General features: G+C 48.7%; 2 protein-coding genes, 1 long non-coding RNA gene and 1 pseudogene across 3 annotated transcripts; 2 read left to right on the top strand and 2 right to left on the bottom strand.

Annotated features, from left to right (window-relative positions):
• The first annotated feature begins 41,265 nt into the window (after positions 1-41,265).
• LOC101759458 (solute carrier family 25 member 44) lies at positions 41,266-43,008 on the top strand. The gene has a single exon (XM_004983065.2). The coding sequence runs from the start codon at positions 41,801-41,803 to the stop codon at positions 42,782-42,784; it is 984 nt and encodes a 327-aa protein (XP_004983122.1). The 5' UTR covers positions 41,266-41,800; the 3' UTR covers positions 42,785-43,008.
• Positions 43,009-43,485: 477 nt separating this feature from the next.
• LOC111258494 lies at positions 43,486-55,693 on the bottom strand. The gene is made up of 2 exons (XR_002679016.1): positions 54,931-55,693; positions 43,486-43,831 (listed from the first exon to the last, which is right to left on the bottom strand). It is a non-coding gene; the product is annotated as an uncharacterized LOC111258494 (long non-coding RNA).
• A 727-nt stretch (positions 55,694-56,420) lies between these two features.
• Positions 56,421-59,831, top strand: LOC101784462 (annotated as a pseudogene).
• Positions 59,832-62,841: 3,010 nt separating this feature from the next.
• Positions 62,842-64,058, bottom strand: LOC111255879 (protein BIG GRAIN 1-like). Its single transcript, XM_022823484.1, has one exon. It carries the CDS (start codon positions 63,889-63,891, stop codon positions 62,914-62,916), a length of 978 nt encoding a protein of 325 aa, XP_022679219.1. The 5' UTR covers positions 63,892-64,058; the 3' UTR covers positions 62,842-62,913.
• Between the last annotated feature and the right edge of the window lie 8,031 nt (positions 64,059-72,089).

The following is a 72,089-nucleotide window of genomic DNA, read 5'->3' as shown; positions in this document are numbered from 1 at the left end:
TCGGCAGACCTGAGTGGCCATGTGATATTGTAAAATCCTGAGGCTTAAATGCAGCCTGCCAGTAGACACTTGCTTGTAGTCCTCTTGTATTGTATTTCAAGTACATGCACTCGTATGTAATCTTGATGTATCTTCGGTCTTGAGTAAAGAATTACTCTACCGCTAAGGCTTGGCACCAGAGCTGAAATGCCTGTTGAGTTGGTAGTCTAGAGTTAAGAGTAGTATATCTTGTAGTTGGTAGTCGAGCTGTGGGCTCGAGTAGTTGACGAGTTTTTGCTTGAAGCAATTACTCGAGTTCTGCTACGGGTAGTAGCGACAAAGGTGTTCTATATTCTAAGAGTTTGGTACTTGTTCTTCTGAGAGCTCTTGTAGTCTGTAAGATCCGGGTCCTGTAACCTTGGATACAATGTAAGGACCTTCCCATGGTGAATTGAGTTTATGCAACCCTGATGTGTCTTGGATTCGTTTGAAGACCATGTCGCCTAAGTTGAAAGATCATCCTTTGACGTTGCGATCGTGGTAATGCCTTAACCCGTCAAGGTATCTGGCAGATTGTACGAGCGCTGCACATCTTGCTTCTTCTAGACTGTCTAGATCTGTTCGCCTTGTTTCTTCTGCTATTTCTTCATCGTATTGTTCGACTGAGGGAGATTGCCACATGATGTCTGCGGGTAATATAGCTTCTGAGCCATATACGAGAAAATAGGGAGAGAGCCCACTAGTCTTGCATGGTTGGGTTCGTAGTCCCTATAGAGCATTGGGTAATTCTTTGAGCCATTTGCCTCCCTTTGTGTTACCGACGTCATATAGTCGTTTCTTAAGAGCTTTGAGTATCATGCCATTGGCACGCTCGACTTGTCCATTGGCTCGAGGGTGAGCGACCGAGACGTAGCGGACGTCAATTCCACTATTCGCGCAGTATTCCCAGAAGTCATGATTGTTGAAGTTGGACCCTAGGTCTGTGATGATCCTGTTTGGGAAGCCGTAACAGTGTACGATTTCATCCAAGAAGTCGAGGACTCGGTCTGTCTTGGGGCAAGTGACTAGTTTGACCTTGATCCACTTGGTGAATTTGTCGATTGCTACGAGTACTCGGTTGAATCCTCCTGGCGCAGTTGGCAGTGGCCCTATCATGTCGAGCCCCCAGCAGGCAAACGACCATGTTGGAGGTATTGTGACTAGCTTGTAGGCAGGAACATGTTGCTGTTTAGTGAAGAATCGACAACCCTTGCACTTCCGAACTAACTGTTTAGCATCAGCCAGAGCCATTGGCCAGTAGAAACCTGCTCTGAAAGCCTTGCTGACTATTGTTCGTGAGGATGCGTGGTTACCGCAGATCCCCTTGTGAATTTCTTCTAAGATTTCTTGGCCATCTTTATGGGTAACACATTTCATGAGTACCCTTGATCATGCACTTTTCCTTTAGAGCTTGTCTCCGACTATAACGTAGGTTTTTCCTCGCCGGGAGATTTGTTTAGCTTGATTTTTGTCAGAGGGTAACTTGTGATCTTTGATGTAGTCGATGAAGGGTGTCCTCCAGTCAACTTCTATCATCATGATTTCTTGAGTGACATCAGTAGTCTGGACTACTGGAGGTGTAACTTGTTCAGGTATGGACGGTTTGTGCAGTTCGTGTACGAAAATTCCTGCTGGAACCTCTGCACGGGTTGAGCCCATTTTTGATAACACGTTAGCGGCTACGTTGTTTTCGCGGACGATGTGATGAAATTCCAAGCCTGAGAACTTGTTTTCCAGTTTGCGGACTTCTTTGCAGTAAGCGTCCATGTTGTCTTTGTTTCGATCCCACTCGTCATTGACTTGGTTTATAACGACTAGTGAGTCGCTGTATACCAGAAGTCTTTTGATGCTGAGGGAGATTGCAAGACGAAGACCGTGTAACAGTGCTTCGTACTCGGCTTCATTGTTTGATGCTTCCCAGAGGATTTGTAGTACGTACTTGAGTTGGTCTCTTTTTGGGTAGATGAGGAGTTTGCCTACGCCCGCCCCTTCGAGTTTGAGGGATCCGTCGAAATACATTACCTAGTGCTCTGGCCGCTCAACTGGTGTTGGCACCTGATTTTCAGTCCATTCAGCCATGAAGTCGACCAAAGCCTGGGATTTGGTAGCTGTCCTTGGTTTAAAGTCCAAGGTTAGAGCGCCGAGTTCAACTGCCCATTTGGAGATTCTACCTATGGCATCTCTGTTGTGGAGGATTTCGCCAAGCGGGAAGTCAGAAATGACTGTGATGCTGTGTTCTTGGAAATAATGGCGCAGTTTCCGAGAAGTGAGCAGAATTGCATATAGGAGTTTCTGTATCGGTGAGTACCGAGTTTTGGAGTCCGAGAGTACTTCACTGACGAAGTACATAGGTCTCTGGACTTTGTAAACGTGGCCTGGTTCAGACCGTTCAACTACTATCGCCGTGCTGATGACATGAGTAGTAGCTGCTATGTATAGGACCAAGTCTTCATTTGGAGATGGAGCAGTGAGTACAGGAGGCTTTGGTAGAAAGTCTTTGAGTTGCGTCGGTGCCTGGTCTGCCTCTTCTGTCCATTTGAACTTGTCCTGTCGTTTGAGAAGCTTGAAGAAGGGTAGTCCCCGTTCTCAAAGTCTCGAGATGAACTGATTGAGAGCTGCCATGCAGCCTATGAGTTTCTGCACATCCTTGATGCTAGATGGTGCTTGCATGTTTGTGATGGCAGATATTTTCTTTAGGTTGGCCTCAATGCTGCGATGGCTGATGATGAACCTGAGTAACTTGCCAGAAGGTACTCCAAAGATGCATTTAGTAGGATTGAGTTTCCATCGGAAAGCTCGTAGATTGGAGAAAGTTTCCTCCAAATCGGTGATGAGTTCCTCCTGGTTTCTTGTTTTAACGACTACGTCGTCCACATAAGCTTCAACATTGTGATGTAGTTGTTTTTCGAAGCACATTTGTATAGCTCGTTGGTAGGTTGCTCCTGCGTTTTTTAGTCCGAAAGACATTGTCTTGTAGCAGAAAGCTCCAAATGGTGTGATGAAGGCTGTTTTAGCTTGATCTTCTTCTTTGAGGCTTATCTGGTGATAGCCTGAGTCGACCACTTGATCGATCCTGGGTAGTCCGAAAGGGTCTTTGGGACAGTGTTTGTTGACGTCGGTGTAGTCGACGCACATTCTCCACTCGTTGTTTTTCTTGCGAATGAGTACGGGGTTGACAAGCCAATCAGGGTGAAAAACTTCTTTGATGAACCCTGCCGCGAGCAGCTTGGCTAGTTCTTTTTTGATTGCTTCTCGCCTGTCTTGATCGAACCTGCGGAGTCGCTGCCATTTTTGAGTAGCTTTGGGATCAACATTTAGAGAGTGCTCGATCACTTCCTTGGGCACACTGGGCATGTCAGCTAGTTACCAAGCGAAGATATCATGGTTAGCCCGAAGGAAGCTGAGGAGCGCGGATTCCTATTTAGGATCTAGCCCTGTTCCAATCAGGGCTATCTTGGAGGAGTCACCCGTCTGGAGATCGACTGGTTTGAAGTCTTGCTCGCTTGCGGGTTTCACCTTTGTAGACCCTGACTTGTTTTCTGGGATCTCAAGTTCGGTTGGATAGAATTTCTTTGAAGCAGTGAAAACTTGTTGCATGGGGCTAGGTGCTTGAGAAGTCGCGGTGATCTTCACGGCTACAGTGTCACATTCGTAGGATCGCCGTAGATCTCCTCGTAGCGTTAGTTCTCCCTTGGGCCCTGGCATTTTGAGTACCAAGTAAACGTAATGCAGTACAGCCATGAACTTGGCAAGTGTTGGCCTTCCATGTATGGCGTGGTAAGATGTCTCAAAGTCGGCGACTTCAAATCTGATTTACTCGGTGCGGTAGTGTTCCTTAGTTCCAAAGGTAACTGGAAGGACAACTTGTCCAAGCGGTATAACTGCATTTCCAGGTACGATGCCATAGAAGGGTGAATCTGTTGGGGTGAGCATTTCTGTGACGTCGAGGCACATCTTCCTCAAAGTCTTGGCAAAAATGACGTTGAGGCCACTTCCTGGTGAATGAGTACTTTTGTTAGTTTTGAGCCTGCCACAACGAGATCGAGTACTAGGGGGAACCGGCCTGGTTCTGAGAACTTGGTCCATTGGTCCTTCCTGGTGAAGGTTATGGGCACTTCTGACCATTTCAGCGGTGTTGGATCTGTTGGTTCGATGGCCATGATCTCCCTGAGTACGAGTTTGCTGGCTCGCTTGGATGCGGTGCTAGGAATTCCGCCAAAGATGATGTTGACTGTCTTGGAGGCGGTCTGGAAATCGCCCTCTTCTTCTTCGTCATTGTGGACTTTGTTCTTGCCCTTGTCTTTTTTCTTGATATATTCTTCAGGAGGTGGTGGTGCGGGTAAGTTTTGCATGACTCGACGCATGCTGTAGCAATCTATTGCTGAGTGCTTGCTAGTCGGGTGCCATGGGCACTATTTTTTGAGTAGCTCAGTGAAGGTTGGCCCTTCATCATTTTTGCGAGGTCCCTTTTTCTCGGAACTGGTCATGGCAGCAACGGTGTTGTCGGGCTTCCTTTTGCGATTCTGATTACTCGAAAAGTAGTTTCAAGTATCATTGTGCCGAGTTCTATCCTGGTCATTGTTGTTGTCGCGTCCTCGGTTGCGATGAGAGCCAAACCATTCTTGCTCTTTGTCTTCTTCATCTGCCCACTGTTGTACCATGATTTTAAGGTCTTTGAAATTAGCTGGTCGTCGTCGACCGAAGTCATGGTATGTCCGTCGATCGTAGAGTCCGTTCTAGAAGCACTCGATGATGTTTGTTTCTAAAATGTCAACTATAGTTGCCTTTCTGTTTGAAAAATCGTCTCAAGTAGTCGCGTAAGCTTTCACCTTCTTTCTGCTTTATTTGACTTAAGTCGATCTTGTTGCCTGGTCTAGCCATGGAGCCGGCATAATTGTTGGTGAAAGCCTTTGTCAAATCGGCCCAAGAGTCGATTGATTTGGGTTTGAGGGACTCGAGCCATGTTAGTGGTGCAGGTTCCATGCATATGGGAAAGTGAATAACTTTGGTGTCGTTATTGCCCCCGACTGCTTGGACCGCGAGCGAGTAGCATCGTAGCCATTGAATGAGATCTTGCTTGCCATCATACTTGGTGATTCCCGTTGGTTTGAACTTCTCGGGTAGTCTTGTTTTCATTACCCTATTTGTGAAAGCAGGAAAGTGGTTGCAGTTGTCGACTTCTCGCTCACGCCGATTGTTGAGTATTTCTCGTAGATCACTGAAATTTAACACTTCGTGGTTCTTCCGAGTAGGGCGAATACTTTTTACTGAGTTGGTGCAGCTGACTTCTCCAACATCCTTATGGCGTATTGGGGCATTGTGTTTACTTGGGCCTTGGCTATGTTGCCGAGGTTGGTTGACGACTTCGTTGTCGTTTCTTTGAGCATCGTTGTTGTTGGCTGCAGCACCTCTACTACCTTCTTGATGAGCTGTGATGCGAGGAACAGATGGGATTGGTGATTCTTTGTCGAGTAGCTTGTAAGGTTGCTCTACGAGTTGTGCGATTAGTCCGTTGCCGCGCTGCACGAGCTGAGCTGTGGCCTCGTTGTCTCCATCTCGGTGTATGAGCGTTGTCAAAAGATTGATAGAAGCGATTGCTGTGAGTGGAGTGGTATGTTCTTGAGCCTGAACTGCGTCGAATGCTCTTTCAAGGTTTGTGATGGGAATATTTGTAGCCATCGTCTGCCGTCGCTCAGCCCGAGTAGCATTACGCATCCTTCTTTGGTTCCTTTGATCAGAAGTTTCGTCTTGTGGGGCGTCAGCTATAGACTCGTCTTCTAAGATGTTGTCGAGTTGTGCTAATCGCCTGGGGGTTCTGTTCTGGCTAGTACCCGGGTTGTTATTTTGAGTAATAACAAAAACTTCCCTGTCTGGGTAGTAGCTTCTGGAGCTTGATGTTGCAATCTCTGTGGAACTTTCCTCGCGGTTGGAAGTGAGTGGGACGCCTTCCTGGTACGGGAGGTTATCTATGTGAGCGACAAGGCGTGACTCGTAGTCGCGGGCAAAGGATGGTCACATTCCTGGCTAGTGAACGACTCTGCCTTGTGATGTTGTAGTTATTACCAGACCCTGGGCTGGTCCTGATAATGGCATCTCTGGGAGATAGACTGAGTCGGAGCCGTCGTCTTCGTCGTTCCTGAGCTCGAGTTGAATTTGAGTGAGGAAACTCTGGTGAGCTTTGGCTGCATTGCGTAGTCTGTTTGGAAACCGTTTTGGAGTCGAAGTCGATTTGAGGAGTGACTGGGACTGACTAGTCCAAAACAAAGTCGAGTCCGACGCGTAGTCGAACTCGAGGTTGTTGACTTTGAAATTTTGGTTTTTGCTGACTGAATCCTCCGATTTCTTCTCCTGGACGTTGATGATATGGCGTCGGAACGATCCAGCACCATCGGTGATGCAGAGCCAGGATCCAAAAACTAAAGTTGCGCCCGCTTCGATGGCGAAGATGGGCTTGATGACGATCGCTGCCATTGAGTTCGCGCAGAGAAACTCAACGAGCGCCCCTACCTGGCGCGCCAGCTGTCGGTGTTTTAGACTGGCAACCCGCCTAGGGGGTACCCTAGGTCGTCTTTTGTGCGGTAAGGGCCGTCGAGAATCAAGGAATCAATGGTGACGCAAGGAACACGATTTAGACAGGTGCGGGCCGCTAGATCCCGTAATACCCTACGTCCTGTGTGTTTGTATTGATCTTAGATGCACTTGGAGTTGTTCTGTTTTGGGGGGGGTCCCTGCCCGCCCTTATATACACGGGAGGGCAGGGTTACAAGTCCGAGTCCTAGTTGAGTACAATTACAGAGTTCTACTCGGTATGGCCCGAGTGGTTTTCCATATACATACTTGAGTAGTCCGAGTGGGATAAGCCTATCCCTTTGTCCTGATCACATCCGAGTACATCCCTTAGTGGGCCGTCCAAGGTCTACTCGTGGGCCTCGGGTGCATACCCGACAGGTATCGTATTTCCCAAAGGAAGGCGGGTAGGTCAAAAGAGTTTACTATGCATACGAGTATATCATAAGATGGATAGAGATAATACTCAAGGTTGGGGTAAGATAAAGATAGGAGGGTAGAGAGACACACACAAGAATCATCTCAAGATAACTAAGCTAGGGAGAATGACTAAGAGTTAGCTCTAGGTTCATATCTACTTCCTATATGCTGCACATATCATACAAATATAACATACATACACATTGTATAGGACTCAGGTCTATGCACTCAGGCACCACTACTAGATTTTTACCCTATTGCCATGAAAAATATTACAAAAACACAAAATTGGTCGCAATAGAGAAGTGTTATTGCCACCATTCATAACAATGGTGGCAATATGTCAATAATATTGCCAAGAATATCTTATGTTGTGATAATCTTGATTTTTGTTGCAATAGGTAGCTGTTATTGCCACCAATTACAACATGGTTGTGATGAGTTAATAATATTGCTACAAATTTTTTTTGCATTATAATAATCTTGACTTTGCAAAATGTTGGTCTAGATTACAACGACAAACTAAATGGTTGCCATGAGTGAAGTACTGTTGCAATAGATGTACACTATTGCAATGTTTTCCATCTATTACCATATTTTTGTGCAGAAATATTGTTAATAGAGGGCATAAAACATAATTATTAGCAAAATATAAAAAAAAATTGTTCTAGTGTAGTGGTAATTGAAAGCGCAAGGTGTTCAGGAGGTCTTGGGTTTGATTCCATCACACAACAAATTTTGCAGTTTTGATTCTTAATTTATTTTTGCCACAAAAATATATGATTGCAAAAAATATGTATTGCAATAGTTCATTACATGACAATTACCAAGGAATTGCAACACAGCAAAAAAAAACCTTTGCAATGCACCTGTTACCACAAAAGTAATTGCAACAGCTCGCAACCAAACCCCCGTTGTGGCATTTTGTACCTATTACAACTATATTAGCCCTATTGCCACGTTTTTCAACCGTTGCCACACAGGGAGACAATACCCGTACCGGTTCCACCCGGCAAAGTTACTACTAATTTCTAAACTCTTGCAGCCTACCGAACGTGGGGGATTACAAAGGACGGATAGGGTTGTCACCACCTGCCGCCTACCCCTAGCAGCCCGTGGGGTAAACTCATATCCAATGAAGCTAAGCAATCCAAGCACCATGCTTGCATTGTTAACAACACTCCAGCCATCCCAAGCTATTGTGACAAAGGCTGAAGCCACCATAGACATGGCCACTGAACCGATGTCATAGCATAGATCAACTAAGCTACACAAGGTATATATGCACACAAAGTATGTACTATAGCGTGGTCTCAAGGCACACATGAGAGTATACAAGACTTTACTATGATAGCAAGGGTATACGACTAGCATATGAGCGTATAAGCCTAGCACATCAACGTAGAAAGGATATATGACTAACTCATGCATAGAAGAACCAAGCACAACACTATATAAGGAAGATGAATACTTTAAATAGAATAAAGTCAACCGAGGAATGTAAGATACAAGAGCCATACCCAAAACTCCAAGAAGACCTGGAAACTTGAAGTAGAGCTACTCTAGCCTAACTCCACTAACTTGGAAACTATGAGGGAGAGAGTGATTCAACTTGTGATGTGTGTAAGAATGGAGGGGGTGCCTCTCTATTTATAGGATCTTGGTGCCTCTCTATTTATAGGAGCTTGGAGGCAGTTCTACTAGGGAATCTTCGAGGAATCCCATATGTGACGTAGGGGCCCCGTCAATCGCCGCCACGCGTTATCTGGGGACAAGAGGGCACAAGGGTGGTTCGGCTGAACCCCTAGTTCGGCCAACCCCCTGTGGCGTCTCGCAACTACCTTTCTTCATGTGACTGCTTAGTGGGTCCCAATGGCGGTTGTGTATGTTATCCAGTGGATTGAGGCAGTGGTGGTAGTTTGTGGGCCTTTCAATCCATGGGATGCACATGTGGCAACCTCCCATTGGTCAGAGTTGTGTTTCTTGCTCCTTAGAGTGTGTTTCTCCTTCCTTTTGTGCTTCTTCACCTGCAACCAAATATTCTCCAAGAACAAGTAGAACTACATTATTCTTAACTAAATATGCGTGTAAGAAATGCCAATCCTCCTTTATTCTTGAGAACATTGATGGTCATATTTGGTACTTCACGACCATCAACAACTCCCCCAAGTTAGCCCTTTGCTCGTCTTGAGCAAATGCTAAGACTTATGTTGGCTGATCAGGAGTTGCTACTATGTTGCATTCCTAACTTATGCCAAACCTATAACAAAATATTCTACCAAGAATTGAATAAGTTGGCATTGATCTTACCTCTTACCTTACTCATGTGGGGCATGTAGCTTCACCTTGTCTTGGGCGGTTGAGAGATAGAACGGTTTCATAGAGCACCATTCACTCATTCCTTGATCAACTATCAATACAGAGGTGTTGCAAAGTTTTTCAAAAAAATCAAAGTTCCTCAAATGATACTCTCGAATCGCTCAACATGCATGATTCCTCACCAAGGAATGGTTTTGCCTTTCTTTCACAACCTACTCCTAATAGGCCTATGTGTGGAGCTGTAGGTCGTAAAGATGAAGGCATACATGTTTCTTTTGTATTGCAAAGTCAAAGACCAAGTATTGGAGAAGCAAGTCATACAACCTGATCAGGATGTGCATGTGTGTGGATGGTGGATATGGTGGATGGTGTATGGACTCCTTTTTGTATGATCCATCTCTCTCCTTTGCTTTTCTTTTTCTTTTTGGGACATGGGCTATGTTTCCTCTCTCTTTTTTCATCATGCTTTCATGAGCATGTACTTTATTTTTTTTGCATAGCCCATGTCTCTTTTTGCAAGGATAACCTTGGAGAGAAAGGTCATAGAACAACATGGAGCTTTATTTTGTGGATGAATGAAATGATTGGTAACTTCCAGCGTTCAAGCTTAGCATATGGTGGTACCATGTACGTGATCGTGATCATGAGAGTATGAAAAGTATCTTACAAAGGGTCACAACAATTTGACAAAGCTCAATGACAGAACAAGTTGCATGTGTGGAGGCTATTCAATAGGATCAACATATGGCCTTGGATAGGAATTTCTCATCATTGAAGAACTTATCATTTTTTCATTTTCAAAAATAAAACTCCAGATTTCAAGCATCACGTAGAATAAGACCACAGCAACTCTATTCTACCATATCATATCTCACAACAACTTAGACATGGATCATGCTTTTTGGTACCCACAAGTTTCATGCTAAGGTTTGATCATGCAAGCCAACAAACTCAAAACTAGGTAGGATACTAAGTTGTAACTAGACATATGAGAGGGAATAAACAGAGCAGCTATTCATCATTTCAACCATGAGGAATCAAAGCATTCTTACCGCGCATAGGAAAACAATAAATATTTTTGGTCTTTTTAATTTTTTTAGTTTTTATTTATTTTTAGCATGCATATTCTGAAAACAGTAATGATACAAGTTACCTCTCTTGTGGGGGTCCTCCCCCAAGCTAGCTTGAGGCTGACTATCCCTGGTTGGGGTTGTACCCCGTCCAACGGACGTAAGCTTTCCACTCCTCCTCTTGCTCTTGCTGCAGTGCACTTTGACAAGCTGGATACCCAAACTTGCAACAAAACTGCAATAATCATGGGGTAGCATCCAAGTGGGCAAATGAATTTTCCCCAAGTGGTTGCTTCCCCTGAGTTCAAACCCGCGGCCAAGAGCAAATAGAGGAACAGAGTTTCCTTGCTTCTTTCTCCTAAGTGAAATCTATAGAAAGAAACTTGAGAGCCAATTCTGGGGAGGAGTGGCATATGGATGGGCAAGACTCCACTCCCCTTTACTCCTTGTAGAGTTTAGGAGAACAAATGGTCAAATAATGACCGGGGGTGACAACTAGAAGTCATTGGGGCAAGTGAGGCCTAAAAGTGATCGACTTGTCCGAATCAGAGATTTGACTGACACATAGCAGGTCTCAATTGCTGCCCCATTGGTACAAACTTCCTTTCAATCATGTGAGATCATACAAGAGAAGTTTGGCCAGATTTGTTCTAGAAAAGGACTCAAAAGATTTTTCAAACAAAATCAACTCAGTTTTGTTTTTAGAACTTTTTTTTGTGAAAAGGGAAAAAGGCTAGAAAATTTCTAGCATGCAAATGAGGGTTTTGAAAAATCAAATATGCAAATGCAAATGTCGATGGAATCCAAATTTTGGAAAGCAAATATGCAGTTGGAAAATCAAATATGGGATAACTACCGATTTACCTGTCGTCAAGGACTCACCGAATTTATGTTCGATGACCAGGACTCTTCTCGAACGTGTTCAACTCGATGACATGGCATCCACCTCTGAAGAAGTGGTTGCAGACGCTCATTCCAATTTTCGCCACACCTTATTGATATTTTGAGGTTTCCTTAGTATGGTTGGTGGCTTCTTGAACCTTCAGGATTGCGAGTCGAATCGCTACCTTGGCGTCATACTCATCCTTTGTTGCTCAGTAACCATGAAATCCTTCATGAGCGATGAGGGATATGGGTACCCCATGGGTCCCCGCTGACTAGAATATTGGCCGATCCTGACAAGTGGGCCCGTCTGACCAGAACGTGTGGGCTAAGGACATGAAGATACTTGGAGCACAAGTCAAGGAGGTCGGACGATTCAAATCAGCCCGGATATTACAGGATATGTATTGTAATTCGACTCAGATTACCTTCCATGAAACAACCAACTAGATTAGATTCAAACCGACTTGTAACCCTAGGTCATCAGCCTATATAAGGTGGCCAAGGGCACCTCCCTAGGGCATCCCCTAGGACCTCAATTCTCAAGCAATACAAGCCATCAAAATACAGGATGTAGAGTATTACTCTCCGAAGGCCCAAACCTATCTAAACCCTCATGCTCTCATGATCACCTTCGAGTTCTTGGTTTCACAATCCTCCCTGCCTACAAATCAACCACTTGGATAACCCCCTGGTGGACTGCCGGGCTACTAAATCTGACAATTGGCACGCCAAGTAGGGGCATCGGGTGTCATGGCTATGGCACCCTCGGCAATGTGCTGGTGCACCCATTACGGCGCGGTCTGCCGCCTCTGAGCTAAGGCCGAGTTCGTGTCTTGCAGCTCATGCAGCAGGGTCCTCCTAGAGTTGAGGGGGGACACCATGTCGACAGCCGTGACTCCATGGTCTCTATGGCAACGAAGGTGTAGGAGGAGGAGAGACACTCGCACGATGGGTTGTGCCCATACGAGTCCAGAAGTCGGCGCCAGAATCAGATGTGGTGACATATCAGATGTCGAGTCCACCGTCCTCACCGCATGATGGATGGATCAATCCAAAAGCAGCTGCAGACTCAACTTACGTGGATGGAGAGCAAGTTTTGATGGAGAGGCCGAGAGAGTTTTGGGCTTGCTGTAACAAAGAAACATGGGTGGTGTGCGTCACACCCGTGTGATAGGATTGAGGATTAAGGCGATACCCATGTCTATAATCGTGTGTGGATCATAAGTTCGGCGGCAGCTATGGGCACTTCGTCGACTCGGCTTTAAGCTTCACAACTCGTCAGCGACATCCCACGGCCGTGACTACGGCACCACGCACTGCCGCACCTATAACCAGCACTCTGACCACTTCGACCACCCGGACCCGACAATGGATTCGTCAACAACTATTCACCAATGGTAGCCTGCTCGGGCACGACACTGACTCTTCAACTCAACCACGAACCAAGATAAGTCTTATTTACAATTAAATATTTACAGCTTTCGTATACCTACATACGCCTCAGCTCCTCCATGTCTTCGTAACTTTCGCCGACTGCCTTGGCTCCTCTTTGTCTCCGTGACTTTCGCCAACCGCCTTAGCTCCTCTGTGTCTCTATGACTTTCGCCGACCACCTTGGTCGCACCCAACTACTTATACAGCTTGGTCCGTCCACTACATAGGCGGTCGAGGGGCTACACCCCACGGGTGCCCAGCTCTTGCTGGTGCTTTTGCGCACAGTTCCGACTGCTTTGCGGCTTGTCCGTCCCTCTTAATGGTTTCTAAAGTACTCAAGTAGCACACGCCTTAATTTGTGAAACCTTGACTCATCCTGCGCGTCTCGTATATGCGAGCAACGGGTCAGCCCCAGCGCTATAGCTAGAGATAAGACGTCATCTACTTGAGTAGTGGTCAGCAGGGCTATGTGCTTAAACGTAACAGGCTAACTACCCGGGGAAATTACACGACCTACAAGAGCAGAACGTGCAAGAATTTACTTCTACAGCAAATTAAACTTCCGACTTGTTCAATTATTAAATATTCTACATTATGCTACATAATGTTTGCATTGTCTTTTTACAGCTCAGAAACTACTCAGCGAGCCTCCTGCCACTCGTCCAACCTCCTAGGCTTGGGGGCTGGGTCCGAGAGGTGACTCGGCGTGCCTCCTATGGCTCAGTCAACCTCCCAGGCTTGGGGTCTAGGTGGAGGAGGCGACTTGGCGTGCTTCCGCGGCTCGGCCAGCTCCCAGGCTCGGGGGCTGGGCGCCACAAATGACTGAGTGAGCCTCCTGCTGCTCGGCCGACCTCTCTAGCTTGGTGTAGGAGGTGACTCGGTGCACTTCTATGACTCCGCTGGCTCCTAGGCTTGGGGGTTGGGCGCCGCAGACGACTGAACAAGCCTCTTGCTGCTCGACCGACCTCTCTGGCTTGAGACAGGAGGCAACTTGGTGTACTTCCATGACTCGGCCGGCTCCTAGGCTTGGGGGCTCAGATGCCATAAATGACTCGGCATGCCTCCTTTCACCAGGTAGACCTCCCAGGCTCGGAGGTTGGGTGCGGGAGGCGACTCGGTGTGCCTCCATGGCTTCGCCAGTCCTCATGCTCGAGGGCTGGGTGCCTATTCGGGTCGGCGTGGCTCTGCTAGTCCTCATGCTCGGGAGCTCAGAGGCTGGGCATAGCATATCACTTGACGTGCATCCATGGCATTTCACAAGACAAAGACTACAAGATCATGGATTTTTCTTTGAGCATTGCGTAGTTTCTCGGCAACCAGACGACGAAAGCACACCGGCGAAGCTTATCCAACTCGGCATTCGTTCAGGCTGCCGTTCAACTCCACACCGCTCGGGGGCTTGATGGTTATAGATACCCTGGTACCCTCATGGAGGACCCCGCCGACCACTAATGGGCTGGCCCGACTTGATGAAGAAGGCAGAAGATAGAGTTTGGTGAGGGCTCCTCATGTGTTGTAATACAACTAGATCTGATCTATAGTAACCGACTAGGGGTCCTGTCATGTAACCCTACCCCTCAGAGTATATAAGAGGATGTAGGGGTACCCCTAGGGGGGAAACGATCCAATCCTTCAACACGACAACCAACACCCGAGCGCCGGGTGCAATACAATTCCCAAAATAGGACATAGGGTATTACGCTACACTGGTGCCTCGAACCTGTATAAATCTCTGTGTCTTGTGCCTTGCGTTACCATCAAGTTCATGGTCTTGCAATCCTCTCTGCCTACAAAACAACCATCTGGGTACCACCTAGGTGGACTGCCGGGCTACTAAATTCGATAGTTGGCGCGCCAGGTAGGGGTGATTGTGAGATCCTCTCCAGCGAGCTCGATGACATCCCACCCCGGTGTCGTCTTCCCCGAGAGCGTGAAGGACTTCCTCGCCAACTCGATCTAGCTCCGCTTTGGGAGCATACCGATGGATTCTGACTCCACCGTGTCCTCTACTAACTTGGCGTCCACCGCCAGCTCAGCATCCATCAGATCTACTTCGACGGAGCAGAATCTCCATCCCAGGATCATCACGCTACTTGCCCAGCAGGTCAGCGATCAATCTCTCTCTCCGAGAGGATTCTACAGACCCTTGCAGCAACCCACCCACCCACATCCTCCGACCTGATCGCGGGGTTAGATTGCATCAGCAACACAATTGCTGAGTGCATAGATATATCTGAGGCGGCGCTACGCTCAACAAGGCCGGCGTAGGGTCCTTCCCTCGCCCCCTTTGGTCTAAGGAACTCAGCTGCCTTTTTTCCTCGAAACTTGTGCTATCCCTTCAGATCCAATTTGGAGACCCACCCGCACCCACACAGTTTCCGGACTGTGACGAGTTCCAAGTCCCCCGTATTGTCCTGACTCTGAATCCCTTTGGAAGCAACGACGAGATCAACTTTCCACGCCAGATCACGAAGCCTTCATGGTCTCCGCTGATAAACCACCCAGAGATGGTGAAACCTTTTCTCAGGAAGCAGCTCGCAATGCCCAGAACTAGGACCGCACAGTATAGTGCCAACAGGAGCAAGCCAATTACCAGCAACAACCTATCGCTAATGCGGAGGCAGCAGGCGACCACCACCGACCATCGTGCGATGATGGCAACAACGCTGACCAGGACGGTGCCCAAGGTAGGTGGAGGCACCCCATGCACGCCCACAATCTACAAGCCGACCTTGAGGAGGCTAGCCAGAACATCTTCACTACACCCTAGGCCAACCTGGGAGTTGTTTTCACCGACCTGGAAAACCTTCCAGACTCAGAGCAACTGCAGCGGATCCGGGCATGTATCCACATCGCCAATGCCCAGATCGAGGAGCAGGCCACAAGCTGGTCCGCATACTACCGGTCCATCACTACCAACTATGACCGTCAACGCGACAACCATGACAACAACTACCGTTGCAGAAGAGGCGATGGTGAGGATCATGGCAGACAAGACCGGCAACGTGGTCTCCATGAAGAGTTGCACGACCTCCGCACCGACCTCAACCACTGCCCCAATGAGCGTGAAGAGGCCAAGCTCCGCCGCCGCACCGAGTACGACCACGACTAGGGTGCTCCTGGACACAACCGTGACGCAGAACGGGAGGACCGCCGACAACACGAAGATGAGATGCGTCACCACACCGACTATGACCGCATGTACGGCGCTCCTGAAGATGCTTACGTCCCGCCCAAGCGCAACAACGATGGATGCCACAGGACGCCACCCGTTGTGTACAACCTCGAGGATGATGATGACACGGCGATCGATGGCTTCGCTACCTTCACACCTCGCCTCAGGGCCATTGACTGGCCGGCCTCATTCAAGCTGGCCATCAATGAAAAGTATGATGGTCGCTCTGACCCCACCATCTGGCTCAAGACGTACAGCACCATGGTGAAAGTCGCCTACGGCATCTACGACCAGATGGCCGCCTACTTCCCGTTGGTGATGGGTCCTGTCCCGCTCCTGTGGCTGGAGAACCTCCTGCTAAACAGCATCGACAGCTAGGGTCAGCTCGCTAGAGCTTTCACCTAGAACTACCAAGCTACCTACAGCCGACCTGGTAACACAGAGAACCTTGGCCAAGTCCGCTAGCGGAAGAACGAATCTCTCCGAGCCTACGCCAACCGCTTCTTCAAAAACTGCAACAGGCTGGCTAATGTCGAGGATCGCGACATCATCTGGTACTTCCACGCTGTTCTCATAAACCGCAATATATTCTACAAAATGTATGAGGCTGCCCCCAAGATGGTTGGGCAGATGATGTAGGTTGTCAACACCTAGGCCGACATAGAGGAGGCGACGCAAGTGCAGTTCCAGGGCGGCAAAAATTGTCAAAATGACGGCCACGACCAGCGGACCCATGACGAGCATCAAGCACGACTAGAGTCTTGGCGACTTTGAAAAAGGGCCCCCAAGATCCTCACTGCTGAAGGCAACCCTGCCAGGCCGACCACCTTCCTCCGAGAAGAGTTCGATGACACCCTCAACGCTCCGTGCCCCTTCCATAAGGATTCACGTCATAACTTTCGGGACTGCACAGTCCTCAAGAAAGAGTCGGGGTCCCGGGGGAGTACAAGGGACCCCGCTATAATGACTATCACAGGGACGACAACCATTGTGACTACCACCGCCGTGATGATCGGGATGACCGTGACCACTGCCGTGATGATCGCGACAACCGCCACCGTGACGACTGCGATGACCGTGACAACCGTCGACGCGATGACCGCGACAACCAGCATAGGGAGGAGCACCAGCCAAACCCAGATACCCACCGGCCTGGCGCCGACTAGAACGGGGAGTTCCAGCGGTCGAACCATGAGGTGAACATCATCGTGGGCGACCCCAGGACTTTCTACAGCAACCGCAAGCAAAAGCTGCACCAGCGAAAGGTGCACTTTGTCTCCATACGGCCAGTCTAGTATCTGCGATGGTCAGAGCAGCCCATAACCTTCTCTAGGGAAGATCATTGGGTACACATTCCAGATCCCGGGTCCTACCCCCTAGTGGTCTACCCGACCATAGATCGGGCCCTACTCCCCAAGGTGCTGACTGACGGCGGCAACGGGCTCAACATCATCTTCAGCGAGACCTTGAAGTCCATGGACTTCAACTTCGAGCGGCTCCAGCCCTGTGAAGAGCCCTTCTACGGCATCGTGCCCGACAAAGGTCCTATCCTATCGACCGAGTCATTTTGCCGGTCACTTTTGGCATGTCCAGCAACTACCGCATGGAGCACCTCACCTTTGAGGTGGCCAACTTCAAGACTCCATACCATGCCATCTTCCGCAGGCCCATGCCGGCGAGGTTCATGGTGATCCCGCACTACACCTACATCATCCTCAAGATGCCGGCTCCAAACGGTGCCCTCTCCGTCTACGGTGACATCGAGACATACTACAAGTGCAACACGAAGGCTTTGTAGCTCGCTGAAGCCCTGGACAACTCAGCAAAGGCCACCGCCATGCTCTCCGAGGCCCAGAAGGTGGACAAGGACCAGCTCACGATCCCAGAGATGGAGCCACACCCATAGCACTGCAGCCCCACCCCAAGGTCAAGAAGATCTACCTTGACCTGGAAGACCTGACCAAGACGGCTCTCATAGGGTCTGACCTCTCCGACAAATAGGAACTCGTGCTCACTAGTTTCCTTCAAGAAAACTTAGACATATTCGCCTGGAAGCCATCTGATATGCCCGGTGTCCCACGGGAGTTGGCTGAGCACTCCTTGGACTTGAGCAAGACAGCAAGACCGGTCAAGCAAAAGCTTCACCGCTTCACCCAAGATTGCAAGGATGCCATTAGGGTAGAACTTAATAAGATCTTAGCCGCCGGATTCAACCGTGAATGTAAGCACCTCGATTGGTTAGCAAATCTAGTCCTTGTAAAAAAGAAAATTGGTGAATAGAGAATGTGTATCAATTACACTGGCCTCAATAAGAACTGTCCTAAGGACCCTTTCCCTCTTCCGTGTATCGTCCAAGTCGTAGACTCTACGGCTGGAAGCATCCTGTTGTGCTTCCTTGACTGCTACTCAAGCTATCACTAGATCGCCCTCAACCCCGCCGACCAAGACAAGACGGTGTTCATAACATCCTTCGGCATCTACTACTACAACACCATGACCTTTGGGGTGAAAAATGCCAGTGCTACCTACCAGAAGGCAATCCAGGGTTGCCTCGCGAAGCAACTACACAAGAACGTCGAGGCCTACATCGACGATGTGGTCATCAAGACCAAGGAGAGGGAGATCTTCATAGCTAACCTTGCAGAGACCTTTGACAGCCTCTGGGCCTATCACTGGAAACTTAACCCGGAAAAATGTGTCTTGGTGTCCCGTTTGGAATGCTCCTGGGCTTCATGTTCAGCCAGCGCAGCATCGAAGCCAATCCTATCAAGGTTGACACAATCAGAAACATGGGGAAGCTAGTTAACAAGAAAGAGGTCATAAAACTTACTGGCATGATGGCGACCCTTAGCCGCTTCATCAGCAAACTCAGCGAAAAGATCTGCCCTTCTTCAAGCTACTCAAAAAAGCAGACAATTTCGAGTGGGATGACGAGGCTAGTAAGGCACTCGAAGAGCTCAAAGCTTTCCTCACCACTCCCCCCGTCATGACAGCTCTGGCCAACCAAGAAATGCTAAACCTCTACATCTCTACAATGACGCATGTTCTCAGCACCGTGCTAGTTGTGGAACACAAAGAGCCCGACCATGCACACATGGTGCAATGACCGGTGTACTACATCAGCGAGGTCCTTAGCGACTCCAAGATTCACTACACATAGGTTCAAAAGTTGCTCTACGCAGTTCTGATCTCATCTAGAAAGCTGCCCCATTACTTCCAGGCACACAAGATCTGGGTGGTATCTTCTATGCAATCGGCGAAATCCTCCACAACAGGGATGTCAACGGCCGAGTTGTCAAGTGGTCCGTGGAGCTCGGCAAGGTTGACCTCGATTTATGCCCATGTCATGCGATCAAGTCACAGATCTTGGCTGATTTCATGGCTAAGTGGAAATAGATTCAAAAGCCACCCTTCCTGGAGAGGCCTGAACACTGGACTATGTACTTTGATGGACCCTCAACCTCGAAAAAGCCGGAGTGGGGGTCCTCTTCATATCCCCCAAAAGCGAGTAGCTCAAGTACATCCTCCAGATCCACTACAGGGCCACCAACAATGGCACCGAGTACGAAGCTCTCATCCACGACCTCTGTATCATTGTTTCCCTCGGGATCAAGCGCATCCTTGCGTACAGCGACTCCAAGGTCGTCATCGAGCAGGTCAACAAGAACTGGGACTGCACCAAGGAGACCATGGATTCTTACTGCATGGAAATCCACAAACTTGAGGCCAACTTCGATGGCCTTGAGTTCCACCATGTCCTTAGGGAACACAACATCACCGCCAACCTCCTGTCCAAGCTCGGCTCCAAGCATGCACAAGTTCCAATCAACGTCTTTGTACATGATCTCCGGAAACCTTCCGTCAAGATTTTAGACCCGGACCAGGATGATGCTGGCGCTCCAACTTTAGCTGACCCAGCTCCTACTGACATCATGGTGATTGAGGCAGAGGAAGACTCATGCGCTAGAGGATAAAATAGAGCACAAGAAATTAGCTCGGCACAGTGCAAACTACGTCGTCATTGGCAAGGAGCTCTACAGAAAGGCTACATCCACAGGCATCTTGATGAAGTGCACTCTACGCCGCGAGGGCATCGACCTCCTTCATGAGATCCACTCGGGAACATGCGAGAACCACACCGCCTCGGGCACTTTGGTCGGCAAAGCGTTTCGCTCTGGTTTCTATTGGCCAACAGCGGTAGCCAATGCAAAGGAGCTCATCCAAAGGTGCAAAGGGTGCCAGTTCTTCTCCAAGTAGCAACATCTACCGGCCCAAGCCCTGCGCACCATCCCACCATCCTAGCCCTTTACATGCTGGAGGCTGGATATGGTCGGGCCCTTCAAGATCTCTCTAGGCGGCTACACCCACATCTTCATGGCAGTTGACAAATTCACCAAGTGGATGTAAGTTAAGGCTGTCACCAGCATCGAGTTGGCTAAAGCCACTCAGTTCATGGACGAAATCACACACCGCTTTGGAGTGCCAAACAGGATCATCATCGACCTTGGCAAGCAGTTCACAGGCTCCGAGTTCTGGGACTTTTACGGACTTTTGCTAGGACAACCTCATCCATGTGCACTACTCAGTAGCGCACCCACGCTGCAACGGTCAGGTCGAACGTGCGAATGGGATGGTTCTCTAGTCTCTCAAGTCTCGCATATTCGATGACGCATCCAAGTACGCCACCAAGTGGCTACACGAGCTACCTCATATCATCTGGGGCCTACAGACTTAGAAGAGTCGGACTACCGGCTACACCACTTTCTTCATGGTGTACAGCTCAAAGGCTGTCCTACCATCCGATGTGGCCTTTGCCGCCCCACGCATCCAGTACTACGAGGAAGGCAAGGTAGAAACAAGTCGGCGGGTCAACATCGATAGTCTTGAGGAGCATCGAGTGGCGGCTCTGATCCAGCATGCACGCCACGAGCAGCAGATATGGTGCTACCATGATCGAAATGTCAGAGAATGCTCCTTCAACATTGGCGATTTGGTCCTTCACTGGATCCAGTCCACCAAGGACATGCACAAGCTGACCCCTCCGTGGAGGGCCCCTTCATCATCAAGGAAGTCATCCAGCCAGGCAACTATCGACTCTAATGGGCGGACGGCTCAGGCATCCCTAAACCCATGGAACATCGAGCACCTACGACGCTTCTACCCTTAGAATCTAAAAGCTTTGTACTCTATTTCCCCTTTATTATTGAATAAATAAAACCTCCAAGGTTCTTTATGTACCTATTGCCTTACTGTTCTTATATCTGAGCTGTTCCTAATGCTCGGAGGCTATCTGACCTGTTCGACAGACCACTCACCCTCAAGCTTGGGGACTTCCCCCAAACGCCGACCTCTGGGTCTTGCATCCTTCGCCTCCCCCTCTTGAGGCAATACGACTAACTTGTGTGGTCGGCGTTCTAGCTCACAAAACCTAGACAACCTTGCGTTTACCCCTCCTACAAGCTCGAGATCCGCTCTCAGCAGGACGCTGGTCAGGCAAGGCTAGGCGCTTAGCAGCTACAAGTCTTAGCTACATGTTGTCCTATTGTATACACCAAAGGAGGGATGGATCTCCTTTCTTCTCGCATACGTCAAGATAATCGCATTGCATGTCTTCTCATACAATTTCATACACCACACAGTTTAAATTTATAGGTCCAGATCATTGGTAATGTTTACTACTACATCATGATACTGGTCGGCCAGTTCTGGAAGCGCATACGCATTAAACTCAGCCATGACCCTTGCTTTAGCACGCTCCAAGGGGATCTGCGGGAAGTGTGTCTTCAACAGTGATAAGATGTTCTTGACGCACTCCACTATGGTGTCCTTCAACAGCTCCTTCAGCTGACCAGGTGCGGCCTTGAGGTGATTGAGCAGCGGCAGCGGTGCAGTTGGGTCGGTCTCTAGTTGGACCATGTCCATCACATAGCCAACCACCTTACGAAGATCCTCCAGCTCCACCTCCAACCCTACAATTACTAGTTAGTCATGCTGAAGACTACGCAATTAAGCCTCTAAGAAGCACTCAGTATCTTTGCATGCGTTGGCTTCATAAGTCAGCTTCTATGATATGGCATACTCACGATGAACCTTCACATCATGTTCTTGCGGAAGGCGAGCATTTGAGTCTTCGCACTCCTAGAGGTGCCACTTGACCCTTTGCTCCCTCACCGCGGCATCTGCTCATTCAAACGAGTATATATCAGCACCAAGACTTCAAGGATAAAACTAATTCAATAGATCAGCACAACATACCGTTCAAGTGCATAGTAAGAACCTCTTTCTCCAAGGCATGGTCCAGGTCTTTTTGCAGGAGTTGGTCGGCATGCTTTGGGGCGTCCTCCCTAGGATTCTTGAGGTCAGCCTCAAGTTGCTCTTCCTTCAGACGATAGCGCTCGGCATGATGAATCGCGTCTACCCTCTTCTAAGCACTCCCGGCCAGACCCTACATACATCCTAACAATCAGATATCGGCAAAGAAACTCGATTTCAGATACAAGTCCTCTGGTTTGGTCGGCACACTTACAATTAACAGCTCAGAAATCTTGAAGGATGACTGCCGCAGCCTGGCAAGATCCTTCTTGTCTTGCGCTGCATCCCTGGCAAGATCAGATCTGGAGAGGTTCAAGGTGTTAGGATCTTCTCCACCTTGCACGTCAACGACACCGTCCTCGATGGACCTCTCTCGCGGTGGGTCATCTCTGGGCAACTCTTCAAGCTAAGGCTCGACCCTGGCCCCTCACCAAACACCTGCTCGACCTCGGAGTCGACCTCTGTAGTGTCTGCATCCCCAGAGCCGACTTTGCCTTGTCGCGGCACCGGGTCTGGTACAGCTTCCCCAGCGCGATCATCTTGATTCGCCCCGACCTCTGGAGGCGGCGGCTTTTCAACGGTGTGGCCACTTGCCCCCGTGGTCTGGGTTGAGCAGCCAGTCAGCTACGCACCAGGTCCGTCATCCAGCACGACACTCCTGCATTGTCAGTGCGAGAAGAAATTTCAGCAGGATAGGCGGCAACAATAACCACAAGACAAACACTACAATCAGATTGCACTCACATGGCGCTCTTCTTCTTCACTCAGAACTTAGGGCGCAATGGTAGCAGTGGCACTGACACATCCTTGCCAGACCCCCGCGGATCTTTGCCTTCAATGCCTCCTTGACACGCTCCGCGTCATCCGCGATCCTCAAGGAGCTCGGACTTCTTCTTCTTTGCGGCGGGCTGAGCGTGTCGAACTCCTCATCCGCTTCACTAGCTGACCTAGCCGTGGATGCTACGCTCGGGGCAGCTTTCTCCTTCTTCTTGCTGGCCATCTTCTTTCTTTTGCCGCTCGACTTCTAAATTTTGGAGGCCGGCAGCTTCTTTACAACTTGTCATGTTCGGCACCCCACTGGCTCGATTCCCTTGCCCTGGCCGGCCTCTTCTGGCATGCTCTCGCCTGACCCGATGGAGGAGTCCATCTCCTAATCAAGGCTGGCAGGCGGCTTGTCGGACACGGTGGTCGGGTGGACCTTGCGCCGCTGCTGCTCGGCCCCTCCAGGAAGTGGCGCCAGATAAAAGAATTCAAACTCGTCGTTCTGGTCAATCCACAAGCATAGTCAAAAACAACACAAAAGCACAAAAAGAATGACACCCAATCAAGGCTGGCGAGCTGTGGCGGAACCGCCCAACTTAAGCTGGTTTAAGTGCGCCTAATTACTGTTGGAACAGCAATTATCTGAAACGCACCTAAAACAGCATAAGTCCGGTAGTCCGTCGAGTGTCCCTAGGACTCCTCGAAGGATCCACGACGTGTCTCATAGCCATTCATCAGGATAATATCCGCGATGGGATAATATCAACAAATATTACATTTTTACATAAATATAAAAGGTACGAGTTATTATAGAACATAGGTTGAAATAAGCTTAATAGTGCAGTGTTAGACAGAGTTCTAAGATTTAAACACAACAGTTCAGGAGAAGATGCGCAAGTAAAACTTTTTCTGTAGGGCATTGTGAGACTCAGGTCAATACCCTAGGGCTTCGGGGTCTCCTCCTCTGTAGACTCCTGCGGAGCTTCTGAAAGATAGCCACAAGGGGAAAACCCTGAGTACGGGGTACTCAGCAAGTCTTACCTGACTAACCAATATAATAGTTTTCTTTGGTATGCATGCTAGCTTTTGGGTGTGTTTGGCTAACACGACTTTTGCCGAAAAGCTTACTACGAATAATGTCTTAGTTTTATCTTTTATTTGGGTTAAGTTATTACCTAACCATCCTAAATGATAACAGAAGTAAAAACAACCATAGCTGTTAAGTCATACATCAAATGTTAACAGAAGGACATATTTATATTGCATGAATTGATACTACGATGCTCAACAGTGATCAAGTGCATTCATAACCGAGAATCGCGGCGATCTGGACCTAATTACATCCTGCAGGAGAGTAACCTGATCACCAGTGTCATACGACTGTCCAGGTCGTATCTAACAACCTCTCGATTAGCAAAATCAATGATTAGGAATACGACTACCCGGACCCAGGGATGCACCCCCACATGAGACCCCACGTCTGGCCCCATCACCATGTGAGTTTCAGGCTACACCCCTGCCAATCTCCAGCACGTCAAGCGCGGGTACGAAGTATTCCTGATCATAGAGTTTACTAACCTACTGGGCTTTACTGGTCCCATACCCAGTAAGTGATCAGATGCTTATCACTTGATCAAAGGTTAAGACAATGAATCGGGCCTTAACCAAATTAACCTAGCAGACAGAACTATATCTCTAGCTTCTGTCCGCTTTCACTTTCCAAGTTATCTTCTATAAACAACATGTATGACTCAAAAGTTTTCCTTAAGGTTGGTAAACCAAGCATGTAAGCAAGTAAGCAATTCTAGACTTGGGTATCTTCTAAGGTTTGAACAAGTGGCAAAGATGTCCTTAAAGCAAGGTATGATCATACACAAGAATAGGTTTCAAGCAACTCCTAGACTTAGTGCATACATATAGCAAATAACTGATAATTAGACACATGAAATAATGACTCCAAAATAGATAGGTATAAATGCACCGGGGCTTGCCTTGTTCGCTAAAAAAGTTAGTAGCTTCTGACGGGTGGGCTTCACAGGGGACTAATTCAAAAACTTCTTCGGACTCCAAAGGTCCTTCTGAAAATTCCCAATATTCTCCTTCTGGTGCTTCGGGATCTATGGCATAATACATGCAGGGGTTAGAATGCAACATTTTGAATTAAAGACTATACAACTTTCCTTCATGATAAAGTTGCAAGCCAACAAGGACTATACAACCTATCACGATAAAGTTGCAAGCCAAAACACAAAAACCCAAAAAGATTAACCCACAAATTTAATTTAATTTTTTTTTATTTAACCCTCCTTATAGCGTTTTCTTTTATCTTTAGAAAAGTTATAATTATTTTCTAAGTTGAAAATCTAATTCCCTATGAGTTTAAGGATAATTTGTGATTAATAAAATGTTATTCATATTTTATACATTTTATAAATATTAAGTATTTATTTAATTACCTTAAAAGGAAGGCATTAAATAAATACCTGAATTTTTATTATTTTTCTAGGGTATAAAAATTTTAATGCATAAAGGAAAATAAGACAAGCCTAACAAAATTGGTTTCACTAATTTTGGACACTCCTAGAAATTTCTGTGATTAAAATGGTGTAAAACGGATTTAAACTAATTACTTTTCTAAAGGAATCTAATTTTTTCCCGAAAATCACCCGGAAATACTTTTCTTACTCAGCCCCGCTCTACCCTCTCTCACGCGCACTGGGCCCCACGGCGCGGACCCCACTTTTTCCTATTCCTCCTACCCGCCGGCCCTTTTCCCTCCTGACGGGCCCCGTGGGCCGATTCTCTTCTCCTTTCCTTTTCTCTGGCCCGCCACCGGCCCATGGCCTACTCTCTCTTTTCTTCTTCTCTCACGAGACCGGCCTGCTAGCTGCTCTGGGCCTCCAGCCCTTTTCTTTTCCGGTCGACCGCGCCAGCTCCCTGGGCCTCCGATGCGCCGGCCCAGCAACCGCCCGCGCCCCGGCCTCCTTCACCCCTCCGCCTCTCTGCCGTGTGGGCCTGCTGCTCCAGGCTTCGTCTTCCTCCCGCCAAAATACGCGCGCGCGACAGTGGGCGGCGCGACTTGCCGGCCGGCGTCCTCCCGGCGGCGGGACTAGGCCAAGACACCACCTCTACACCTCTACGCACCCGCGCGCGGCAACAGCTGCTCGGGAGATGGCCGGAGCCATTCCCTCCACGGCGGCGGGCGGCGACACCTACGGCCGGTCGCGGCTACACACGACGACGGCGCAAACTACTCGAACGACTGCTTCTACACCATCCTAGTACCCTAAGGACTTGCCTACGACTACTCAAGAAGGAAGAGAAGCAGCACGAGGTGGTGCTCACCATGAGCGGGCGGCGCGACGACGGCGGACAGAAGCGGCGGTGGTTCAAGGTGTGACGGCGAAGAAGCTGGGCAACGAGTTGCTAAGGTTGCTGGTGAGGTGTAGGCGGAGGTGTGGACGGAAGGAATCGACGGGAGCTGCGGTGTGGCGGTGGAATTTTGCTCGGCGGCGGTGCTTGACAGAGGAGATGCTGGCGGCGGTAAAAAGGACGGCGGTGAAAACGGCGGCGCGGGAGCGGTAGTTATTCAAGTGTTTCACCGCGCGCATGGGCGACACCGTGGCCTACCCGTAGGCTTATGTGGTGAGGAGGTGGCCTAGCTAGACGCGCTGGCGAGCGACCGACGACGGTGGCGGCGACACGTCCTGCTGCTCTGTCACTGCTCCTCTTTTCTTCTCTAACGCCCGTGATCTTCAGAGCTTCACCACGGCCGATTCCCAATCCAACGGTGCGCAGGTGTCTTAACCAAAATTGCAGATAAACTCAAACTCTCCATCTTTTATTTTGGATCTACCCCGAGATAATCATCAAACCAGATGAATTTTGGAGATGTTGCTCGGGTTTGTCTGAATATTGACTGAATCAAAAATTCAGTTCGTCAGTTACTGACAGTGGTGTCGATCTCAATTGGTGCTTCGATTTAGTGGTCCAATTCTTCTTCTTCCAGTCCAACTTTTTCCCAAATGTGTTCTACAATGTCCCAAGTTCCCATTTTGCTCAAGAACACCTACTCCTTTTGATCCCCATCTCTCTGAATTTAAATCCAAAGTTGATCAGATACTGCTGTTTTTCACACTTAGGCGTTTTCAGTGATAGTCAAACTGTGACAATGTGCTGACTTTAAGCTACAATTCGAAATTGTTCCCTTCCATGTTCCTGGCCAACAACACCCAAATCTTGTAGTCCAAAGTTCATACTTCAATATAGTGTAGTTGTCCTGGTGCACTTATTTGAAAAATTCTGCAGAATTCAATTTTGAAAACAGACTCTGCTGCTGTTTTCCTAAGTTCCTATTTTCAGACGGGGAACAGTAAACTCAGCTTTCTTTTTTTTCTTTCTTTGATTACTCTGAGATATTTAACACCATTTTTTATCCAAATTCTTGATCCCTAAGTTCTAATTACTCTCACACTTGCATTCCACATTTTTGCCGAATTTTTCTGAATTTCAAATTTAAAATTCAAATTTCGGCCAAATTTGACCCGAATTTGATTTTCGGCCAATTTCTTTTTCTTTTCTTCTCAATTCGCTTTTAATTCTCCAAAGTCATTTAAATGACTAAATTAGCAGCTATTACAGCCTCTCCCCCTTAACAGAATCTCGTCCCGAGATTCCCGGGGTTAAACCCTTGGTTTTGAGAATGGAAAGGAAACTGCGTCAGGTCAATTATTCTTTCTTTTTCTGTACAAGGATAGTGGGGTGGTGGCTTTTGTTCATATGTTCCTGACGGTAAATAATTCCGGATATTTAGACTCCAGGTCTTCAGCTTGTTCCCAAGTAGCTTCATCCGGAGTATGGTTTTTCCATTGTACTTTGTAAAATGTGATACTCCGAGTTCGGGTATCTCGTGTCTTTTGATCCAGGATTTTAATAGGTCTTTCCTCATAGGTTAGATCTGGCTCGAGCTCAATTTCTGGATCTTCTAAAATTTCTTCTGGAACTCTTAAGCACTTCTTAAGCTGGGATACATGAAATACGTCATGTATAGAAGCAAGTTGGTCTGGCAATGACAGCTTATATGCCATTGGACCTTTTCGTTCCAGAATTTCATAGGGACCAATATATCTTGGGGCTAACTTACCCTTTATTCCAAAGCGTTGTACGCCTTTTATTCGAGATACCTTTAAGTATACAAAATCTCCGGCATGGAATTCCAAGGATCGTCTCCTTTTGTCCGAATAACTCTTTTGTCGGGACTGGGCTACTTCTAAATGCTTGCGAATCTTCTGGACCTTCTCCTCGGTTTCCATAACCAAGTCCGATCCCAAACGTGTCCTTTCTCCTATTCCTGACCAATTTAGAGGAGTCCGGCATCTTCGACCATATAAGGCTTCGAAAGGTGCCATCTTAATGCTAGCTTGATAGCTATTATTATAGGAGAACTCAGCTAGGGGTAAACATTCATCCCATAGCTTGGAGAAGGTAAGGACACGTGCTCTTAACATGTCTTCCAAAATTGGATTGACCCTTTCTGTCTGTCCTCCAGTTTGAGGATGATAGGCAGAACTTCTAATTAGAGTAGTACCCATGTCTTTTTGCAATCGTTCCCAGAATCTGGAAACAAACTGGGAGCCTCGATCGGAGATAATGGTCTTTGGTATTCCGTGCAAGGATACGATCCGAGCTATATAGAGCTTGGCATATGTCGATACCGGATAAGTAGTCTTGACTGGAATAAAGTGAGCTGATTTAGTAAGACGGTCGACAATAACCCAGATGGAATCATATCCTTTTGAAGTGGTAGGCAGTCCAACTATAAAATCCATAGAGATATCTTCCCATTTCCAGATAGGGATTTCTGAAGGTTGTAATAAACCTGCCGACTTTTGTAGTATGGGCTTAACTCTTCGGCAAGTATCACATTCAGCTACATACCTTGCAATTTCAGGTTTCATCTTGGCCCACCAAAATCTTTGCTTTAAATCTTGGTATATTTTATTGCTTCCGGGATGAATGGAAAACTTGGACAGATGTGCTTCTTCTAAGATTAATCTTTTTAGGTCCTCATCTTTAGGAATTACTATCCTGTTCTTGAAGTACAGTCCTCCATCTTCTTCTTGATTGAATTCGGGAACCTTCCCCTCGGCTTTTTGTTGATAAAGTATCTTAATCCATGGATCTTCTTTTTGGGTTGTTATAATTCTTTCCTTTAGGGTATCTTGAACCATAATATTCTGAAGGGTGCCTTGTTTCACTATTTCCAAGCTTAACTCTTCCATTTCTTCACACAAGGTCTTCAGGTTAGACTGGACGGTAGTGCAGTGGCATTGGGCCTTTCTGCTCAAGGCGTCGGCCACCACATTAGCCTTACCAGGATGATAATGGATTTCTAACTTATAATCTTTAATTAGTTCCAGCCACCGTCTTTGCCTCATGTTCAAGTCCATTTGAGTAAAGATGTATTTCAAGCTTTTGTGATCAGTAAAGATACGACATTCACTTCCTAAAAGATAGTTTCACCATATCTTTAATGCATGCACTACGGCAGCAAGCTCTAAATCATGGGTAGGGTAATGCTCTTCATGACGCTTCAATTGATGAGAAGCATAAGCAATAACTCTGCCTTCTTGCATCAGAACACACCCTATGCCTGTCCCTGAGGCATCACAGTATACATCAAAGGGTTTCTCTATGTCAGGTTGAGCTAGCACTGGGGCTGTAGTCAGCAATTTCTTTAGGACTTGGAATGATTCCTCACACTCAGGCTTCCATTCAAATTTTATTTCCTTCTTTAATAACTCTGTGATTGGTTTAGAAACTTTTGACAAATTGGGGATGAATCTACGATAATAACCGGCCATTCCCAAGAAACTTCTTACTTCATGAACAGAGGTTGGTGATTTCCAATCCAGTATATCCTTGACCTTTCCGGGATCTACTTCGATTCCTCTTTCGGACAGTATATGCCCAAGGAATGGAACTTTCTTTAACCAAAATTCACATTTACTAAACTTGGCATACAACTGGTGTTCCCGGAGTCTATTTAGAACAATGCGTAAGTGTTGCGCATGCTCCTCCTCATTTTTAGAAAAGACAAGGATATCGTCTATAAAGACGACCACAAATTTATCTAGCTCCGGCATGAAGACTGAGTTCATGAGGTACATAAAATGCGCTGGGGCATTTGTCAGTCCGAAAGACATAACCAAATACTCATACAGTCCATATCGGGTTGAAAAGGCTGTTTTTGGTATGTCCTCTGGTTTTATCTTAATTTGATGGTACCCTGACCGAAGGTCAATTTTTGAAAAGACCTTAGCTCCGGACAACTGATCGAACAACAAGTCAATCTGTGGCAGCGGATACTTGTTTTTAATGGTTACCGCATTTAAAGGGCGGTAATCCACACATAGCCTTAATGTGCCATCCTTCTTTTTAACAAATAGAGCCGGGCAGCCCCATGGTGAAGCGCTAGGCCGGACAAAGCCCTTATCCAACAGTTCTTGGAGTTGTATTTTTAATTCTGCTAGCTCTTTAGGTGGCATTCGATATGGTCTTCTGGAGATAGGAGTGGTGCCTGGTTCTAACTCAATAGTGAATTCTACCGCTCTATCAGGCGGTAGCCCAGGCAGATCTTTTGGAAATACATCTATAAACTCATTAACCACAGGAATAGAGTCTAGAGTCACTGCTCTAGTCTTTTTGACCATCTGGTCCAAACAAGGATGAGCGGGTAATTGGAGCTCAAAAGAGTGGCCCTGGTCATCTTTCATGCTAACGACCCGATTAACCATATCAATTTGAACTTTATGTTCCTTCATCCAATTTACTCCCAAAATAAGATCTATTCCTTGATCCTCCAGAATTAAAGGATAAGCTCCCACCTTATTTCCTTCTAGGTTTAAAATCACGTTGCGAGCTACTTGATTCGTATTCTGTGTGGCCCCAGTAGCTTGAATAGCATACTTGACATTTAATGTATGGACCTCTAGTTGATGTTGTATAACAAACCTTCTACTTACAAAAGTATGTGATGCGCCTGAATCAAATAAAACCATGGCACGATAATTGTTAACAAGATACATACCTGCCAGGATAGGTTCTCCTTCTGGAATTTCTTCTACATTCATATAGTGAGCTTGTCCCGTCTTGGTGTTGATGAACTTACGACGGACAAACTTCTGTCCAGTGCCTTGGCCCGAGGTTTGAGCCCTTAAGTTTGCGTTTCCCCCAACTTTGGGAAAACGACAGTCCCGGTCGAAGTGTCCTGGCTTCCCACAGTTGAAACAAACCTGTGGAGTTCCTGGAGGAGTAGGGTTACGAAACCCGAGAGGTGGTGCAATTCCCGGACGAGGGACAGTACTGGGAGCCCTAGCATTCCAAGACTGGAAAGGCCGCTGCTGAAATGATGGTCGATACATGGGTCGAGGAGGACCTCGATATACCACCTTCATTCTCTGTGGAGCATTCCCAAAGTTCCCAAAAGGAATATTCTTCCTTTTCAATGCTTCTTCTTTCTTCAAGGTTTCATCCAAAATTCTCATCTTTTCTTCCGCGGTAATGGCCGTACTTACCGCAGAGCTATAGTCAGCGAAAGTGCAGGTAGACAACTTTTCCTGCATTCTTGCGTTGAGTCCTCGAAGGTAGCAATCTCTCTTTCTGGACTTAGTGTTGACATGTTCTGGTGCATATTGGGCTAGGTGGTCGAATTCACTGGTATATTCCAGAATACTGCGATTTCCTTGTTGCAGTCCTAAGAACTGTTCCAGTTTCATTCTCATGATACCTTCCGGCACAAACTGCGTCCGAAAGGCTTCCTTGAAATTCTCCCACGTGACTTCCCTACCCACTGGCTACCTGGCCAGATGGCTGGTCCACCAAGTTGCTGCGGGGCCTTGAAGCTGGAGCCCTGCAAATTCGGCCTTTTGAGTGGTAGTACATTGGGGGATTACTCGAAACTTTTGTTCCATGGCTTGAAGCCATTCATTAGCTTCAAGTGGGTGCTCGGCCTTCAAGAATAGTGGGGGACGGGTTTCCAGAAATTGGGTGTAGGACACACCCTGCTCCGGGTCTCGCCTACGTCCACCATTACCAGTGTTCTGTACGATCATCTGGAGTAATCGGGCCTGTTCTGCCCCGGAGTTCATAAGACTAGCTATGGCGTCTGCCAGCGTGGGTGCTCTTGGTAAATTCTCTTCCTGACCTCCAGAACCTGAAGCTCGGAGTCCTCTGGGATCCGTCATGCTGCCAAGAGTAAACATGATATTAATATCTAGGGGCAATTTATCAACGATTTTCTGCACACTATTATGTCACACATCATAGTATGATCACGCACAAGCCATACTTATACACATACTCATTTATAATACATGCCCTGGAGTTACTTTTTACAAAAACCCTCCGTACTACTTGTCCAACACACATATCTTACAAAAATATATTACAACATTTTTCAGACAGCGTTCACTTTAACCATCATAAGGGAAAATGCCTAGTTCCTCGGCATTTATTCCAATTCGAGCCATTGCTACCTGCAGGGTGTCTTGGTCTACGGTCATCAATGTTTGTCCTGGGGGAGCGACGGGTGGGGCTTGATTAACTGAATTTTCACTCCCGGACTCCGGCCCAAGGTCGCTCCAAGTGCGGGAAGGATCAGATGCGGAGGTGCTAACTCCAGAGTTTCCTTCCATTTCTTCAGGATCCTCTTCTTCTGCTCCGCCTTCTGGTTCTTCTTCTCCCCATTGCTGCATGGGTCCATAGCCCTGAGGATCTAGCCCATCAGCATTGGCATTGGCCCAAGCAAACTATTGATTTCCCGCAGGGACTTCACCCTGGTCGTCCTCCATGTCCACATCAAATCCCTCCAAATTCTCATGAGCATATAAATCTATCTCAGGATCTGCAGGGGGAACCGGATCTTCTTCCACTTCTACCACAGGTACTAGTTGATCCGCTTCCTCCGGGTTCGGTGGTTGAGGCTCTTCTAGTGGTGGAGGCGGTGGGACATTGACAATATTTTGTGCAGGTGCCTGGGCCTGCATCTCCTCCAAGGCTAGACGAAGTGACAGAATCTCGTCTAACTGTTGGAATCTTTCTGCTTCCAGCCTATTGACATTTGATTCAGCTTCCTCCCTCGCTCTATCTGCCATGCTCCTGCTGGCTTCAATGAACCCTTGCATCACCCTGAGTTTTTCTTCATAATCCTCAATTCTTCTGGATTGTTCTCTCATTGTTTTCTCCATATCATGCTCTCTTGCCATCGCCGCCTTTTTGTACATTTCCTTGTCATGTCGGGCACCCATCAACTCCATCTTAGCGTCTTCATTCTTCTGCCTCTGATTATAATATTCTCTGATACAGGCTTGATGCAAGTTGTACATAGCTGTCATATAATCAGAAGCAGCAGCAACCAGCACATCGTGCTCCACTCGGGAAGTGTTCTTCAAAGCTTTAATCCTCCTCCTCCAGATTCCGTCATCTTGATGTTTAATAGGATAGAATCGAGCAGAGCTCGACCCTACCTCCACCTTGTGGTTTTCACATAATTCAGTAAGAGCAGTCATGGCCGCCCTTTCTATGGTGTTATTAAATTCAAAACCCGACTCCATCACCTCCTCCAGACGCCAATTGGGACGGGTGTCATCATCCGGAATATGCACATACACAGTGCAATATTGCTTGTGGCCAGTATCTTCTTTTCTCCAATAATATTCCGGGGGATTGTGAAAGCCCAATTCTTGTAACGTTTTCCAAAGCAACTGCACGAATCCCGGCTTATCCAAGTAATGGCCACGGGTCCATCCATCCTTATCGGTGTAGCCTTCTTCAAACATCCTATAAAAGAAACGAGGTCAGGTCTAACGGCACTCACCAAACCCAAAAGTTTTGAAACATGCAATGCAAACATGATGCAACGATTCCTACGTACTTTTAGACTCATATACCCACTCGTAGGAAAACTGGTGGCATCGTAATCTCTCCCTAAATAAAAGACTACCGAATACTAGCGACACGCAGCAAACAGTAAGCATCTGCAAAACAAACAACCAGTTAACACTACTGCCACCTGTGACTCTTATTTTTATTATTTTAAAATAGAGTCTCGGTAATGTCTGTTGATTATCACAACCTATGGCTCTGATACCAGCTGTCGCGGAACCGCCCAACTTAAGCTGGTTTAAGTGCGCCTAATTACTGTTGGAACAGCAATTATCCGAAACGCACCTCAAACAGCATAAGTCCGGTAGTCCGTCGAGTGTCCCTAGGACTCCTCGAAGGATCCACGACGTGTCTCATAGCCATTCATCAGGATAATATCCGCGATGGGATAATATCAACAAATATTACATTTTTACATAAATATAAAAGGTACGAGTTATTACAGAACATAGGTTGAAATAAGCTTAATAGTGCAGTGTTAGACAGAGTTCTAAGATTTAAACACAACAGTTCAGGAGAAGATGCGCAAGTAAAACTTTTTTTGTAGGGCATTGTGAGACTCAGGTCAATACCCTAGGGCTTCGGGGTCTCCTCCTCTGTAGACTCCTGCGGAGCTTCTGAAAGATAGCCACAAGGGGAAAACCCTGAGTACGGGGTACTCAGCAAGTCTTACCCGACTAACCAATATAATAGTTTTCTTTGGTATGCATGCTAGCTTTTGGGTGTGTTTGGCTAACACGACTTTTGCCGAAAAGCTTATTATAAATAATGTCTTAGTTTTATCTTTTATTTGGGTTAAGTTATTACCTAACCATCCTAAATGATAACAGAAGTAAAAACAACCATAGCTGTTAAGTCATACATCAAATGTTAACAGAAGGACATATATATATTGCATGAATTGATACTACGATGCTCAACAGTGATCAAGTGCATTCATAACCGAGAATTGCGGCGATCCAGACCTAATTACATCCTGCAGGAGAGTAACCTGATCACCAGTGTCATACGACTGTCCAGGTCGTATCTAACAACCTCTCAATTAGCAAAATCAATGATTAGGAATACGACTACCCGGACCCAGGGATGCACCCCCACATGAGACCCCACGTCTGGCCCCATCACCATGTGCGTTTCAGGCTACACCCCTGCCAATCTCCAGCACGTCAAGCGCGGGTACAAAGTATTCCTGATCATAGAGTTTACTAACCTACTGGGCTTTACTAGTCCCATACCCAGTAAGTGATCAGATGCTTATCACTTGATCAAAGGTTAAGACAACGAATCGGGCCTTAACCAAATTAACCTAGCAGACAGAACTATATCTCTAGCTTCTGTCCGCTTTCACTTTCCAAGTTATCTTCTATAAACAACATGTATGACTCAAAAGTTTTCCTTAAGGTTGGTAAACCAAGCATGTAAGCAAGTAAGCAATTCTAGACTTGGGTATCTTCTAAGGTTTGAACAAGTGGCAAAGATGTCCTTAAAGCAAGGTATGATCATACACAAGAATAGGTTTCAAGCAACTCCTAGACTTAGTGCATACATATAGCAAATAACTGATAATTAGACACATGAAATAATGACTCCAAAATAGATAGGTATAAATGCACCGGGGCTTGCCTTGTTCGCTAAAAAAGTTAGTAGCTTCTGACGGGTGGGCTTCACAGGGGACTAATTCAAAAACTTCTTCGGACTCCAAAGGTCCTTCTGAAAATTCCCAATATTCTCCTTCTAGTGCTTCGGGATCTATGGCATAATACATGCAGGGGTTAGAATGCAACATTTTGAATTAAAGACTATACAACTTTCCTTCATGATAAAGTTGCAAGCTAACAAGGACTATACAACCTATCACGATAAAGTTGCAAGCCAAAACACAAAAACCCAAAAAGATTAACCCACAAATTTAATTTAATTTTTTTTTATTTAACCCTCCTTATAGCTTTTTCTTTTATCTTTAGAAAAGTTATAATTATTTTCTAAGTTGAAAATCTAATTCCCTATGAGTTTAAGGATAATTTGTGATTAATAAAATGTTATTCATATTTTATACATTTTATAAATATTAAGTATTTATTTAATTACCTTAAAAGGAAGGCATTAAATAAATACCCGAATTTTTATTATTTTTCTAGGGTGTAAAAATTTTAATGCATAAAGGAAAATAAAACAAGCCTGACAAAATTGGTCTCACTAATTTTGGACACTCCTAGAAATTTCTGTGATTAAAATGGTGTAAAACGGATTTAAACTAATTACTTTTCTAAAGGAATCTAATTTTTTCCCGAAAATCACCCGGAAATACTTTTCTTACTCAGCCCCGCTCTACCCTCTCTCACGCGCACTGGGCCCCACGGCGCGGACCCCCTTTTTCCTATTCCTCCTACCCGCCGGCCCTTTTCCCTCCTGACGGGCCCCGTGGGCCGATTCTCTTCTCCTTTCCTTTTCTCTGGCCCGCCACCGGCCCACGGCCTACTCTCTCTTTTCTTCTTCTCTCGCGAGATCGGCCTGCTAGCTGCTCTGGGCCTCCAGCCCTTTTCTTTTCCGGTCGACCGCGCCAGCTCCCTGGGCCTCCGATGCGCCGGCCCAGCAACCGCCCGCGCCCCGGCCTCCTTCACCCCTCCGCCTCTCTGCCGTGTGGGCCTGCTACTCCAGGCTTCGTCTTCCTCCCGCCAAAATATGCGCGCGCGACAGGGGGCGGCGCGACTTGCCGGCCGGCGTCCTCCCAGCGGCGGGACTAGGCCAAGACACCACCTCTACACCTCTACGCACCCGCGCGCGGCAACAGCTCCTCGGGAGATGGCCGGAGCCATTCCCTCCACGGCGGCGGGCGGCGACACCTACAGCCGGTCGCGGCTACACACGACGATAGCGCAAACTACTCGAACGACTGCTTCTACACCATCCTAGTACCCTAAGGACTTGCCTACGACTACTCAAGAAGGAAGAGAAGCAGCGCGAGGTGGTGCTCACCGTGAGCGGGCGGCGCGACGACGGCGGACAGAAGCGGCGGTGGTTCAAGGTGTGACGGCGAAGAAGCTGGGCAACGAGTTGCTAAGGTTGCTGGTGAGGTGTAGGCGGAGGTGTGGACGGAAGGAATCGACGGGAGCTGCGGTGTGGCGGTGGAATTTTGCTCGGCGGCGGTGCTTGACAGAGGAGATGCTGGCGGCGGTAAAAAGGACGGCGGTGAAAACGGCGGCGCGGGAGCGGTAGTTATTCAAGTGTTTCACCGCGCGCATGGGCGACACCGTGGCCTACCCGTAGGCTTATGTGGTGAGGAGGTGGCCTAGCTAGACGCGCTGGCGAGCGACCGATGACGGCGGCGGCGACACGTCCTGCTGCTCTGTCACCGCTCCTCTTTTCTTCTCTAACGCCCGTGATCTTCAGAGCTTCACCACGGCCGATTCCCAATCCAACGGTGCGCAGGTGTCTTAACCAAAATTGCAGATAAACTCAAACTCTCCATCTTTTATTTTGGCTCTACCCCGAGATAATCATCAAACCAGATGAATTTTGGAGATGTTGCTCGGGTTTGTCTGAATATTGACTGAATCAAAAATTCAGTTCGTCAGTTACTGACAGTGGTGTCGATCTCACTTGGTGCTTCGATTTAGTGGTCCAATTCTTCTTCTTCCAGTCCAACTTTTTCCCATATGTGTTCTACAATGTCCCAAGTTCCCATTTTGCTCAAGAACACCTACTCCTTTTGATCCCCATCTCTCTGAATTTAAATCCAAAGTTGATCAGATACTGCTGTTTTTCAGACTTAGGCGTTTTCAGTGATAGTCAAACTGTGACAATGTGCTGACTTTGAGCTACAATTCGAAATTGTTCCCTTCCATGTTCCTGGCCAACAACACCCAAATCTTGTAGTCCAAAGTTCATACTTCAATATAGTGTAGTTGTCCTGGTGCACTTATTTGAAAAATTCTGCAGAATTCAATTTTGAAAACAGACTCTGCTGCTGTTTTCCTAAGTTCCTATTTTCAGACGGGGAACAGTAAACTCAGCTTTCTTTTTTTTCTTTCTTTGATTTCTCTGAGATATTTAACACCATTTTTGATCCAAATTCTTGATCCCTAAGTTCTAATTACTCTCACACTTGCATTCCACATTTTTGCCGAATTTTTCTGAATTTCAAATTTAAAATTCAAATTTCGGCCAAATTTGACCCGAATTTGATTTTCGGCCAATTTCTTTTCCTTTTCTTCTCAATTCGCTTTTAATTCTCCAAAGTCATTTAAATGACTAAATTAGCAGCTATTACACGAGCGGCTCGTCGGACTCGATGGGCGGGCAAACCTTGGGCCACTGCTGCTCAGCCCCTCCCGGAAATGGCGTTGGACAAAAGAATTCAAACTCGTCGTTCTGGTCAATCCACAAGCATAGTCAGAGACAACACAAAAGCAGAAAAGAATGACAGATCAATGCCATTACGATCATATCAGGTCAGTCGGCGGCCTCTTGAGGGAGAACGCTTTCAGGCAGCTTTTGTTTCTGATAATGTCACCAAAAAATTCGCTGACCCGATTGGCGAATTCCACCTTGGTCACCTTTCGCTGGTTCTCTCTGGTTGGGTCCAGTGGCCCTGTGTACATACACTGGATGCACCCTGTTCTTGATCGGCTACGTCAATCTTTGGCAGCAATTGATAATAACAGCCTCGGTCGTGAGTCGTTGCACCCTCTAGGAAATGGCGTTGGACAAAAGAATTCAAACTCGTTGTTCTGGTCAATTCACAAGCATAGTCAGAGACAACACAAAAGCACAAAAAGAACGATAGATCAATGCCATTACGATCATATTGGGTTAGTCGGCGGCCTCTTGAGGGAGAACGCTTTCAGGCAGCTTTTGTTTCTGATAATGTCACCAAAAAATTTGCTGGCCCGATTGGCGAATTCCACCTTGGTCACCTTTCACTGGTTCTCTCTAGTTGGGTCCAGTGGCCCTGTGTACATACGCTAAATGCACCCTATTCTTGATCAGCTACGTCAATCTTCGGCAGCAATTGATACTAACAGCCTCGGTTGTGAGTCGTTGCACCTTCAAGTCAGTGATCTTTGTCAACAACTGCTTCACCTGCACCTGCTCTTCCAAGGTTAGCTGGTTCAACCACTCGGGCATGGTCACTGGCCCGTATCTAGTACGCAGCGGGAGCTCGGGCTGTTGGTTAGCGACTGTGAACCGCTCTTTGTGCCAGCCTTTGTTGGATTCCTTCAACTGGAGGTCGAAGTACTCCTGAACTCTCTTCAACTGCAAAGAAAAACCGCATCCCCCAACCTGGGGGGTGTCACATCAACCTCCTTGTTATGCATGTTGGTTCCCTGCTTGCTTTTGATCATGGAAAATTGCTCCTTCCTCGGGAAGAACTCAAACTCTCCTCCTTGCCATTAATGTGGATTCGGATTACTCCAGCTCCTATATCAATACGTGCATCCATGGTGCTAAGGAATGGGCGCCCAAGGATGAGCGGCGATTCCTTATTGATATCCATATCAAGCACAACAAAGTTGACGGGGACGAAGTAATCCTGGATTTTCACCAGAATGTCTTCAGCAATTCCCACCAGGTACCGGACTGATGAATCGTCCAGCTGCAGCTGCATAGGAGTTAGAGACAAATTCGTATAATTGAGGTGATCAAAAACTACCTTGGGCATGACGCTGACACTAGCTTCAAGGTCGCAGAGGGCATGGTCAAAGCAATGTGTCCTGATCATACAAGTGATCATGGGACACCCCATATCTTTCTTCTTCTTAGGAAGCCAGTTGAGTATAGGTGCGCTACACTCTTTTGTAAGCTTCACCACCTTCGAAGTGGGCATTAGTCGCTTGTTGCTGAGGATGTCCTTGAGATAACGTGCATATGTGGGTACCTGCATTGCCTCTAGCAGTGGAACATTGATGTGGATATTTTGGATCATTTCCACAAAACGAGCAAATTGCTCATCCACAGATGGCTTCCTGTTGCACTGGGATAACAACAAAATGTTGGTGTCGAAGAACTCATGTGGTGTCGTTCTCCCCTCGGGCGCCTTCCTTCCTTCAGGCGCCTTTCTTACCTCGGGCGACTCCTCCATGTCGGAGTGGTCTTCGTTGGATGCCTCAAACTTCCTTCATGCCCCCCTTGTTCCTTCCTGCATGGTTAGGATATGGCAGATCGCGAGTGGTCTTACCCCCTCTCATGGTCACTGCACTAGCATTTTCATGAGAAGACTCGGGTTGCCCCAAAATCTTCTCGAACTCAACAGAAGGAACAGCAGCAGCAAGCTAAGCTAACTAGGTTTCTAGCATCTTATTAAAACTCATCTGGTTCTTGATAGCAGAAGAAAGACCATCAACTTTTATGTTGAGGCTATCCAAAGTTTTCTCATTGGCAGCTAATTTCTTGTTGAGACTTTCATTTATCTTAGCTTGCCCAAAAATGAGATCTCTAAAGGAGGGTTAGTTGGGATTAAAAGAATTACCGTTGTTACCTCCGTGGCAAGGCGTTGCTGATTCCACCCTTGGCCTCCTTATGGATGATAGTTGTTGTTGCCGTTCATGTACAATACATCCTCCTGAGTCTCGGGGCAGTTATTCCCTGAGTCTCGGGGCAGTTATTCCCTGAGTGTTCGGTGTTACCACAAACCTCACACGTCATGTGAGAATCGATAGCTTAGACGTTGTTAGACATGGCAGCTTTCTCTTTGGTGTAGTCATCCAATCTCTTCATGGAGGTCCATCTTATCGGTAAGCATGTCCGCTTCCTTGACAGTATGCGTATCTCTCTGCTAGGGTTGGAGTCATTCATCGCTCCACCCTTGATTAGAAACCATCTTCTCGATCAAAGTTGTAGCAGCTTCAATAGTTAGCGAGAAGAAGGCTCCTCCAGCAACAGCATCAACATGGCCTCGGGATGTCAGAGTCAACCCGTTGTAGAAATTCCGAAGAATGAGACACTTATCCATCCTGTGGTGAGAACAGGCCAGGATGTACTCCTGAAGTCTTTCCTACGCCTCGAGAATTGACTCAGGCGACTTGCTGGAAACTCAAAATCCTTCCATGAAGTGCGTTGGTTTTGCCCAATGAAAAGAACTTCGTGAGGGATGCCACGGAGCATTTATCCCATGTATTCACCTCCATGTGGCTCGCATAGAAGCATTGCTTCGCTCTCCCTAGGAGAGAGAACGGGAACAGTCGAAGACGAGCTAAACAGCGAGAGAAAGTTGAGAGTTTGAGTGGGATCTTCACTTTTATTTCACCTATAAAACCGCCTATAATCAACCAAACAGGGCCATTAGCGGTGCCAAAAATCTTAGATGGGCCCGAATTCTATTGGGCATTATTGTAGCATTACAGAGGACCTAATATTTCAGGATCATATATTCAAAATGGGCTTGTTAGCCACACATGTGGGCTCGATGTAAAGGCCGATCGGCCCTAAGTTGCGTCCAGATCACTCTCGTGCTGGCAGATCTGTGTCAGTGCCTGGGCAGCCGATAAGACTTCCATGGCAGCAGCAAATAGCAACGACCGCCACGTGGCGGTCCCCTGGGTACACCTAATCGTCGTCTATATAAATATTCAATTACACCACTCGTGTCCCAGATTATTTCGTCTCGCTTTTTCCCGTTCGCGGAACAGGCCACCGGTTCTCCCGTTCGATCGAAAGAAGATACAGAGTGGAGGAGGAAGGAAAGCCTTCGCCCCTTCACCGGAGATGCTGCCGTCGGCGACTGGGTACACCGACGGCGACGTCTACTCGGCGCGCGAGATGTTCCATCCCTTCCACATCTGACTTCTTGCGGCGGTGGCTCGCAGGGAGTGGTTGGATTGGATCGAGCTGCAGCTGCTAGATCGGCAGCCTTGTTGAGGTGAGCGGGCGTGTGGGAGGCAAATCCGGAAAAAGGATGAGCTTTGGCTCCGCGAGAGTTGATGAGCATGGAGGCGACGTCGAGGAGGCGCGGTGCATGCCGGCGGAGGTGAGCTGGGAGATGCTCGACAAGTCGCGCTTTTTCGTACTCGGCGCCGCGCTCTTCTCCGGCGTCTCCGCGGCGCTCTACCCGGCCGTCGTCCTCAAGACGCACCTCCAGGTCGCGCCGCCGCCGCAGGCCGCGGCCTCGGCTGCCGCGGCGGCGATTCTCCGGCGCGATGGGCCCCGGGGGTTCTACCGCGGCTTCGGCGCGTCCCTCGCGGGCACGGTGCCCGCCCGCGCGCTCTACATGGCGGCGCTCGAGGCCACCAAGAGCGCCGTGGGCTCCGCTGCGCTTCGCCTCGGCTTCGCGGAACCGGCGGCCTCTGCTGCGGCCTCGGCCGCGGGCGGCGTCTCCGCCGCCGTCGCGGCGCAGGTCGTCTGGACCCCAGTCGATGTCGTCAGCCAGCGCCTCATGGTTCAGACCGCACCCGCGCCCGCCGCCGCCCACTACCGCGGCGGCGCCGACGCGTTCCGGAAGATCTTGGTCGCCGACGGCGTGCGCGGTCTGTACCGAGGCTTCGGCGTCTCGGTGCTGACCTACGCGCCGTCCAGCGCCGCGTGGTGGGCATCCTACGCCACGGCGCAGCGGCTCCTCTGGCGCGCGGTTGGCCCCGCGCACCACGACAGCCGCGGCGCCACGGTGGCCGTGCAGGGCGCGAGCGCCGCCGCGGCGGGGGGCGCGGCCGCGCTGGTGACCATGCCGCTGGACACCGTGAAGACGCGGCTGCAGGTGATGGGCGCCGGCTCCCGGGCGCCGACGCTCGCGGCCGCGGCGCGCGACCTGGTGCGGGAGGGTGGGTGGGCCGCGTGCTACCGTGGGCTCGGGCCGAGGTGGGCGTCCATGTCGCTGTCGGCGGCCACCATGGTCACCGCCTACGAATTCTTGAAGCGGCTCTCGGCCAAGGAAGGCTCACTCTAAGCTCTCATTGACCATGTATGTATCCATAGACACAATCATGGAAGCTAACGGATGATCCTTGTACATGTCGAAATGCATTAATCCTGCTCTGATCTCTTGATGAGATTTTAGGATGCAAGGTTTCTGTCAGCTCCCTGTGTCGACGGCGACGACGATGAAAAATTTTGTAAAAGAAAGAATCGTTTGCACTTCTTTGAAATCTTGTGATGCGTCTCGTTCCTCAATTGTGCGGATGTGCGGAGCTTGATCCTTTGGTTGTTGCAGTGAGGCTTCTCCACTTGCGACTGTGACTACTGAAGCTACCGGTGTGTATGACAATTTTGTTTGCAATTTTTTTTTCGCCGCAGAAAAGAGAGCAGTCCGGACATATTTTTGTGGAAAAGTTCTTCTGCTTCTTTGCAAGAGAGACGTTGAATATTGCGGTTGCTATTCGCAAAGATTGAGTGACTGTGCGAGATGAGCATTTGATGGAGTTCTACTGAAAATTACTGAAAACTCCTGAATATCTATTTTTTCTAAGTAAGCAGTGCAACACTACTATGTAAAATTGCACAAGCATAATTCATAGGGGATCCAAACTGGACCAGAGTAGACGAGATGCCCATATAAAGTTATGGGATGCCACGACTTTGCGATGAACCTACCCACGGTTGCGTGCTAAACTGAAATAAGCAAGCCACCATACGAGGAAACACGTATGATAAGTCACATTTCAGATCAGGATTAGCACTAATAGTAGTATCTGATAGCACCATGTAAACACAAAAAGGTAGTACCGCTGGATAAGCAAGGAACCTTTTTCCTGCCTTGTGGGGCCATGCTGAGGTGCATAGATTTTAATTGGAAATATCCAGCCATTATGTTATCCCAGTCATTGTGGATTGGGTTTGGTCCTGGTGGTTGCCGGTAGGACCGGCAATGGCGAATTATTGGCGATCCAGCAGCGGTTGGCACGTACCTAACCTCCTCCCCTCTCCTACAATGAAGCTGAAGCCTCTGGCTGCATTCCCTGGCGCCATGCCCGGAGGCTCGCTCCTTGGCGTGCCTCTGATATACAATGACAAGAAATGGGATTTGAAATTAGCCTCTCTCTGGCATCCTGATATTCTAGGCAATATCACTTATCAGCCGCGTGAGGGTGTCCTATTCCGTTTTCCAAGATTTTTCACGTTACAAACGTATTTCAACATGTTTAAAAGATATTTACGACGACTTGTGATGGAGGAATACAAATCTCCTATCAAAATGAAAGTCATCAGATATGCCGGGGTTATCTAGGAAGTTGATCGAGCACTCACTGAATGTGGATCCAAAAGCTATACTAAAAAGACAACGACTACGGTGATTCGCCCAAGACAGAAGGGAAGCAATAAAAAAGAGCTAGCCAAACTACTCGCGGCGGGTTTTATAAAAGAAGTCTATCATCTAGAGTGGCTTACCAATCCCTTCCTGGTGCGAAAGAAAAACAACAACGAGTGGAAGATGTGTGCCGACTATACGGACCTCAACAGGCACTGTCCAAAGGATCATTTTGGGCTCCCTAGGATCGATCAAGTCATCGACTCGACAACTGGATGTGGCCTACTCTGCTTCCTCAATTACTATTCAGGGTACCACCAGATTGCTCTCAAGGAAGAAGACCAAATCAAGACTACATTCATCACCCCATACGGAGCTTTCTGCTACACTACAATATCCTTCGAGTTGTGTTGGGGGGAATATTAACGACCTCCTTATACTCCTTAAACAACTATCATAAAGGTCCGGGCCCAACTGCGGCGACAGTGACCTCCGTCGACCTGGCATGAACGGGAAATATTCCGCTTCGCCTCGCCCGACCTATGGTCCTAGGGTCAGACGTGCCCGACCCCTCGCCGCAAGGCTCCGCCTCGCCCAACCCCGGGTGCAGGGGGTCGGACGCGCCCAACCCTTCGCCGTAAAGCTCCGCCTTGCCCGACTCCAGGCGCTAGGGGTCGGACGCATCCGAGCCCACAAGACAGGCCTTCGCCTCGCCCGAGGGCGGGCGTGGACCAGCGGATGAGGGCGCGGATCTCGTGGGCCCCTACTGGTCTCGCCATAAATGCGACCCATGGGGCGCCTACCCGGAGCGCGGCTCTGACGCGCAGAAAGGTGCCTGCGCACCTCGATGTGACCCGCCATAGTTTTCAGGCGGCGCACTGTAGCCACGACCGCACGGGGCTACAGCTACACCGTCCTGCCTCCCCTGTGACATTGGTCATAGGCACTCATCACCCATACTGACTAACAAAGGAAGGAGTGCCGCCCGGTTTCCCGCTCGATCCGGCGGCAGGAGCACGTTGAGCACGCCTCCCGGCCAGCACGCAAGGCTATAGAGGTCGCCCGCCATCCGCAACGTGCACCACGATGGCGGCCGGTCATCATCATCATCATCTTGCATGGCTACAGCGTTCGGTCGCCACACACGTCTTGCATGCTCGGTTACAGCGGCCGACCGTCGGGTCGTCTACAGGGCCCAACGACAACCATCCCCCTCCGGCGGTCATGCTGATAGGAGACCAAGACTGGAAGGGAAGGCGGCGACCCCGAGGACTCGGTCCTCCTCCCTGCGCTTTACTTTACTTAACCTGCTTGTCTCTTTTACTTCTCCTTACTCCTAGCTCAATTGCAACTCCTGTCTCCTCCTTACGCAATAAAAGGAGGACCGGGGGACCCGAGTTGGGGATGGCTCGAAAGCAACCCAGAACGCCTATCTCACCACCCTTCCATACGAGCATCAGTGCACACCCAAGAGACTTGGGAGCAGCTTCCCTCTCTTGCCCATTTGTAACCCCTACTACAAACTCCGCACGAGTAACACGAGCTGTCTCCGATACTGGACGTAGGGCTATTCCTGCCCGAACCAGTCTAAACCCCGTGTCCTCTCGTGCAACCATCCGAGCCTTACGCGCATAGAAAACAAATTCACTTGCCGTAGTCTTGACCCGCGATTTTTGACAACGACAGTTGGCGCGCTAGGTAGGGGACCTTTGCGCGTACGACGACCATCATTGGTTTCGGATGGCCAACCGCGATATCGGCTTCGCTCCCGGCTCCCACGTCCGCTTCAGGAGCCTGGACTTTCTCACCACGAGGGAGGGAATCGAGCTGATTCCTCTCCTCGTCCTGCCCGCTCACCCCATCGCCTCCAGCTCCACCACCGGAATGGTGGTGACCAGCCGGGCGCGCACCACGGGGCCTCCTTCGGAGGAGTGGCCCTTTGAACTGCGCAACGCCACGGCGACTTACGGTCGCCTCCTAGCACGGTCCATGATCGTGCCACCCGCAAACAACGAGTTCGTGGGTGTGATGGGGACAGTCTCCGACGCTGGCTCCAACAACGGGAGCCACCACCCCTCGCGTGAGTGCTTCATGGCTGACGTGCACTCTGAGGGGTCCAACGACAACGGCGCCGGAGAGAGGCAGCGCACTCCCCCACCACACGCCGCAGCTACAACCGGGGCCCTCGCTAGGGTCCCGGAGCGGCCACGTCTGCCAGAGGTGCGCGCGGCGTCCAATCAGGAGGTCGAGCGCCCCCACAACGAAGGCGGGGCGCGTCAACGAGCGCGCGACATCTAGCGGCGCATCTGCGAGGACGAGGATCATCCTCAGCTCTTCGCACGTGCCAGCCAGAACATCGCCGCCGCAGCGGCCCTACTCCAACGACTCCCTGAGCCAGCGACGCCCGAGGAGCGGCAGGCTCACCAAGAGGTGCGTAACCTGCTTGAGTGCGCCGCGGTCCTGCAGGCGGAGAGCTCCGCGTCCCAACGATGCGGGCACAACGCCAGCAGGGTGGCGCCCACCGTGCATCCCGAAAGGCATGGGGAGTCCGTCCACCAGCCTCCCCCCGGGGGGAATCGGGCCGCGCCCGGTCGACGGACCCCACCGCCCGCAGGTGGTCGGGCGCCATCCGTCCACCGGCGCGTTGGTCCCGTCCACGACGCCCGTGACACCCTGGACGCGCGGAGGCGCTCCCACGCGAATAGGGAGGATGGAGCAGATTGTGGCTACCACGTCCACCGTGGTGGCCGCTACGATAGTGAAGAAGACCGGAGCCCGAGCCCCGACCCAGCAGGGCTCAGGGCCTTCTCCGCACGCATCCTGAACGCGCCATTCCCAGCGCGTTTCAGGCAGCCCACGAACATGGCCAAATACTCCGGGGAGACGAACCCCGGGCTTTGGCTCAGCGACTACCGGCTTGCTTGTCAGGCCGGCAGGGTGGATGACGACCTGTTCATCATTCGCAACCTCCCGCTGTTCCTGGCCGACTCAGCACGAGCCTGGCTGGAACACATTCCCTCAGGTTGGAAGTCAATAACAATGACAGATGCCAAAGCTAGTACTCGGGGCTACAAGCCACGGGTACTTGTAGGGTTTGGCGGGTTCGCAGTGCAGTACTCCTACAAGACCGTCAGGTTACCACTGACGCGCTAGAAGAAATGCTTCACGCGCACCATCACCTCGTCAGGGGACAGCTCCTCTGACATCATCCTCGACGGGTCGTTGGGACCCTAGTAGTCATACCCCATAGTGCAACGAAGCTGTAGGGGATGGACATGCATCCTCATGAAGTTGAAGGCCACACCGACGCTGGTCAAGCCATTACTCTTGAGGCGGGGGATCTTAGAAATCAACTTCGACAGCTGAAAGCCGTCGGAACTACTCTGCTCGTCCAACCAGTGGTTGTTCCACACTGGACGGTGGCCGGTGACCTTTGGAAAATGGAGCTCATGATTTGCAATATAGAACCACCATTGCTTCCATCCAGAATGGGAGTCAATCAGCTCGTACTCAATGTATTGGGTCTTATACTGCTCCCGCAGCTGGATCCCTGCCTCTCCAACTACTAAAGTGTGGTCCATCCGGGATTGGGGCTTCACTCTGAAGAACTTCCGAATAGCTGGAAGTGGGGTTCAACTCCCAGGAAGGCCTCGTAGAGATGCACAAAGATAGCAATGTGCAAGATTGAGTTTGGGTTGAGATGGACAAGCTCCAGATTGTAATACCTTAGCAAACCCCTGAAGAACTCGGACGATGGCAGTGCCAACCTGCGCTCGATGAAGTGCGCGAAGATCACTGTCTCGTCCGAGTACGCCTCAAAGGGCCACGGATTTCCGGCTGCTTCTCTCCAATCTGCGAACTCCTTCTCCTAGAGCAGATTCGCATCCACTAGTACCTGGATGTTCGCCTCCTTCAAAGTGGACGGCTTCCTCCCCTGTACTAACCTTAGAGTTTGCTTTGTGACTCTAGGGTCCCTAAATAACTTGTTTAGGCTATCATAATCATTGACAATGGGCTCTAAGGTAGAACAAATTAATGGAGAGAAGATAAATTAGGCAAGACAGTGTTATTCATTTATGATAATGATATGGCTTAAACACAATAGTAGGCTTATGTCAAGTCTTACAAAAAACACACTCGGCATTTGATAAACTTATGTATGAAATACTTCCTTTGGAGGTCGTTGCTTTGGAACTTTCCATATGAAATGGATGGATAAGCAACAATAGACTGCTTTCATTTCACTTGTGCTCTCTTTTGCTTGTCTTATGCTCATTGTAACAAGGAGGCTATGTGCTGGCTGCAGAGGCAGCGAGAGAGAACGAAAAGGCTAGCCCACTGGCGATATACAATATTATATATATTACATGAGTATTGCTGTTGTCATTAGTCATGACATTTTTAGAAACAATAAGTGACAAGACAGCTTAGGTTTAGAGATAGGAGTAATATACTGGACTCTACTATTGAACTTGCTGCTTGGTGCGTAAATGCATCTCGTTGCACGATAGTAGCTGCATACCTACAGGACACAGGTCAACTTATGAAGCATTTGAGTATGCTTCTTAAGGCAGCATAAATATAATTGGAAGCGCAAAAGATGCCTTGTGTCCCATGATGGGTAGTTGACTGAATTATCTTTCTTCAAGATCGGGTTATCAAACCGTGGGACATATCATTTAAATCATTCTCAATGTAAAGTCTCATTCACTACTGTAGGGCACCTTATCCGTGCCAGCACGAAACCTCATCATATAGATGATTGGATCGGAACCACGAAACTAACTCGAATGGGATGATTATCTGTGCCAGCATCGAAGCCAACAGGAACGGCACTAGCAGGCATAAGGGAATTTGTAAACGATAATAGGAACAATATTATTTAGGTCTAGAGGACCACCTTGAGCCAGCCCTCACGGTCACAAGTCACGCGCTTTTCATGCAAAATACACGCGTGTGCGGTATCTAGCCTTCAAACCCACGACCTGCCCTCTTGCGCAATCATTCTTTACCATTCCACCTATACGTCATTTCTGCATTTGATAAGGATTCATACAGCATAACACTCATCCAAAATCCATCAAACCATATACGTCAGCTTGGTTGAGAATTCTTCTTTTGGATTCTCAAGGTAGCACGAAGCATAGTACATATATAGTTGTTAACAGGTATCGTGTTCAGCAGGTTCTAGAGGCTTCGTGTGATAGGGTTTGTTGTAATCGAGTGTAGATTCTTGTATAGGAAGTTTGGGAGGTTGTTGAGATGTATCTTGTACTCCAAGTTGTAATGCCACGCTAGGGGCTTTTCCTAGCCTATATAACACGAAGCTGTGAGCCTGAGAAGGCATCATGTTCCACCCAATTTTACATGGTAATCAGAGCTAGGTTTCTATCTAGAATCTCCCTTGGTGTCCCCCTTATCTTCCGTAGCATCTGCTGTAGCTTCGTTCAGCTTTCCCGTGATGGAGAAGCTCACCTGCACCAACCACCAGATGTGGAAGGCGCAGATCCTATCTGCCCTTCGTGGTGCATAGAAGGCCAGCTTCCTCGACGCAATTGCTGCTCCTCCGCCGAAGGTCATCATCAAGGATGCCAAGGAGATCCCCAACCCGGAGCATGACATCTAGGTTGCTCATGACCAGCAGGTCCTTAACTTGCTGCTCTCATCGGTCTTGCGCAACATCTTGGCATAGATCGCATCGCTCCCTATGGTGGCTCAGGCATGGACCGTGATTGAGGGCATGTTTGCCTCTTAGTCCAGGGCACGCATCATCAACACACGGATGGCCCTGGCCACTGCGCAAAATGGGAGCTCCAACGTCGCCGACTACTTTGGCAAGACGAATGCACTAGCGGATGAGATGGCATCCGCTGGCAAGAAGCTTGAAGACGAGGAGATTGCATCATACATCCTCATCGGTCTCAACGTCGACTTCAACCCTGTCGTCTCTGTGATGGCGGCACACGCCGAACCCATCACACTTGGTGAGCTCTATACCCAACTTGTTTCCTTTGAACAGAGGATGGATCTGTTGGTTGGGAATGGCTCCCAAAACTCATCCATGAACATGGCTTCCCATGGGCATGGTGGCAGCAATGGCCGCGGTCGCGGTTGTGGCGGCGATGGTCGTGGCCATGGCCGCATTGGTGGGCACCAAGGAGCAAGAGGTGGTGGCAACAATGGTCATCGTCCTACCTGCCAGCTGTGTGGCAAGGAGGGCCACACCGTGATTCACTGCTACAAGAGGTTCGACGCCTCCTTCATCGGCATCCCTGATCCCAAGTCCGCATCAACTACAACTACTTCCTATGGCACCGACAGCAACTGGTACATGGACACATGGGCAACAGATCACATCACCGGGGAACTTGACAAACTGACCATCATGGACAAGTACTCCGGAGGAGATCAAGTCCACACCACCAACGAAGCATGTATGGTGATTAATCAAATTGGTCATAGTGTTTTACACACCCCTAGTAAAGATCTAGTTCTCAAAAATATCTTACATTTTCCCCCAAGCAACAAAAAGCCTTGCTTCTGTTCATCGCATAGCCAAAGATAATGACATTTTTCTTGAGTTCCATCCTAATCATTTTCTAATTAAGGAACAAATGATGAGGAAAATAATTCTTCGAGGCAGATGTGAAGGAGGCCTCTATCCTTTGAAGTCCTTCCCCAATAAATAGGTGTTTGGAGCCATCAAACTGACAACCTCCTTGTGGCACAGCCGTCTTGGTCATGCATCACTTCCGGTTGTCCAACAAGTTCGTAGTCGGAATAGTTTATCTTTTGTTCCAGATTCGAATAAAGCCATGGTCTGGCCGCCTGTCAACAAGGCAAGAGCAATCAGTTGCCGTACCCAAGGTCCTCTAGCATATCTAGACGTCCTTTAGATCTTGTTTTCTCATATGTATGGGGGCCAGCTCCCACCTCTTTTGGCAAAATCTTGTTGAGCGCCTATTTAATCACAAAATTGTTGCAATGCAAACAAATTGGGGAGGGGAGTATCAACAATTAAACACTTTTTTCAGCCCATTGGAAACTCCCATCATGTTTCATGTCCACATGCCCACCAACAAAATGGGTCCACTGAGCATAAACACCGACACATTGTTGAAGTTGGTCTATCCCTCCTTGCTCATGCTTCCATGCCGCTCAAGTATTGGGATCAAGCCTTTCTCACTGTGACTTATAAATCATTTACCCTCCAAAGTTATTGAGAACTCTACTCCTTTGGAACTTCTGTTTGAGCAAACTACGGATTGCTCCTCTTGTCGCACCTTTGGTTGTGCCTGCTGGCCCAACTTATGACCTTACAACAATTGAAAACTTCAGTTTCGCTCAAAGAGATGTGTGTTTTTGGGTTACAGTAATCTACATAAAGGGTTTAAATGCTTAGACATCTCCGTTGGTTGCATTTACATCTCCCGTGATGTTGTATTTGATGAAGGTGTTTTTCCTTTTGCTCAGCTACACCCTAATGCCGGCGCTCAACTTCGATCTGAAATTTTGCTTCTTCCCAATTCATTACTAGGGGGTGTTTTCACTAATGATCAATCCCTATTTAATTCATCATGCCCTTATGATTCTACTACAGCTACAGCATCCCTAACAGATCCTTCTAATGTTTCTGCAGCTTCTGGTGAAAATTTGGAGCATTTTGGGTGTGATTTCATGCAAAACTCACCCCCTAACGGTGGCAACACAGCCTGCATGCAGCCCGGAGCAGATCCTCCTGCACCCCTGGCAGGCGAATCGTCCTCGGATCAGGCGTCGGTCTCCCACGACGCGGGAGACTCCTCCGACACGCCGCGTGGCACCCTACCTACAGCTGCCTCCCGGGCATGCTCCACCAGCCCCTCCTCCCTCGATGTGTGGCTCGACGGGGCCCGCATCCTCTCCACTTGCAGTGGGAGCCGATCCAGCTGCGTCATCTGGCTCCTTGGCTCCGATCGCGGGGGGACAACAATATGCAGTCAATCCTGTTGGGATTCTTTCCCCTGGATCCTCTGCACCGGGTGCTCCTACAGTGACTTCTACATCAACGCCTGCTGCTCCGGCGTCGTCTACCGCTCCTTCGACACTACCACGACCTGTCACGCGGCTTCAACATGGTATTCGTAAACCAAAATAGTATACTGATGGGATGGTACGCTTTGGTAACCTTACTACTATTTCTAAACCTACTAATCTTGTTGATGCTCTTAATAACTCTCATTGGCGTGCGGCAATGGATGTTGAGTTTCAAGCTTTGGTTAAAAATAAAACTTGGCATTTAGTTCCTCAACAACAACACAAGAATGTCATAGGATCCAAGCGGGTTTACAAGGTTAAAAGGAAGGCAGATGGAACCATAGATCGGTATAAAGCTAGGCTTGTTGCAAAGGAGTTTAAGCAACGATATGGGATTGACTATGAGGACACATTTAGTCCAGTAGTCAAAGCTGCCACCATTCGACTCATATTATCTCTTGCAGTGTCACAAGGTTGGCATCTTTATCAACTAGATGTTCAAAATGCCTTCCTACATGGCATCTTAGAGGAGGAGTCTATATGCATCAACCACCAGGTTATGAAGACAAAAGTAAACCAGGATTTTACTCTTGGTTGTGTCATAAGCTAGAAGAGCTTGGTTTTGTTCCTTCTAAAGGCGACACATCTTTATTCTTCTATAACAAAGGTGGTTATACTATATTTGTCCTTGTGTGTGTAGATGATATCATTGTTGCCAGTTCTTCGCAGGAAGCTACTACAGCTCTTTTGTGTGATCTTGAAAAGGACTTTGCCTTGAAGGATCTAGGTGCACTCCACTACCTCTTGGGGATTGAGATCAAGAGGTTACAAGATGGTCTTGTGGTTACACAAGAAAGATATGCCACTGAGATTTTTGAATGTGTCAATATGAGTAATTGTAAACCTATCGGTACACCTATGGCAACAACGGAAAAACTTACTGTTCATGATTGTGAGAAACTTGGACCAGAGGATTCTACACGGTACAAGAGTATTGTTGGTGCATTACAGTACTTAACTTTGACTAGACCAGACATTTCTTTTGTTGTTAACAAAGTTTGTCAGTTTCTCCATGCACCGTCATTAATCCACTGGTCAGCTGTCAAGATAATTCTCAGGTATGTTAAAGGCACAATAAATTTTGGATTACGCATTAAGAAGTCCACCTCCATGCTTGTTAGTGCCTTCTCAGATGCAGACTGGGCTGGATGCCCGGATGATAGGAAATCTACAGGAGGCTTTGCAGTATTTCTTGGCTCTAACCTACTATCCTAGAGTGCATGCAAGCAACCCACAGTTTCCATATTAAGCATTGAAGTTGAATACAAGGCACTAGCCAACGCAACTGCAGAGGTAATGTGGATTCAGAAATTACTTGGTGAATTAAAGATATCACATCCTGCAGCTGCTAATTTGTGGTGTGACAATTTGGCGCAAAGTACTTGACAGAGAATCATGTGTTCCATGCTCGGACTAAGCACATTGAAATAGATTTTCACTTTATGAGAGAGCAGGTAGCTCGTAAACTTCTAGATGTCAGATTCATCAACTTTGGAGATCAATTAGCAGACAGCTTTACAAAGCCTCTCTCTGGAGAATAGAATGTTGAAGTCATTTCGGTACAATCTCAACATTGTAGAGAGTTGAGATTGACAGGGGGTGTTAACAGATATCATGTTCAGTAGGTTCTAGAGGTTTCGTGTGATAGGGTTTCTTGTAACCAAGTATAGATTCTTGTATAGGAAGTTTGGGAGGTTGTTGAGATGTATCTTATAGTCCAAGTTGTAATGCCACACAAGGGGCTTTTCCTAGCCTATAAAGGTTCACATTTTCGGCGAAATATCGTCGAAATTTCTGAAATTTCGTATTTTTTGATGGTGAACAAAAAAAATTCTTTGGGCTAAAACATTTCAGACATATTTGAATTATAATATATTATAAACCTGAACGAAGTCGTATAAACTCAAAGGAAGCAATGGCGCAGTGGTACAACTCTTCTGCTCCTCTTAACAGGTCGTGTGCTACACTTCCCAGAATGATGTGACTGAAGGCTGTTTATCTATTTACCTTACCTACTCTCTCTAAGTAATCAAATTTTTAAATTCCAGTGACATTTGATCGAAAAAAATTTAAATTTTCCAAAATTTCAGGAATGTCGCGTTTTTGAAGGGGCCGAAATTTTTTCATATCGGAATTGAAAATCCTGGCCTATATATCACGAAGCCGTGAGCATGAGAAGGCATCACGTTCCACCTAATTTCACATTGGAAGCACAAAAGATGCTTCGTTTCGTGCATTGGAAAGTTGACTGAATTATCTTTCCTCGAGATTTGGTTATCCAACGATGGGACATCTCTGTTAACTATTTGGTTGTAGCCCTATATATGGGGTTCACATTTTGCAGCGTGACATTGAAGGACCGAAGGGGCGACCAGAGGAGGATGAATGGGAGCCTATAAAAATTCTCAACGAAAACAAGGCCTATGTCCCAAACGCAACCCCAAAGCACACGGTGCGTTCAATCGTCAAGATGACGCAAGTCAACTCGTGACTGGCTCACCCTAGGAACGATAAGAGACGCACAAATTACAGCAGAAATATAGCATGAATCGATTCTATCAAATTAGCACGGATGAGACAAAACAAGAACACTACTAATCACTTACTTAAGTAGGCATGGAAGGATTAGCAAATGATAAACTAAGAATGATTAACGCAAGAGACAGAATTAATTAATTAACCACTAGACATTGTTAGCAAAAGACAAACGTGATTAAAGTGCTAAACAATTGCATGAATTAAATAAGACAAGATAAAATAAAAAGACTCACAATGCTTGGCGCATGTCTGTAGGTCTGGTGCATGCGTTGGCCTGCCTTCCTTCGTGCATGGGCCTGCAGGTCTGCTTTGCTCGAATGCCCAGATGGCCTGCTAGCTGGCCTGCTTCGCGTCCTGGGCTGCTACCTGGCCTGCTTCGCGTCCTGGGCTGCTACCTGGCGAAGCTGGGCCTAGTGCACTGCTGCACCTGTCTACCTGCTGGGCCGCCTTGCTGGGCCTGCTGTAGCTGGCCCGCGTGCACGTGCTGCTCTGGCTCGCTCGCTGCCTCGCTTCCCTGTTCCTGCGCACGAACAGACAGAGGAAAAACAAGAACTCCAAGAACACCACTCAATCTTCAAACTAAAAAAACTCCCTCAAAATTTCATGAATCGAGACAAAACTTGAGCTATAGATGCGCAACCACAAGTGCGAATAGATCCATGAAAAAGATCTGAAAAAGCTCAAGTATCCATCACGGATTTTGGAGAAAACCGAAACCCTAACTCAAGAACGCGATTTGGGAAAAACTCAAAATCAAGCCGGATTCGTGAGGGATTTGAAAGGGGATCATATCACGAATGCTCTCCAAGGTCCTAGCAACATTTCCCTTCAACCAATCTCACGAGATTCGGGCTCAAACATGATGAACGAAAAATCCCCAAAAATAGTTCCGAAAATAGGGAAAAAGAAAAACGCTCGGGAATCAAAGATTTAGCACGATTTGAGACAACAAATAAAGCTAAATCACGAGAACATCTTCTATACAAGATGAGGACTAGCCTCCTCCCTTCATCCACCCACTAAAGATGAAGAAATCAAGAGAAAAGAGTAATCACTCCCTAATCCCCCTCTCTCCTCTCACTTTAAGCACATGACTAGCCTCTAAGCAAATAGATAATGAGTTGCTAAGCTAAGAGGTGCTGAAATAACCAGCCCCCATCCCTATTTATAGTCCAGGACGAAAGACTATACTACCCCTACAGCTACAACTAAGATAACTACCCACGCAGGGGCATTTTGGTCCAAGTTTTTATCCGCGCATCGGACGGACACGCCGCCTTCACGACTTTGCTTCGCCTCGACGCAAGCTTCGCGATGACGCCACGTGCCCTCCTTCTCGAAGCTCCGGCCGCACCGGGCTCGCCCCCGGTTTTGAGGCCCAAACCGGGAAACCTGCCTGCGCGGTGGTTTTGAGGCCCAAACCACCCAAACCGTCCATTGACGCGTGTCCAGCCTCCGCCAAGCCTTCCGCTTGACTCGACCGACGCCGTCTCATCCTGTCATGCCCTCTCGCCATTCCGTGCACCATGTGGACCGCCCGTGACTTCGCCCGGACTCCTCGGGTCCATCGGTCCAAGCCTACTCGCGTTCATCCTTCACCGCCCTTGGTCCATCGGCATGAACCTTTCGCTTAACCTTCACCGCACGCCGTCGACCGCCACGTCGCATCCTACACCTGCACATCACAAGCCAAGAGCAACATCAAACCAACACAATGTTGTCAATCACTCATCATCCAAGGGTGACCACCATTGGTCCTCAGACATTCATCCAAAGAGACGTCGAACCATATACTGTAGCCTGAGAGGTTCATGCTGATAGGATACTGGAAGAAAATGGCGACGCCTCAGGTTCGTAGCTCTGAGTTGCAAGTCCGTGTCGTGAATCGACGCCTTGTGAAAGTGTCCGACCACCCCAAGGAGCCGCGAGCGGATGTAATCACTGTCTCCAACCTTGACCTCATCCCAAACACCTACCAGACCTCAGTATTGTGCATCTACCCCAAGCCTCTCACCGGAGACTTCGACGCCGTGGTTGCCGCCTTCGAGGCTGGCTTACCATCCTTGCTCGACCACTTCTTCCCACTGATTGGTCGCAGTGACTAACCCTGGTTCCGGCCTCCCGGAGATCCACTGCCGCAACCAAGGCGCGGAGCTTGTCGTCAGCGAAGCCGAGGTGCCCCTTCGGAGCCTGGACTTCGGCCTGGCTGACGAGTCCTTGAAGAGGATCTTGGTGCCGTACGCCACGACGTCTTGCTGTCGGTGCAGCTCGTGTCATTCGCCTGCGGCGGCTTCTCGGTGGCATGGAGCAACAACAACCTTGTCTTGGACGGGAACAGCGCGATGAGGCTCGTCCGGACGTGCTCGGAGCTCGCCCATTCCGAGACGATCGCCGCCGTGGGAGCCCCGAGCTACGACCACTCAGCGCTCCGCCCCCGTGACCCACCGTCGTACGCAGTGGCGGATCCAGGACCCGAGCTGCCCAGGCTGCAGCCCGGGTCGGGCAGCCCGGGTCCAAGGCTGGAAAACAGTGGAGATCTAAGAAAAATTATACAACTAATAGAGGTGCAAAACACTTAATTAATCTTATATTAAGTTTGGATCAGCCCCCCTCTTCGTCAATACGGAAGAAAATTAGGTGCAGACTGGATGCAAAATGCATCGGGTGCTCGGGTGCATATCCAGTCCGCCCGCGCGACGCGTGGGCGCCCCTTCCATCCGATGGACTGCGTCGCACATGCGCTCGTTCCTCGTCCTCACGGAATCGCCTCGGCTTGGCTCCCAGCCAGCTTGCCCCTATGCCCAAGCAAGATGAGCCGCTCGGCCTGCGTTTCCTCGCCTCAAAATAGATCGAGCCACTCCTCCTTCCGTCCTTCGTCCTTCTCCTGCGCCACCGCCGTGATCCCAGGTTGCCCGCCGCCTCCTCAACTGAACATTCAGTAACAGAGACTTCGGATCCAGGGGATGATTTTTTCTGGTTCTCCAGTGTTTCTTCTCCAATCACTGGAGCACTTGGTTCCCCATAACTCAATAGTGCTCCAAGAAGAAGTGCAGTTAACAGGAACACTGGAGATGAAGACATAAGGAAAGTAAACAGAGAAGGGCAAAGTTTGTGCAGGAACAGCAACAGAAGTCCAATGCCAAGTACTACAGGCTAGTCACAAGCAGATTGATAGCCAAGTCTGATAGAAGGATACACTATTCTCTTGATGTGGAACATAAGATTGTTCATATCAAATGGGATCTTTGTCTCCATGAATTCAGCCCTGAGATACAGATATATGCTGGAAATAGATAGAAGGAAGCAGATCAGTATGGTAACAGTTGGGGGAAATAAAGATGTAGTTCTTTAACAAGATGATCATAACACTGATATGAAACAAATTAAACTGAATGGAGCTGATTTCTGAATCTACTAGCACCATAGAGTTAACATGCTTGTGTGCAACAGGAGTAGCACAGAAGAGGGAAAACTAACAACAAAATGCTAAAAATTAAGGCAGGAGAAGTGAAAGTTGAGAAAAATTTGCAAATCAACTTAACTGAATGAAAATCACGCGGAAGGAAATAAAGATGTATGAAACATGAAGCATGTGCCTTTCCACCGGCGAAGCATCCAACAATGGCTCTCAAGGAAAAAAGAGCAGTATGCACAGTGCAAGAAACAAAATTCATCACACAAGAACCGGGAAACTCACCTACCTCGACGAGACGGCAAGTCTGTCTCCTGGAGAAGGACGAAGGACGGAAGGAGGAGCGGCTCGATCTGTTTTGAGGCGAGGAAATGCAGGCCGAGCGGCTCGTCTTGCCTGGGCGCCAGCGCAAGCTGGCTGGGAGCCGAGCCGAGGCGATTCCATGAGGACGAGGAACGAGCGCATGCGCGACGCAGTCCGTCGGATCTACGCGTCGCGCGGGGGGACTGGGTATGCACCGGATGAAAACGCATCCGGTGTGCACCCAATTTTCTTCCGTCAATACCTGGGTCTAGGATCGTACCGGAGATTTTGAGGCCTTGGAGCAAATCAAGAAATGGGACCCTATATATAATATAAATCAAGAAATGGGACCCTATATATACTATAGTAGTGAAACACAAATATTGAGATATATTTGAATTTCAGTATATGAGTAATAAGCACATGATTTTTTGCATACAAAGAACTGCAATATAAAATTAGGTACTTATATTATAGGATTAAAGGACGAATATTACGTATTAATATCTTCTTAACCAGTTAAAGTCCAATAGTTAGAGCCCCTAATGTTTAGGTCCGGCTCGATCACTCCAGTTGCGCTGCCTTGGACCTGCCTGGGTCCGCCCCTGGTCGTACGGATCCTCTCTCGACGAGATGTTCACGCCGTTCGACGACGCCCACCTTGTCGACGTCCTGACGGCCAGGGACAGCGTCGTGGAGAGGCTGTACTACGTCGAGGCGCAGGACATCGCGAGGCTGAAGGCCATGGCGAGCGCCGGAGAGGCGGGTCAGCGCGCGTCGCGAGTCCAGGCGGTGTCCACGTACCTATGGAAGTCCTTAGCGGCCGCCGTGGGCGGCGCATCCAAGCGTGGGCCCAAGGCGACCTGCCGCATGGGGTGGTCAGGTGGTGGGTGGACGCGCGGCGGCGGGTCACGTCGCCGGAGCTCCGCGCGGCCATGCGCGACTAAGTGGGCAACGTCACGCCCTACGTGGTAGGGGAAGCGGCCGTGGCGACGATACAGCAGGAAACCATGGCCGGCGTCGCGGCCATGGTGCGGGACGCCATCACCTCCGTCGACTACGACGAACGCGTCCAGGAGCTCGTGGACTGGGTGGAGGAGCACAAGGGCGAGGATGTCGTGGAGAAGGCGACGGTGGGGCTCGGCCGACCCTTAGCCAGAGGGTGTGGGCCTCGTTCCCTCTCGACACGGACTTCGGCTTCGGGCACGCCGCTTTGGCCATGCCGACCTGGGCGAGCGAGGGGCTCTGCTCGGCCAACCTCGTCGTCACCGCTCATCCGGGAGGCAACGGTTCGTGGATTATCAGCGCCGACTTGTGGGCACGCTCGCCGCCGCGCTCGAGTCCGATGAGCTGCGTATCTTCAAGCCTCTCACGGGCTCACGGCGGAGTATCTTGGTGTCTAGCTACCTGCCTAGCTAGGCGCCTGAATGCTTGGTTGGGCGGCTTGAATGCTTGGTTGCGCGGGGAGTACAGGCCGAGGGATCTTCGGTGATTGCTGTGACATGCATGTGTTTGTTACATGCCTTTTTCGATCTCACATCTTCTGAAATAGCTTCCTTTTCTATTGAAATGAAAATAAAGGTCTCGAGTTACAAAAGAAAAAACAACAACCATAGCAGAAAAAAAAACTTATTAATTAATGTAAGTACATCATCTGTGTTGGTGATGTGCTGGTTGTTAGAATTAAAATTATTCTATTCGTAAAGAGACACCTTTAAATATCTTTTAACCTCGAAACGGCATCGGCACCATATATCATTAAATATGTAATTACATCATTCGATCAATAAAAAAAATAAGAATCAAATATTCATTCTTTCAATTTCAATCTCTTTGTTCATTTACATTCCCGCATAGATTGATTTTTAATTGCTAATCTGTCGCGCATCGCTCACTGAGTTGGCCCGGGATATCGGAAACGTGGAGTTCAAGAACGAACTAAGGCCGTCAGCCTGTAGAGGCCCCTCATCATCGACGACCCGACAGAGACGCGGCGGCAACGACGACGTTCACCCGCATCACGTGCAAAACGGCATCAACGAGACGGCGACAGAATTTGCACCATTAAACACACGGAAAATAGAGCAAATATAGGCTATTTGCTTCTCTGCCTATGGGAGCAGAAGGATTCAACAAACCGTACATAGCCATTTTTCGTCAGAGACAATCTCACCATGATGTTATATTCTTGCTCGTCATTCCTCGACTTCGTCGTCGTCGATTCGAACAACGACCATGGGAATGGGAGCGCCCTTGCCGGAACCAACAAGTCTGGCACAACACAATTCGCACAACGAATCAGGAACAAATAAAGAAGGTTACGATGATTTGGCAAGAGCGGAGGCACAACACCAGATTACCAGAACGAAGCCAGACGCTAGCATATTGGGTGGGCACCAGCCCATGACACACTCTAATCGCTACAGTCCCAGGCCGTAGGGAGCATCACGCCCACGATGAAACCGCTCGCAATCTCCGGCAGCGATCCCGACGGCGTTCATGTTTCTCTGCCAAGATCATCTCCCTCAATCCCGGCAGTCATGTCTCACCCGCCGGCTGTCCTTCCGACACCGGCGGCAACCATCCATCTGGGCTACTAGACATGTGTACCTTTTGGCATGCGGTATGTAACATATCTGAGCTAAGATTGCCTGTTTGATCAGGATACAACCCACCACCTGAAACAAAACTACATTGGGCCGTGACTGAGCCCATGTCAAGCTCGGGTATCTCCAGCGGCGGCATCCTGCGTCAGCAACTCAGCATACCGTCACCCTCCCTTCCGCCACGGTCCTTTGCCTTGCCCGCCGGGCCGCTCTGCTCTGTTCCGCACCCTGCCGCGCGTTTTCCTGAGACCGAGGCCGAGGCCGCGGCCGCGATCCTACCACCCAGCGCCCTGGCACCGGCACGCCCTTTCGCACGCGGCGCGACATGACAGATGCTGGTTGGAAGCATGCGTGATACGAGACTGATCGCTCACAGGGTGGAGCAAGGAGACAAGAAACGGCGCGTGAACTCCCAAATATTCTTGGGGATCGGCGAAGGCAGGAGCAAGCCTGATCGAGCACGAGCAGGCAACCGTCGGCCGCTGCCGATCCGCCGTGGTATCTCGATCGGTCACCGGTCGGGCGCGGGTGCTTTCGGCAGCAGCCTCGGGGGAATGGAAAGACTATCACAGCACAGGGTGGAATGAAACGTCAGGGCCTCCACCCTTTTGCTTTCTCCGTTGTCTCTCGAGATCGACGCCAAAAATCGCATCTTCGTCGACAAAAATGGAATGGCCATTTCACATCGACGGCACCGTTGTGTGTGTGAGGGAAGACCGGTACGCTCCTCTCCCGTCCAATGTTTGCACTGTTCACGTCGCCAAATATGTTTGTTCCTTTGGTATCAGCAACATGAGCCGTGCACGCTTTGTGTTGGCAACACACAAACACACACGTCATAGCGTTCCTTTTCCCTTTCCCTTTTATCTAAAAGTAACACGTTCTGTTTCTCGCCTTGGAGAATTTTACGAAGAATTTCTCTCTATACAATGTGACAGAATTCATTTTAGGAGTATATGTCACTGGGCGGAGAATCACTCCCTCTGCTCAGCTCACCAATTGCTAAGGCTATTGAAAAGGGGCCATGATCGCTGGCATCATTTCCCTTGGCTCGCAAGTCGCCGGCTGTCACGGCCGAGCATGACAAGCTCCATTGGTGATCCCCGTGATGATGCGCTCTCGTGCAGAGGAGACACGGCGTGTGCAACCCCTGTCAGCCCTATCCCCCTGCATGGATCTCTTTCACTGGCTTTCCCTCCCTTTCTAGGGAAATAAAAATACCTGATGCTTAGCTTGCTTTCCTTCCCTTTTTTGCTTTGGTACGGTGATACTTGCTAGGGAGCTTAGCAGTGATCATGTAGCATCATGTCAATGAAACTTTGCCAAGTAGCAGATCAACTCTGAGATTTGTAACATCGTCTCCTCTATTAACTGTTTTAACTTTTAAGTCCCGCTACCAAAATCACCTTAGTCGGAAATTTGTAACACTGCTCCATATCTTACACGATTATGTTGTTAGCAGCAAACTAGGAGTGACTCTAAGATACGTCTAAAACTCTAAATAAGCCAAAATTTCTAGAATTCCAAGTTATGGTCTTACATTAACTAGATCAGAAAGGCACCTTTGCATGGTGGTAAGGCAATAAAAATTATTTCAGGGTCAAAAGGCGCATCTATTTGACTACTAGAATTTTACCAGCTTCTTCAACATTTCTTGTTTCTTTGAATGCACTGGGTTTGTGTTGGCACATTTTCTATGGTGCAAATTTTATAGTGGATATGATAAAATTTATCAGAGTCAAGATGATGTTATTCCGTTTACAGTGAGTAGAAGAAAGAGGTACTTGTCGCAAGCGCAAATATAAACACACACAGCTTGGAAATTCTTGAAAAAGAAGAGGAAGTACCCATTATATTAAATTACTTTACAGTTAACACCCTCTATGTATTCTTAATCAAATAACCCTGCTACAACTCCGACCATGGCTGCTATACCCGAACGGAAGGCGGCGGCCAATGTCGTGGCGAAGCCCAGCCCCAGTTGTCCCGTACACCGGCAACTCGTCAGCGCACGCTCTACGGCAATGGCCGCCACCGGTCGCCGGAGCAATGGCCGCGAGGTTGTCGAGCTCGAACAAGTCGGAGCTGGCGTCGCTGCTCTCCTCGCCGCCGTCGCTGTCCTCCACTTCCACCACCGGGACTCGCCTGCAACCCGAGGCGGCCGCAGCAACGGCGACCTCGCCGTCGATGTCCAAGAACCGCACGGTCCTGATCCGGCTCCGGCTCGCGCGCGCCCGCGCCGCCCTCGCCGACGGCGGCGTCTTGTTGAGGCAGGGGCGCGCGGTCGACGGCGCCGTGGAGCAGGCCGGCTCCTCGTCCGCCGGAGCCGGGTGCTGCCGCGCGGAATGCCGCTTGCCGGAGAAGATGGCGTTGATCAAGCTGGCAAGCCGCGCGCCGGGGGAGGCCGGCCTGCGGCAGCCGCCGCGGGCCGAGGCGGCGGCCGGCTTCCTCGCGCCCTTCGCCTTGTCCGTCGCCGGGGGCTGCTGCTGGTGCTGCTTCTCCGCGGGAGCCACAGAGGCCGCCCCGACGCCGCCAGAGGTACGGATGGGACGGAGGCGGCGGAGGGAGTACTCGACCTCGGACGACGAGAAGTAGCCGCGGCCGGAGCAGTCGTCCGCGGGCGGCGGCGCCGCCCGGTGGCTGGCGGCCAAGGACGGCTTGTAGTAGTAGTAATGCATGGCCGCCTCCTGCTGCTTCTTGGCGCTCCCAGCCGATCTCGCCGCGGCCGCCGTCGTTCCTGCCCCGCCACCGCCGGGCTGCTCGTCCAAGGAGTCGCAGATGGCGTCGAGCAGCGTGGACGAGAAGGACGGCTGGCCGGCCCGCCGCCTGGGCCTCTCCCTCGCCGGCGCCGGCGCCGGCGCCCACCTCTCCATCTTTCGAGCGCAGCCGAGCAAAGCAGAGCAGGGTAGAGCAGCGTGCGGTGCGAGGCAATAATGATATAGGCGAGCTAGCTAGCGGTGGAGGGGGACAGGGGAGCTTGCTAGAAAGCGAAGGGGGGCAGCAATGGCGGGCGCGCGTGTGAGCCGGGGGAGTGGAGTGGAGTGGAGTGGAGTGCGGGCGTGCGGGGCGAGGGGATCTCGCTGTCTGGGTGTCCCTCTCTGTAGTCTGTACTCTGTCCTTTGATGCTTCGATTCCTTCCGGCTGCCGCCTCTCCCTTTCCTGGCCCCGCTTTCCCTTTTGCTTTGTCGGCGCCGGCACCAGGAACGTGCCTCTTCCGTATCACCGTTTGGTGCCTAGCGTGGTTCACCATTTCAAGCACGCTACTAAATGTGAAAAATTTGGATTTTTGCATGCGAACCAGACAAATATTGCTGGATGGGAGAGAACATTGTTTCGCGTCATGCTGTTGAGTTGGATTTTGAAGATTGAATGACTACATTGGCAAAAGGAGAGAGCAAAATAAAAACAGTCGGATAGTCGGTAGCGAATTGGTGCCCAAATGTAAGAATAATTGTAATACGAAATATGAGCACGCTTACCTTACTCTCTATTTCTTTAAAAATTAAAATGGAATAAAATTTAAAAGTTCTTTTAAATTCCTTTCGGGAGTAATCATATTGGGAGTAATCATATTGATGTGAACACTTAAAAATTGACGGTTCCTTTGCCTTTCTCCGAAATACCAAGCACGCTCGTAGCCCTCCTTGTAAAGATCATCTTTGTCGCCGTAGCTTTCTTTGGAGCAATCAAGCAACCATGCATCTCGCTCATGTGACATCTCCCTTCCATGGTACTCCGTACATGGCTAAAGCCGTTGTTTGATGGCACAGCATCTCGAGAAAAGCTTCACCATGTTGCACGCATCCACGCTCTTTGTTACTTTTATGTAAGTGACTGTCATGAATAGCTTAGTGTCGGTATGGTTGGGCTGTGAGCTATGGAAAAACTACTGTGAGCTATGAGAAAGTTGAAAGTCGCTTAGTTGCAATAGCTGTGAAATTGTTGGTTTGGCAAGAAAGGTCCGTAAAGTTCCTGAAAGGCCTGAGAGATTGTTGATATGCAAATTGATCATAAAACACTGTGATGTTCACTGATTCACATGTAAATAACCATTGTAGAAAGACTTTTTTTTAAGTTTTGCATCCACCACATAAATACAATGATAACATTTTACAAAAGATATATAGCCAATCAGCGATTCGCATTTCACTTCACCAAAAGTAGATACGCAAAGGACACCATGTTTACAACAAAAGTGGACAGGCTATCAACTCTTTAGTGCTGCTTCAATACAATGGCAATTACAAGGATCTGCAGTGACCAAAACCACTTGGACTAAAGGTGCCATTCCACCTGCAGCAACAAACCCACTCATGTTCATGAAGGTTTGTCAGATTCTAGCTATCAACGACGCACACTTACATACGGAAAACTGATAACGCCTACTGCCTACACATCCGGATAATGTCTACTTTCCTACATGCTATACTCCAGTGATCAGGTCAACTTGGCAACGAATGAATCTTGCCGCATGAAGCACACGTATTGCTCGATGTATCACTGATGTTTAAGATGATCCTATCAAAACAATGGTAGGAAACAAAATAAAGCACTTCAAATGGTGAAACAAAATATATTTATTTATTGCCATACTACAATGATTTACAGAAGCTAAGCCAATTGCAGCAGGTCTTACCAACCAGGAGCTTTTTTGCATATTATTGCATAGAGTATTCTTTCAAAAATAGTGGACATAAGTGGTTGCAACTTGTCAGGTCCAAGCAAGTTCACCAGAATCAAGGGAATCACCTAGATTTATGCTGGATAAGGTCCATTTTACTACCCCGAATAATCAATTCATCAGTTCATCAGTTATCAGTAACAATCAGGCAACCAACAATTTATCATACATCAATTTTTTTAAGCAGCTGTGCAAATCCTTAGCATACACCAATTTTGTTAACAACCATGTGAATCATGAAAGAATTCCACGACAAAAGGAATTAAAATCTGGAGAACTTCAGCTACCGAATCAGGGGAGGAAGCAAGAGGGACTGAGGGAGAGGTACCTTGGCTAGGACCCACCCGGCCTCTTGCGCAGGGGAGGAGAGGAGCGAGGGGACGCTGAGTGGCGCCGCTGGACGATCCTGCTTGGCCCTGACAGCACAAGCGCCGCCGGCCCCCTTTTGTGCCGCCGCCGGGAGAGGAGGGGGTTGGAGATAGCCGTCGTCGCCTGGAACCGGTGCTAGGAGGAGAGGAATGGGCTGAAAAGGGGCACGCTGGAGTGGGGAGGGTGGCTGCTGGCGACCAATCACCAGGCGGAGGTAGCGCCGCCGCCAGGAGAGGAGGGAGTCGGAGAGGACCGCCGCCACCTAGAATCGCCACCGGGAGGGAAGGAGATGGTCGGAGAGGGGTGCCGCCAGTGCGCGCGTGTTATGTCGCTGGAGGAGGAGGAGGAGGAGGAGGAGGCCACGGTTTTGACGAATCGGTAAGTTCATAACGAGTGGCAGTGGGTAATTTTGATGAAAGTTACGACTCGCAGCCGGTAGAAGCATGAGGAAGGTGCTGCGAAAAATGAACTGACGGGAAGCTGCTTTTGCGGTAGCAGATGGTATGGTAGCCATCCCTTTGGTCAGCTTTTGACATTTTTGGAAGCAAAAGCACTTCAAGAAGCTGAACCAAAGGAGCCTTAATGTAGCGCTCAATGCTGATACTCCTCCCTGCCACTTCTTGCCATGAAGTGACAAGAAAAGATATTTTAATATATTTATTTTACATTATTTTTATCACTTGATAAAAACTAAACATCTTATTAAAAAATACAAATATATCTTTAAAATGTATCGACTAATTTTAATTTTTTAAACCAAAACATGTCTTACGATGTGGACACGGAGGGAGTCCATAGATGCACAATAGCACATCACGTATAAGGAAAGCAAGGTACACGTGTAAAAAGTACATGGCGCAAAGATCCCTAGTTTCACACCATGCAAACTGCTAGTTGATAATCGTTTGTGCTAGGAGTTAGGGCTATAGGACATAATTAGGCTATGTCCTAAGTCGCCAGCATCTATGTATTAAGGATCAGGCTACCTTTTCATTTGTTTACTATTTGATCCATTCCCATTTGATGGATTCGCGTAATCATTTGAAAGCTGAGGCCTGAGGGTATCAGAGTTTTTATTAGGGTTTGTTGATTGTCCATGAGCTATCTAGGAACAGTCATTACGCTTTGGGCAAAGGTTCGACAAACATGATCTGGTCTCATGCTAAGCTCCATGAAGGATTTTTATTATAGTGGAAGTGTTTTATCACCAGCTTAGCCTTCTGGGTCACCTAGTTGGTACATGTAAATAGTATCAGAGGTAGATGTTTTGAGTTGTGCCATATTAAGACATCACACCCAGGGGTACGGTGGAGCTATAGGTAGTAAGTTCTGGGTGCGGCTGCATCTAGAAAAAATTCATAATCTCTTATCAAACATAAAATTTTACCATGTTTACCTGACTATCTACCTATGCTTCTACCTATGCTAGGAAGGTGCCGCACCCCCCCTTCACTGTCCTCTAGCTCCGCCCCTGATCACACCACTAGGAACAACCTGAATGTCCTGAATTCAAGTCCCCGTCCACCCCTGTTTCTTCAACATTTCTCTTGTTTCCAATTCCTCTCTATTACCATCTATGTTTTTTTTCTAATTCCTTTAATTTGTTTTGCTTTCCTAGGTTCGAAACTGACCCTTCAATTATTTTCGCTCCAGGGGACGTGGCATCCTGGACTGAACCAAGGATTTCTTTTCTTCCATGAGCTGATTGTGCCGGCCAGCAAACAAGTTGTGAGACCGGCCGGCCACCGTTCCTTGCCTCGGGATCCCGAAGGAGAGGAACGGGAACAACATGAGAGATCTAGGTAGAGGAAAGCGGATGCTCCTCGGGATCTCGCAGGAAAAAAACGGAGCGCGCGCACAGTCTCGGGATTGGAGGTAAAGAGAGATGGAGCGGTGAGCGAAGCACGAGGTAAAGAGCAAAGGCATGACACAAAGAGATCGAGGACCTGGACTACACATGGATGAGTAGCATGCATGAGAGCAAAGGCATGACGCAAAAGAGAGCCCATGAGAGATGCTTCGGGCATTGTGGCAGCCGTGTGGCGTTTGATCCAAGGCAGGCGGGAGGGAGAGCAGGGTCTCGCGCGCTGGAATGGCAATTCCATCGACGCCCGGCGAGCGGGCGAGGTGTTGTACACTTCACAGCAGCGATACGTACAACAGGTGTTGAACCTGCCAGCTTTTGCACTTTGGCTTTCTTGGGATCTCATATTCTCATCCATCGGCTGCGCACACCAGAAAACAAACCCTGCAAAGCAAAAGAGATAAAGCAGAGGCCGGAGGGACCGTTGGCAGAAGGCCAGAAGCAGCAGCAGCAGCGGAAGCGGCAGATCCAACGCATGGAGCGGCCTGCCACTGCCATGCCAGATCGAGGTACCACTTCTGCTTGTTCTGCCAGTAGAAGACGACTCTGGTCTGGTGGCGTGGCCCGGTCCGGTCCATCCTGAATGTTCTATTCCTCCACACGCAAACAGGAATCGCAGACGACCGGGCAGGCCGAACTGATGAGACTGAAATTGAGGTTGCCATCAGCTCTGCTAACGCCCAAGCTAAAAGTGACACTGACGACACCCTTGTCTGAATCAACCCAGGGAAAAGAACCCCACAGTAGCCCGCAGCTCTATGTATGTTCCTCCGGAAGGCAAGAAAACAACTTGTGTTCGGGATTAATTCCATGGGCTATCCTGTCATCTCATTTTCTCTGACGTGCTGTATTTTGAACATATCACGGCCGCCCAAGAATGGAACAGTGTGGAGGTTATCACCAGAGATTATCACATTGCATTGGAGGTGTACTAGGACTTGAGATTTTCTTTTTCAAATCTCTGATAGTACATCATATCTTAGGCAACAGGGCAAAATCAGCAATTCGTAAGTCCTAATGCAAAGACGACTAAACTAGATAAAATATTTGTGCACTCGTAGTTCACCGCTGCAGCTTCCGAATTTGCAAACATAGCACCCATGGTAGGGCTCCACATCCACGATGGAATCTTTTACACCACAATTTTGTCACCTATGTAACGCCTCCAGTGACATTCACATTTTCGACAACGACAGCCTTGGTGACTACCTCTTCAGCGTGCATGATGAGGCCTTCCATTTTGCTTTGGTTTTGCACCGAAGGACTCCAACATATCAGGACTGACCCTATGTATGATCTCCGTCAGCGTTTTCCCGTCCGGTAACGTGCTCTCAGAATACGTCAATTCTAGCTAGTAGCAACAAGGTAAGACGCATCAAATTCTAATGCAGTGCATGTATAGTAGTTCTGCTTGGAAAAGCAGGAAACCCCGATTGTGCTAGAGATGAGAGATTAGAGATGACTAGCAAGAGCCGCGCCATGCTATAGGTACCATCTGACTTTGTCCCTCTTATCGTTTTATTCTAATTTTGTTTTTCTAAAATAAAAGTGGGGCTTAGCCTTTTCTGTTTGGGTATGGATTTGGGAAATCGTTGGATATATTGATATACTAATGTTAGGTTTGTCTTGATGCGAGCCAAGCCAGAATTTTCCTGCAATAATTGGTTGCGCTCTGGTTCAAAGTCAATGTTTAGCACACATCTAAAATTTTAATTTGGCAGAGAAGCCCGCATTTTGGCTGAGTTGCAAGCAAAGATACGTTAAGGTGTTTGAATGGTTCCACTAAAATGTTTACCTTTCGGTCCGTTTGAATCATTGTCTTTGTATAATCCATAATATACTCTTCTAGAGCCTTCTTGCCTTTAAAAAACTGCTCCTTTGTTCACTCTTCGAACAAATTAAAAATAGCTAATGGAGGATTACATATGTTCACTTGTTCTTGTATTCTGCAAATGGTTAAGGGGATATTGTTAGCACGACCGTGTCAATTTGAAAGCTTATTCATATTATCCCTCAAAATGTTGAGAACATAGCTAACCAATTAAACATAGAAAAAAAGTTAAACAACGAGCAATAATGTTGGCAGGGCAAGGAGCGATGGTGGCGAGAGGACGGCGGCGGGGCCAGGCGGAGGGCGGCGGGGCCGGGCAAGGAGCGGCGGCGGGTGGGCGGCGGGGCCGGGCAAGGCCAGGGCGCGGGCTCGGGCGGGGGGATCGGGCTCGGGCTCGGGCTGGCGGGGCGCGGCTCAGGCGGGGTGGGATTTCTTTTTTTATTATTTTTTAATACCTCTTTTATACCGAACTAGTAATACTGGTTGCACAACCGGTATTAAATGGGGTTAGGAACCGATACTGAAGGTCCTTTTCTTAATGGTGTTTGTTGATATGTGTGTGCGTTTTGTAAACCTGAACAAAGCGAGTAATAAAAAACTGTCGGAGACTCGGAAAAAATCGGAGACACTGCTATCACCGTTGGCCACTTATACAAAACTGTAAAAATAAATTAGCATATCTTGCAGTTGATAAAACTTAGAAGCTATAATAAGCTAACGTTGCATGGACTTCACGCGCAAAACGACACCTGACCAACATCTTCCACGTTGAATATGCACGCACCCCTTTTGCGAGATTTCTCCATCTTGCAGCAGCCTCTTTGAATATAAGTCCAACCATTTGCCAGACTTCAGTGCAGCCTCAAGGGTACAATCTCGATCCACCCATTTCTCCAAGTGTTTCGGCAACTTGTCTAGATTCCATTTGTATATGTAGAACATGTTTGGCATGATTCCAACTTCAAATTTTACTATTCCACTCCGCAACTTCAGCTGGAGCTAGCTCAAAATGAAGTGGCGTTGTCTAAACATGGTGTTTGGCTACCATGGTATCCCCAACTCCAGAAAAAGAGCTATTTTTAGGGAGGATTGCCATTTTTACCCCTAACTCATGATCCCACGTGTCATCCTCTCCATCCATGTCTTCTTCCTCGGGAGGTACAAGGAGATCGGGTCGGATAGGGCCTCCTCGCACCACCGCGGAGAAGGGGCTGCCGGCGCGGTGCAAGACAGGGGTGGGGCAGCGTGGGGAGGGCGCATCCCCGCGGGACAAAGACGTGGCGGTGCGCGGGCCGGCGGCGTGGCAGGGGCGTGCCCGCGGGAGGAGCCCGACGGTGTGGCAGGGGCGCATGCGTGCGGGATGGGGAGCAACGGAGGCGCGGAACGGGGCCGGTGGAGGCTGCCGAGCTGCTGCTCCACAATTTGCCACGCTGCCCACGTGAGGATGGGGTAGATGGTGATGGCTTCATGTGCGAAGTCGGGGGTCTTCACTGGTCGGATCTAGGCCGGCATCCAGTGGGTGGCCAGGGGAAGGAAGAGGTGCCGCGACTTGGGCCGCGGTCGGGGTGGGGAGGTGGCGGGCGAGCGGCGAATGGGAGATAGAGGCGAACGGGAGGAGAGGCATTGGGAGGAGGGGAAAATAGAATGAACCGGTACGTCTATGTAACCAGTAGCAAAGATGGGTAATTACCTTAAACTCCACGAATATGTTCATATTTGAGGATTTTAGAATTGCCAATAAGGTGCTCCACCAAATGAACTGAGCCTCCAAAAAATTTGTGAAGTTAGGCTACTTCAAAAAACGGTGGAGTTGGCCTATTTGGCTAGCTCCGCTCAATCCTGACTTGAAGTTTAGAGTTGGAGTCATGTCAAACAGACCGTACTTAATCATAAATGCCATGTATTATTCCGGCTTCTCCATATTTCAGCCAGAAATCTGTCCATCTTTCTTTTGTCGCCAGCCCAGCTACATTCAGTAGTGAAGTGTCCTCCAAGAAGAAAAATATTTTATATGTGCTGCAAGCTATCACTTCCATCAATAGTAAACATCCATAACAAAAATGGCCTTAGGCCCGGTATCAAAATCCTTTTCTGAATAAACAAAGAACCGAGCCTAACATAACAAGAGGTAGGACAACTGGATCATCGACAGGACCATGTCTGTTGCAATTCCTCTGTTGTGAATAAGCTCGAATACAAACAATTTCATGGTTACGACTGAACACGTCCCACGTCTTACTTAGACCCTGTTTAGGAGGGGCTAAATTTTAGCACCATCAAATGGGTGCTAAACTTTAGCTCTTCAAGGTGTTTGGGAAGGAGGCTA

This window comes from Setaria italica, chromosome IX, assembly GCF_000263155.2.
Source record: "Setaria italica strain Yugu1 chromosome IX, Setaria_italica_v2.0, whole genome shotgun sequence".
Lineage (NCBI taxonomy): Eukaryota > Viridiplantae > Streptophyta > Magnoliopsida > Poales > Poaceae > Setaria > Setaria italica.
This window is presented reverse-complemented; position numbering and strand designations above follow the sequence as displayed.

Excerpts from the sequence above, each read along its gene's own strand:
- LOC101759458 (XM_004983065.2), top strand. The coding sequence starts at position 41,801 with ATGAGCTTTGGCTCCGCGAGAGTTGATGAGCATGGAGGCGACGTCGAG.
- LOC111255879 (XM_022823484.1), bottom strand. The coding sequence starts at position 63,891 with ATGGAGAGGTGGGCGCCGGCGCCGGCGCCGGCGAGGGAGAGGCCCAGG.